Source organism: Sapajus apella, unplaced genomic scaffold (assembly GCF_009761245.1).
Source record: "Sapajus apella isolate SASKATOON/1434 unplaced genomic scaffold, GSC_monkey_1.0 scaffold19, whole genome shotgun sequence".
NCBI classification, from domain to species: domain Eukaryota; kingdom Metazoa; phylum Chordata; class Mammalia; order Primates; family Cebidae; genus Sapajus; species Sapajus apella.
In genome coordinates this window covers 27,025,657-27,097,745 of record NW_022436959.1, presented here as the reverse complement: position 1 = coordinate 27,097,745, position 72,089 = coordinate 27,025,657, and positions in this window count along the sequence as shown.

Here is a 72,089-nt window from a genome sequence, read left to right as displayed (position 1 = left end):
AATCTACCCATCTGACAAAGGGCTAATATACAGAATCTACAAAGAACTTAAACAAATTTACAAGAAGAAAACAAAAAAACCCATCAAAAAGTGGGCAGAGGATATGAACAGACATGTCTCAAATGAAGACATTTATGCAGCCAACAAACATATGAAAAAATGCTCATCATCACTGGTCATTAGAGAAATGCAAATCAAAACCACATTGAGATACCATCTCATGCCAGTTAGAATGACGACCATTAAAAAACCTGGAGACAACAGATGCTGGAGAGAATATGGAGAAATAGGAATGCTTTTACACTGTTGGTGGGGGGAGGGGTAAATTAGTTTGGCCACTGTAGAAGACAGTGTGGAGATTCCTCAAGACCTAGAAACAGAAATTCCATTTGACCCAGCAATCCCATTACTGGGTATATACCAATAGAATTATCACTCATTCTATTATAAAGACACATGCACATGTATTTTTATTGTGGCACTGTAGACAATAGCAAAGACTTGGAATCAACCCAAATGCCCAGCAATGATAGACTAGATAAACCTAAAATGCAATAAAATAAATAATAAAAAAAAAAAATTAAAAAAAAAAAGAAAGAAAATGTGGCACATGCACACTATGGAATACTATGTAGTCATGTAAAAGGATGACTTCATGTCCTTTTCAGGGACATGGATGAATCTGGAAACCATCACTTTCAGCAAACTGACACCAGAACAGAAAACCAAACACTGCATGTTCTCACTCAAAAGTGAGAACACTCATAAGTGAGTGTTGAACAATGAGAACACATGGACACAGAGAGGTAAACATCACATACCAGGGCCTATTGGAGGTAGGAGGCTAGAGGAGCAATAGCAGTGGTTGGGGGGATAGGGGAGGAATAGCATTAGGAGAAATACCTAATGTAGATGATGGGATGATGGATGCAGCAAACCACCATGACACATGTATACCTATGTAACAAACCTGCATGTTCTGCAAATGTACCCCAGAACTTAAACTATAATAAAAAAAGAAATTACAATCAACGACATTAAAACATTTGTTTAAACTGCATTATATGTGTTCAAAGGATAAGTACAGACATGGAAGATATTAAAAAGACCCAAATCAATCTTCCAGGGATAAAACAATGCCTTAAATGAAAAATACACTGTATGGGCTTAAAGGTCAATTACAATTTGCAGAAGAAAAAAAATAGTGACCTTGAAGACCTAGCAATGAAAACTATCCACAATGAACATCAAGTGATAAAATAATTAAAAAAAAAAAAAACTCAACATCAATAATTTGTGGAACAAATTACTAATATATAATTAGAGTTGAGTAAATCAGCAGAAAGGAACACAAACATTTTTTAAGATATAATTAAAATTTTTCCAAATTTGGTTAAACTGTAAATGTAAATGATCCAAGATTCCAAGTCTAAGATCTATAAATAAAACTATACCTATACACATAATAATCAAGTTTCTCAAAAAAAAGTGATCAAATAACACTCTTATAAGCATTTAGAAAAGACACATTGTATACAGAGGAACTAAAATAATGATCACAGTAGATTTCTCATGGAAAATAATGCAAATGAGAAGACAGTAAAGCAGTATCTTTAAAGTAATTTTTATAAACTATTAACCTAGCTTTCTACTCTCAGTAAAACAATATTTCAAAACTGTTGGTGAAATAAAAAATATTTCAGAAAAATAGAAGCTGAAGGAATTTATCACCAGCATACCCACACTTTAGGAAATGAATGCTAAAAATGTTTACACAGAAAGTGATATCACAAGGAAATAATGATCTGCACACACACACACACACAAAATGAGCACCAGAAATGGCAAACACATTGGTGTATTTTTGTATACCTAAGTAAGGTTTTTATTCTTTTAATTTCTTTAAAGATTATTTAACAGTTCAACTGGGTGAGGTGCCTCATGACTATAATCCCAACACTTTGGGAGGCCTACGCCTGTAGATGACTTGAAACCAGGAGTTCAAACCAGCCTGGGAAACATGGCAAGACCCCATCTCTACCAAAAAATAAATAAATAAATGAATAAACAAACCTACAAAAAACTAGCCAGTTGTAAAGTAACCACTAAAATAACAAAACCAAGAACTACAGAATATAAGTTAAATATGAACATAAAGTAAAATTATAAAATTTATTCAATTTATTGAAAAGACAAAATAAAAAAAGGGAAAGATAAGAACAAAGAACAGATAACACAAACATTAACCAAAATAGATTATTCTGGGCCACAAAACACAACTTAACAATTAAAAATATATATAAATTATACAATGTCTGTTCATATACGATAATCGAATTAAATTAGAAATCAGTAACATAAGATACACTGAACTTCCAAAAATACTTAGAGGCTACACAACACACTTCCAGTAATACATGAGTCAAAGAAGAACTTTCAAGAGAAATACAGAAATATGTTGAACTAAATAAAAGTACAACTTATTAAAACATGTTGGATTCAGAAAAAAAAAAACATGAGTAGAGTGAAATTTATATCATAGAATGCATATACTAAAAAACCAAAGGAATAAAATTGATCACCTAAGTCTTTGCCTTAGGCAACCAGGAAAAAAAAAAAATAGGTCTCAAGTTACAGGAAAAGAAAGAAATAGAGTGAAAATCAATAAAATTGGAAACAGAAAATTAACAGAAAAATCAATGAAACCAAAATCAATGTACTTTTAAAAGGTAAATAAATTGATGAATCTCTAGTCAGATTAACAGAAAAAGAAAGAAAAAAGACACCACCTGGTAATATCACTAATGAAAAAGGGGCCATCACCAATTATTCCATCAACACTAAAAGAATAAGGTATGCTCACCAATTTGATATCTTAGATGAAATAAATAACTGAAAGATACAATCTAACAAAACTCACCCTAGGAGAACTAGACAAACAGACCATCTGAATAGGCCTAAATATATTAAAGAAAGTGAATCAATTTCAAATAACCTTCCAATAGGGATAACACCAGACCTAGAAGATTTCCCTGTAGAATTCTACTAAACATTTAGGGAGAAATTATTCCAATTCTACACAATCTGTTCCAGGAAGGCAGAGGAAACATTTCCTAATTCATTTTGAGGCCAGCATTATCCCATTACCAAAACCAGGCAAGGACATAAAAAGAAAGAAAAATTACAGACCAATATCTGTCTTGAAAATAAGTGCAAGCATCCTAAACAAAATATTAGCAAATCAAACCCAATAATATAGCAAAGAATTATAATCACAGCTTACTTGGATTTACTCTAGGTATTCAAAGCAAGTTCAACATTCATCAATGAATATAATTAATCACCTCAATAAGCTAAAGAAAAATGTCATATAATAATATCAACAGATACAGAAAAAGATTTGATATGTTTTTGTAACAATCATTAGCAATGAAATTTTAAAAATTTCAGAAATATAGATGCTGAAGGAATTTTATATCACCAAAGTAGGAATAAAGAGGAACTTCTGCAACGCAATACTGAAGGAGAACAAAATCAGAGGGCATCTCAACTTCTGCACTTAACAGAGAAAACCTGGAAATAAAAACAATAGCTAAAATCATAGTTGATGGTGGGAAATAGATACTTCATCAAGAACAAAATAGAGATGCCCCTGCTTTCGCTCTTAAAAGAAATACATATAATCTTATGAAATATGTACAAGATTTACATGAGAAAAACTACAAAGCTCTAATGAAAGAAAGCAAAAAATATACAAATAAATGGAGAGATATTTTACATACATAGATACAAATACTCAATATTGTTAAGATGTTAATTCTTCCCAATATGGTCTACAGATTTGATGCAATTCAAACAAATATCTCAATGAATTATTTTGTGAATATAAAAAAAACTGAATCTAAAGTTTATATAGAAGCTATTATGAATAGCCAACAATAATGGAAGTTTCAGGTTATTTAGTAAGATAAGACAAGGAAAGAAAAAAAAATACAAATTGGAAAAGGAAGAAATAAAACTATTTTTGCTTGTGGATGACATCATTGTCTACACAGAAATTTCTAAAGATGGCTGGGAGCAGTGGCTCACACCTGTAATCCTAGCACTTTTGCAGGCCGAGATAGAAAGATCACCAGAGGCCAGGAGTTCAAGATCAGCCTGGCCAATATGGTAAAACTCACTCTCTATAAAAATTAGCCAGGTATGACGGAAGGTGCTTGTAATCCCAGCGCCTCAGAAGACTGAGATGGGAGAATTGCCTGAACCAAGGAGACGGTGGTTGCAATAAGTGGTGGTTCAATCGCTTGAACCAAGGAGATAGTGGTTCCAATAAGATCTGCCACTGCACTCCAGCCTGGTCTCATGAGTGAGAGTACGTCTCAAGAAAATAAAGAAAGGAGAAAGAAAGAGAGAGAAAAAGAAAGCGAGAGAGAGAGAAAGTGGGGAGGGGGGAAGGGGGAAGGGGAAGGGAATGGGAAGGGGGAGGGGAGAGGAGAGTAGAAGAGAGGAGAGGGAAAGAAAGGAAGGGGAGGGAAGGGGAGGGAAAGGAAAGGAAAGGAAAAAGGAAAAGAAAAAGGAAAGGAAAGGGGAAAGGAAAGGAAAAAGGAAAAAGAAGACAGGGGAGGGGAGGGGAGGGAAGAAGAGAAAGAAAAGTTAGTTCTAAAGATGGTACAACCACAATCCAAAGAAATTTCTAAAGACAGTACAACAACAATCCTGGAACACTAATAAGCAATTATAGCAAAGTTACTAGTTACAAGGTAACATAGAAAAGTCAGTTATGTTCTTGTATGTCAGCAACAACTACAATTTGAATTAAACTATACTGCTATTTATATTAACACATGAAAAAGAAATATGTATAATCTTATGAAATATGTACGAGATTTACATGAGAAAAACTACAAAGCTCTAATGAAAGAAAGAAGTATCTAAATAAATGGAGAGATATTTTATGTATATAGATATGAACAGTATTGTTAAGATGTTAGTTCTTCCTGATATGGTCTATAGATGTGATGCAATTCCAACCAATATCTCACTGAACTATTTTGTGGGTATCCAACAACTGACTCTACAGTTTACATAGAAAAGCAATGGACTCATAAAGCCAACACAATACTGAAGGAGAACAAAATCATAGGGCTGATATCATCAAACTTTAAGCTTTACTATGAAGTTACAGTAGTCAAGACAATGTAGTATTGTTGAAAGAATAGACAAAGTAATGAAACTTAATGAAGCCCAGAAACTGATTCTCATAAAGATGATCAACTGATGAAAGGAGCAAAGTCCAGTAGTTTAGGCACCATTTCTTAAAAAGACTAAGTAACTGGACATCCACATGCAATAAAAGTTAACCTAGACATACACTTTAATTCTTTTACCAAAAATAATTAAAGGAGATCATAGACTTTAAGACAGAAAATCAGAAAACTTCTAAAATATAGCTTACAACAATATCTAGGTGACCTTGGGTTTGGCAATGACTTTTTTTATATAATACCAAAACCACAATTCATTAAAAAGATAAGCTAGACTTTATTAAAATTAAAAATTTCTACTCTGTAAAAGAATTGTTAAGAGAACACAAAGACATCAACTGGGAGAAAACATTTGCAAAGATATATCTGATAATAGCTATTAACCAAAATATACAAAGAACTCTCAAAACTCAGCAAAAGAAAACAACCCTGTTTAAAAAAAAAATAGACAAAACATCTGAAAAGACCCCAAAGAATATTCACCAAATATATATATATTCACTATATATAGATGGTAAACAAGCAGTGAAATAATGATCAACATCGTATTTCCTTAGGTAATTACAAACTAAAACAATAATGGGTGACTATTACATACATACTGGAATGGGTAAAATCCAGACCACTAATACCAAATGAGAGCTATGATGTGGTTCACTAGGAACCCTTTTCATTGCTGGTGTGACTATACAGTGATATTGCCACTTTGGACATTAGTTGTCTGTTCAGTTTTTTAGCAAAGTCAACAAGAGCTTTGCTGGGGACTTCTGCCAACACGGCCAAATAGAAACAGCTCTGGAGTGCAGTTCCCAGTGAGAGCAACCCAGAATGCGAGCGATCTCTGCACTTCCAACCAAGGTACCACATTAATCTCAATGGGACTGGTTGAACAGTGGGTGTAGCACAAGAAAGGCAAATAAAGGCAGGGTAGGGGTGCTGCCTCACCCAGGAAATGCTACTGGCTGTAGGGCTCCCCTCCTACCAAATGGAGGCCATTGGGAACTTTTCCCCTCCAGCACCCCAGTTCAAATACTGTGCTTCTCCCAAAGTCTTTACAACCTAAAGGCCAGATCCCCACTGAGCTGACAAGCAGCATGAATTACCAGCACAGATCTGAGTGGCCGCTCAAGCTAGCGCCATGGCCTGTCAGTGCAAATCTGGGTGGACAATTTGGCTGGTGCCTGGAGCACCTGCAAGACAGAGCTTCCCCCTCCCCAGAAAGATGGGGAGCTGAAGGCAGGGAGCCAACTGATACAGCTTGGTGGGTCCCACTCCCAAAAAGACCAGCAAACTGAAACCCTCTGGCTTGAGAGTTTCACAGCCAGCTTATCAGTATGAGCTCCACCAGGGATGATTCAACTCATTGCGGGAAGTGTGTCTGCCATTGCTGAGGGAGTTCTCTGTTTACCTGTGTAAACAAAAGCCAGAGGAGGCTGACATAGCAGCTGGACTGAGCTTGTGGCAGCCCAGCAGCCCCTCTGAAGACAGACTGTGACTAGGCTCCCTCCTTGCTGGGCAGGGAATCTCTGGAAAAAAAAGGCAGCAGCACATCAGGGACTTATAAATAAAACCCCACTTTCCTGGGACAGAGCACCTGGGAAAAGGGGTGATTGTGAGTTCTGCTGCAGCAGACTTAAGTGTCCCTGCCCAACAGCCCTAAAGGGAGCAATGGAGCTCCCAGCACAGCACTTGAGTTCTGATAAGGGACAGACTACCACCTCAAGCAGCCCTCCTGACCCCCATATAACCAAAAAGATGCCTAATACAGGAGAGCTCTGGCTGACATTCAGCAGGTACCCTTCTAGGATGAAGATAACAGAGGAAAGAACAGGCAGCAATCTTTGCTGTTCAACAGCCTCCGTGAGTGATTCCCAGGCAAGCAAGGTCTGGAGTGGACCTCCAGCAGTCCTACAGCAGAAAGGACTGACTGTTAGAAGGAAAACTGAAAAACAAAAAGAAATGGCTTTGACATCAACAGAAAGGATGTCCACTCAGGGATCCCATCCAAAATCACTAACTTAAAAAACCAAAGGTAGATAAATCCACAAAGATAGGAAGAAACCAGTGCAAAAAAGAAGAAATCACCAAAGACAAGAATACCTCTCCTCCTCCAAGGGATCACAATTCCTCACTAGCAAGGGAACACAACAGGATAGAGAATGAGTTTGAAGAACCGTCAGAAGCAGACTTCAGAAGGTGGCTAATAAAAAACTTCTCTGATCTAAAGGAACATGTTCTATTCCAATGCAAAGAAACTGAAAACCTTGAACAAAAAGGTTACATGAAATGCTGTCTAGAATAATCAGCTTCGAGAAGAACATAAACAACTTCATAGAGCTGATAAACACAGCACAAGAACTTCGTGAAGCATACACAAGTTTTAATGGAATCAAACAAGCAGAAGAAAGGATATCAGAGATTGAAGATCAACTCAATGAAATAAAATGAGAAGGCAATATTAGAGAAAAAAGAGTGAAAAGAAATGAACAAATCCTCCAAGAAATATGGGATTATGTGAAAAAATCTAATCTACATTTGATAGGTGTACCTGAATGTTAGGGGGAGAATAAACCCAAGCTGGAAAACACTCTTCAGGATATTACCCAGAGACTTTCCCCAACTTAGCAAGACAGGCCAACATACAAATCCAGGAAATATAGAAAACACTACAAAGATATTCTTCAAGAAGAGCAACCCCAAGGGACATAATCATCAGATTCACCAGGGTTGAAATGAAGGAAAAAGTGGTAAGCACAGCCAGAGAGAAAGGTCAGGTTACCCACAAAGGGAAGCCAACCAGACTCACAAAGGATCTCTCGGCAGAATCCCTAAAAGCCAGAAGAGAGTGGGGCCATTATTCAACATCCTTTAAGAAACAAACTTTCAACCCAGAATTTCATATCCAGCCAAACTAAGCTTCTTAAGTGAAGGAGAAATAAAATCCTTTCTGGACAAGCAATTGCTGAGAGATTCTGTCACCACCAGACCTACCTTACAAGAGCTCCTTAAGGAAGCACTAAACATGAAAAGGACCAGGACTGGCCACCACAAAAATGTACAAAATGGTAAAGACCATCGACATAATGAAGAATGTGTGTCAACTAATGGGCAAAACAACCAGCTACTATCAAAATAACAGGATCAAATTCACATATAACAATATTAACATTAAATATAAATAACCTAAATGCCCCAATCAAAAGATACAGACTGGCAACGTGGATAAAAAGTCAAGACTTATCAGTGTGCTGTATTTAGGAGACCCATCTCTTACACAAAGACACACAAGGACTCAAAATAAAGGGATGGAAGAAGATTTACCATGCAAATGGGAAGTAAAAAAAAAAAAAAATCAGGCGTTGCAATCCTAGTCTCTGATAAAATTGACATTAAATCAACAAAGATCAATAGAGACAAAGAAGGGTATTACATAACAGTAAAAGGATCAATGCAACAGGAAGAGCTAATTATCCTAAATATGTATGCACCCAATATAGCAGCACCCAGATACATAAAGCAAGTTCTCAGTGACCTACGAAGAGACTTAGACCCCCACACAATAATAGTGGGAGACTTTAACACTCCACTGTCAATATTAGACAGATCAATGAGGCAGAAAATTAACAAGGATATCCAGGACTTGAACACAGATCTGGACCAAGCAGACTTAATAGACATCTACAAAACTCTGAACCCCAAATCCACAGAATATACATTCTTCTCAGCACCACATCTCACCTACTCTAAAATTGACCACATAATTGGAAGTAAATCATTCCTCAGCAAATGCAAAAGAATGGAAATCATAGCAAACAGTCTCTCAGGCCACAGTGTAATCAAATTAGAACTCAGAATTAAGAAACTCATTCAAAACTGCACAACTACAAGGAAGCTGAACAACCTGCTCCTGAATGACAACTGGATAAACAAAGAAATGAAGGCAGAAATAAAAATGTTCTTTGAAACCAATGAGAACAAAGACACAATGTACCAGAATCTCTGGGATACATTTAAAGCAGTGTCTAGAGGTAAATTTATACCAATAAATGCCCATATGAGAAGCGAGGAAAGATCTAAAATTGACACCCTATCATCGAAATGGAAAAAGCTGGAGGAGCAAGATCAAATTCAAAAGTTAGCAGAAGACAAGAAATAACTAAGATCAGAGCAGAAATGAAGATAGAGACACAAAAAGCCCTCAAAAAAAAAGCAATAAAGCCAGGAGCTGTTATTTTCGAAAGACCAACGAAATAAACAGACTAATAGCCATACTAATAAAAAAAGAAAGAGAGAAGAATTGAATAGAAGCAATAAAAAATGATAAAGGGGACATCACCACTGATTCCACAGAAATACAAACTACCATCAGAGATTACTACAAACAACTCTATGCACATAAACCAGTGAATCCTGAAGAAATGGACAAAATCCTGGATACTTACACCCTCCAAAGACTGAGTCAGGGAGAAGTTGAATCCGTGAATAGACCAATAACAAGGTCTGAAGGCAGCAATTAATAGCCTACTAACCAAAAAAAGTCCGGGTCCAGATGGGTTCACAGCAGAATTCTTCTAGATGTACAAAGAGGACCTGGTACCATTCCTTCTGAAATTATTCCAAACAACACCAAAAGAGGGAATCCTCCCTAACTCATTTTATGATACCAACATCATTTTGATACCAAAACCTGGCAGAGACACAACTAAAAAAGAAAGCATCAGGTCAACATACATGATGAACATCAATGCAAAAATATTCAATAAAATACTGGCAAACCAAATGCAACAGCACATCAAAAGCTTATCTATCATGATCAAGTAGGCTTCATCCCAGGGATGCAAGGCTAGTTCAAAATACGCAAATCTATAAACGTTATCTACCACATAAACAGAACCAAAGACAAAAACCACATGATTATCTCAATGGATGCAGAAAAGGCCTTCAAAAAAATTCAACAGCGCTTTATGCTAAAAACTTTCAATAAACTAGGTATTGATGGAACGTATCACAAAATAACAAAATCCATTTACAACAAACCCACAGCAGATATCATACTGAACGGGGAAAAACTGGAAACATTCCCTTTGAAAACAGGCACTAAACAAGGGTGCCCTCTCTCACCATTCCTACTCAACATAGTATTGGAAGTTCAAGCCAGAGCAATCAGGCAAGAAAAAGAAATAAAAGGTATTCTGTTAGGAAAAGAGGAAGTCAAATTGTCTCTATTTGCAGATGACATGATGGTATATTTAGAAGACCCCATCGTCTCAGCCAAAAATCTCCTGAAGCTGATAAGCAACTTCAGCAAATCTCAGGATACAAAATCAATGTGCAAAAATCACAAGCATTCCTGTACACCAATAGCAGAAAAACAGACAGCCAAATCATGAATGAACTCACATTCACAATTGCCACAAAGAGAATAAAATACCTCGGAATAAAACTAAGGGTGTGAAGCAAAAAATCTCTTCGAGGTGAACTACAAACCTCTGCTCAAGGAAATAATAGAGGACACAAACAGATGGAAAAACATTCCATTCTCATGGTTAGGAAGAATCAATATCATAAAAATGGCCATACTGCCCAAAGCAATTTATAGATTCAATGCTATCCCCATTAAGCTACCATGGACCTTCTTCACAGAACTGGAAAAAACCACTATAAACTTCATATGGAACCAATAGTGAGCCTGCATAGCCAAGACAATCCTAAGCAAAATGAACAAAGCTGGAGGTATCATGCTACTTGACTTTAAACTATACTACATGGTTATAGTAGTCAAAACAGCACAGTACTAGTACCAAAACAGAGATATAGACCAATGGAACAGAACAGAGGCCTCAGAAGTAATGTCACACATCTACAACCATGTGATCTTTGACAAACCTGACAAAAACAAGAAATGAGGAAATGATTCCCTGTTTAATAAATTGTGTTGGGAAAACTGGGTAGCCATGTGCGGAAAGCTGAAACTGGAACCCTTCCTTGCTCATTATACAAAAATTAACTCCAGATATGTCAAATATTTAAACATAAGACCTAACACCATAAAAACCCCAGAAGGAAACCTAGGCAATACCATTAAGGATATAGGCATAGGCAAGGACTTCATGACTAAAACTCCAAAAGCAAAGGCAACAAAAGCTAAGATAGACATATGGGATCTAATTAAATGTAAGAGCTTCTGCACAGCAAAAGAATCATTAGAGTGAACCGGCAGCCAACAGGATGGGAAAAGTTTTCTGCAAGCTACCCATCTGACAAAGAGCTAATATCCAGAATCTACCAAGAACTAAAGCACATTTACAAAATAAAAACAAACAACCCCATCCAAAAGTGGCCTAAAATTATGAACAAACACTTTTCAAAAGAAGACATTTACACAGCCAACAATCATATGAAAAAATGCTCATCATCACTGATCATTAAAGAAATGCAAATCCAAACCACATTGAGATACCATCTCATGCCAGTTAGGTTAGAATGGCGATCATTAAAAAATCTGGAGACAACAATGTTGGAGAGGATGTAGAGAAACAGGAATACTTTTATACTGTTGGTGGGAGTATAAATTCGTTCAACCATTGTGGAAGACAGTGTGGTCATTCCTCAAGGATCTAGAAACAGAAATTCCATATGACCCAGCAATCCCATTACTGGGTATATACCCAAAGAATTATAAATCATTCTATTATAAAGACACAAGCACATATATGTTCACTGCAGCACTGTTTACAATAACAAATACCCGGAACCAACCCAATTGCCCATCAATGATAGACTGGATAAAGAAAATATGGCACAGATACAGCATGGAATACAATGCAACCACAAAAAAGATGAGTTTGTGTTCTTTGCAGGGACATGGATAAATCTGGAAACCATCATTCTTAGCAAACTGACACAAGAACACAAAACCAAACACTGCATGTTCTTATTCATAGGTGGGTGTTGAATAATGAGAACACATAGACACAGGGAGAGGAACATTACATACTGGGGTCTGTTGTTGCGGTGTGGGGCTAGGGGAGGGATAGCAGGGGTTGAGGGGACTGGGGAGGGATAACATTGGAAGAAATGCCTGAAGTAGGTGACAGGAGGATGGAGGCAGCAAATCCCCATGGCAGGTGTGTACCTGTGCAACAATCCTGCAAGGTTTGCACATGTACTCCAGAGCTTAAAGTATAAAAATAAAGAAAATAGTCTTGCCAAGTAATTCAGCAATTGTACTACTGGTAACTTACACAAATAATTTGAAAACTATGTCCACACAAATACTGGCAAATAAATGTTTATAGCAACTTTACTAATAATTGCCAAAACTTGGAAGCTAACAAGATGTCCTTCAATAGGTAAATAAGTAAACTTTGGTTCATTCATACAATAAATATTACTCTGCAAAAAAAGAAGAAATTAGCTATCAAGCCACAAAAAGATGTGGAGGAAATTTAAATATATATTTTCACATGAAAGAGGTCAATTAGGAAAAAACTATATACTGTGTGATTAGTTTATGACTTTATGAAAGTCTGGAAAAGGCAGAACTACGGAGAGAATCAATGCTCAGTGTTTGTTGGGGGAATGAGATCAGGGATAAAAGAAGAAATAAATAGGTAGAACACAGGGAATTTTCGGTACAGTGAAACTATTCTGTATGAAACTGTAATGGCAGAAACAGGACATTTTTCATTTCTCTAAACTGATAGAACAATACAACCCACAGTCTGAACACTAATGTAAACTATTGATCTTCAATAATAATAATGAATCTATATTGGTTTACCAATTATAACAAATGAACCCTGAAGGTGGAAAATGTTAATAGGGCAAACTGTTTACTGGGGGAGAGCTAGCACATGAGGGCTTTCTGCATTTTTTTTTCTCTTAGCTTATTCTCATTTTAATACTTTTATAAAAGCCTTCATTGTAAACGGCAGTGTTATGGGGTCTATGAGCAGATTATGCAGGATTGTTACATAGGTATACCCATGCCATGGTGGTTTCCTGCATCCATCCCCCAGTCATCTATGTTAGGTATTTCTCCTAATGTTATCCCTTCCCTTAGGAAGCTATGAAATGTCCTCAATTTGATAAACAGCATATATAAAAAACAGAGATAATATACTTAATGTTGAAATAGTGAATAATTACATGCTAGAAATCAGAAATAAGACAAGGATGTCTGCTTTCACTGTTGTTCAGCATTTTAGTGGAAGTTCTAGACAGGGAAATAAGGCAAATAAAAGACTTGTCAATTGAAAAGGAACAAATCAAGTCTTTTTATTCCCAAATGATATGATAAGGTATGTGTAAAATCAAATGGATTCTACGAAATAACTACTTGAACTAATAAGTGAGTTTAACAAGTATTAGGATATAAAATCAATGTAAAACATAAACTATGTTTCTATAGATTAATAGGGAATAAGTAGACATTGAAATATGTGAAATATTTATATTAAATATGAAAATTTAGTGATAAATTTGATAAAAGATGTGCAACTCCTTTACACTAAAAATTGTAAAATACCTCAACAAAAATAAAAGACTTAAATGGAGAATGTATTATATCCTATCATAGTCATAGACCAGAATACTCAATATTGAGTAAGATATCAATTCTTTTCAAATTATCTATAGTGTTCTGGAATCCCAGTAAAAATCCTACAAGTCTTTTTTACTGAAATTGATAAACTATGTCTATAATTAATATGGAAATTCAAATTGCATATAATAGCTAACCAGCTTTGAATTAAAAAAGAGATAGAGAACTAGTTCTGTCTGATTAAAGACTTATTATAAACACACAGAAATTAAGACAATGTAGTACTAACATAAAGATAGACCAATGCAATAGCATAAAGAGCTCAGAAAGATATCCTCAAATAAATGAACTGATTTTCAAAAAAGATGCCAGACAATTCATTGGGGAAATGTTAGTCTTCCCAACAAATGGTAGTGAAACAATTCCATATTCATATTTTTTAAAAATATTTTTTATTCATACCTTGTACCATAAAGATTAACTCAAAATGGATCACAGAGCTAAGTACAAAATGTGAAACCCTCAAATTTCTAGAAGAACACAAAAGAGCAAATCTTTGTGAACTTATTTCATGGAAATATTTAGATATAACAATAAAAATATACTCTGTCAGAAAAGACTGAGATAATAAACTTCAGCAAAACCAAGCACATAACCATTGCAAGCGTTGCTAAGGATGTAGAGTATTTGGGGCTCTTAAACAGTTATGGTGGAAATATTAAATTGGGAAACTTTTAAAAATTATTTGACATTTCTTAAGAAATTAAGAGATTGACATACTATATGATCCACTCATTCAAATCTTAACTAATATAACACATGTCTATAGGAGTTTTATGTTAATGCTTTAGAAGCTTTATTTGTAAGAGCCACAAACTGAAGAATGGAAAAAGCATTGTAATAAAGCTATAACCATGGAATACCTACATCAAAAGAGTTAACTATTGATAACTGCCACAACATGAATGAATAGCAAAGTAAAAATGCTGAGCCAAAGAACACAGGCAAAAAATGGTATGCACTGTCTGCTTCAGTTCATATGATAGCCCATATATTTCATACTAATCTATAGCAACATAGAGTGGAAGAGTGATTGACAGATGGGAGTAAGAAGGCTCGGAGACTTGAAGGTAAGATTATAAGAGAACAACAGAAAGTTTTTTCAGTGATGAATAATTTCATTATCTTGATTGTGACAATAATTTCACAGGTACATGTTAAAACCTATCAAATTGTATCTTTGAAGTAACTGCAGTTAATTGTTAACTTATCTCAACACAGCTGTTTGGTTTCTTTTTAAAGATAGGTAATTTAGATGACAATCAGAATTTAACTAGCTATACTTTCTCCCAGAACAAGGGATAAAACTGACAATATGTATTTTTAAAATTAATATGAATACCTTCATTTAGATATAAACTCAGTTGCACAAGTACTTGGTCTTCAAAGCTTTAAAACAAATTTCAAAAAGATAGTTAATCGGTTTCTACCAGGTGCCCTTTAGAAAGCCAAAATTATCAACTGCATCTATTTATGTTAGTTTTTTAGATGGAGTCTGTCACCTGGAGTGTACTGGCATGCCCACGGCTCACTGTAGCCTTGACCTCCACAGGATCAAGGAATCCTCTTGCATGAACCTCTCAAATAGCTCAGACCACATGTGTGCACCACCACTCCTGGCTAATTTTTTTTTTTTTTTGGAAAGGCAGGTTTTTGCCATTTTGCCCAAGCTGGTTTTGAAATTCTGGGCTCAAGCGATCCACCCACCAGCCTTCTGAAACACTCAGATTATAGGCGTGAGCCACTGCACCAGGCCATCAACTGCATTTATTCAGTAAATCACATTAATAATTCCCAAATGTTAAAAACTAACTAAATAATTCCCAAATGTTAAAAATGTAAATTTTTGCTTGTTAATATAGGGAGAGTCAGGAAAGAAAAGAATAAATTGACAACAATGAACACTATAGAGGAACAAAATTACATGATCTCAACAAGATTTATTTCCCCTGTATTCTCCTCTGAATCTTCTGAATGTGCATTAAACATCAATACAAACCAAATAATTCATGACAAAAATTGACATATAAAGACAAAATCTGATGCCCAGAATATTCTAAGTATTCTAAGTAAAGTTTCATTAATGACTCTATACTGCATTCTCTTTATCAGTAAAATAAAGATAACTGTATCTGTTTCACAGGTGATTTTAGCAGTGAAGTCATTAGTACATGTAAAATAGTGAAAATGGCACATGACATGTAGTAATCCTCACTAATTTCAGATAGTTGGCATCTATGGAATATATCTACTTCTCAGGTTTTAAGAACAGAGTATTTTAGATACAGCATTTCTCTCTGCCTTTGTGTCTATCTCTTCCTCTCTCTCTCTCCATCTTCTGCCTCTGCATCTGTTTTTCTCTTGCTAACACACACACCACACACTGCAATGACAGAGATTTTATTATTTTACACAGAAAAAAATGGACTATCAGAAATAAAATCTGTTAAGGCTATTTTATTAACACAGAACTGAGTCAGGATACTGTTAAACCTGGAGACACCAAGTCTTATCTTTCAAGCACAGTTTTGAAAAAAAAAATTATTATACTTTTACAGGAAAAGAAAGGATAAACTCAAACACCCCAACAGTCTCACTGCTTATTTGCCATTTGTATATTGTCTTGGTAAAATGTCTACTCAAATTTTTCACAATTTTTAGTTGGTTTATTTTTTGCTGTGGAGTTTTAAGGGTTCTTACGATCTGTATACAAGTCCTTGTGAGACATTAGATTTTACCATAGTTTCTTCTGTTGTAACTTGTTTATTCATTTTCTTAACAGTGTTTTTAACAGAGCAAAAGCCTTTTTTTTTTTTTTTTCCTTTTGAGACAGAATCTTACTCTTTCCCCAAGGCTGAAGTTCAGTGGCCGATCTTGGCTCACTGCAACCTCCACCTCCTGGGTTCAAGCAATTGTCCTGTCTCAGCCTCCCATGTAGCTAGGATTACAGGCATGTGCCATCACGCCCAGCTAATTTTTTGTATTTTTAGTAGAGACGGGGTTTCATCATGTTGGCCAGGCTTGTCTTGAACTCCTGACCTCAAACAATCCACCTGCCTCAGCCTCTCAAGTTGCTGGAATTACAGGTGTGAGCCATCGTGCCCAGCCAAGACCTTTTGTCTATATACATGTGCTTCTCAAAATTGAAAAAAAATTGAACTGAATAGCAATAGGAATTTATAATCGATTTACACACTTAAGACAATTAAGCAGCAAGAAAACCCTGAAGTTTAAAGAAATGGCAATGCCATAGAAAAATTATGGTATTAACTATAAATCTCTCAAGACAGAAAATTTAACTTGCATGTTTAAGTGAAACTATTTCTGTTCACAAACAGTAAACATAATATAAAATTACTGATGATGGCTATTTGAGTGATTTTACACTTACTTTTAAAATGTGTTTACTTTAAAATTTTGTATTATGAAAAATTATTAATTTTTCCAACTCAATCTGTTACAAAATTTCTTATGAGAATTCCACAGATTTAACTGTTACAGAGGAATTCAAACTCACTGAAGACAGAAATTCAGCAAGATGCATTTTTGAAATACAAGTACATAGAAGAATGCCCTACATTTGAATGAAACTTGATAAATGTTTACAGAATTGAATAAGCTTTACGTTTTATGTAATCTCATTGAATATTGTTTTCAATGCAACAATATTTACTTTAATATACTTTATATTTCAAAATAACCAGTTTGTTCACAGACTACTACAGTCTAGAATGCAAGCGGCATGCTACATATAGATATTTGATGTCTCCAGCAAACTGCATATATTTTATTTATTGTAGGTTCTCAATAAATTTGAGTCCATTTTAAAGCACTATTTTTAAAATGAGTTAAAGTGATTTTGAAATTTCCATTGCATTCAAAAAAGTACTCCAAAATACTATTTTAGTTATATGTTTTAAAATTCATTTTTAGTCTTTTTAACATGTGAACAAAGCATTTAGTCTGACTGGACATAGCTCATCTGCTACAATGCAAAAAGACTATCTTAACCTGCAAAACGTAATATAAACCTTTGGTATCATCTATTCTTACAATTGTGTGACTGTATAATCTAATGACTGCTTCCTTTTACAAAAAACTCTTCTTCACTGTCCTAAGTCAGCAGCAAATTAAAAGAAAAGATACAAAGGTTGGAGGGAATAATTGGTAAGCATGCAACGTTGCTACTGCCCTCTGTAACAACAGGGAAGCTACTTAACTCAAATTTGTCTTAGTGCTATTAAACTATGGTGCATTCATTATTCTTCACAACAACAAAATCCCCTTGTAATCAGGTTAGAGTTGAGAGAATGTGGTTGAATTCTAAACATGAAGCTTTTTTAATGTGGTTGACTTGGCAAGGTTTACTATGCATTTCATCACTAGATGTTGTCACACATATTAATTTTTCTTTTTTTATGTATCAGTTCAGTCTTTGCTAATTAATTCACATTTAGAGCATCTGACTGATCACAGGAGACAAATTTGTAATTAAATCAGACTGCTCATAGAGGCAAGTATTTTTAATTTAAAAAAAAAGAAGAAGAGACAAGAAATACTATTGATGATTTTCTCAAGAACTATAATGGACCCCTTACTGTCATTTTACTACTACATGAAATTCCCCCAATGTTAGTTCATCAGCCAAAATTCTTGACTCTTTAGTAGTGTTTTATACCATATCTCCATTATTGAAAATTATTTTGCCTTGATTTCAATGTATACTTTCTTTGCATAGTTTCCTCTCACCTTGCTGTGTATACCATCCCAGAATATTTTTGTATAATTTTATTTATTTACCCATTTCTTGAGTATCATTTTTCTAACAGTTCTGCTATTAGCCATTTTCCCCTTTAACTCTAGCGGTTAGTTTTGCCCTTTCCCATGGCTTCATAACCATTTATACACAAATGATTCTGGAATCTCTATTTATAAGCAGAACTGCAAAAGGCATGCATACCAACCACGGAGAAGGCAAGTCCAACCATTCAGAGTGAAAACTCACCATAAATGATAGGCAAGGCCAGGCTATTGAGCACTGACAAGCAGCCTTGTCTGCAAACCAAACCTTTTTCTTCTGAGCGCCAACCCTGATCTTAAACATCTCAAGAACAGAACCTTAAAACTAAGTATGTCTGTGATCTATTGCAGTGTTAAAAACCACTCCAAGAATTCGTGGTTTGAAGCCAAAATGTATGAGTCTATGGCAATGATACAGATTTACACCAGGCTCACCTTATCACAGTGGACTTCCTCCTTTGTCAGCATATGAGCTTGGATGGGGTCTGGCTACTCTAGGATGGCCTTGCCTGAGGTAACTCAAATTGATCTACTTTTCCCTCAAATCTCTCTAGCAGGCTAGTCCAGGTTTATTGTGAGGATAGCAGTGCAGAGCCAAGAAAGGAAATTGATTGTACAAATACATTTTCAAGCTTCCACTTTTGCCACTATCCCAAAATGAATCACATCACCAAGCCCAAAGGTCATTAACTGAGGGCATTAATGTAATCTATTGACCCAACTCAACATGTCGATATTACTACTTACTATTTGTTTACCCTTTCTTCCAGAATATGGGCCGCCTATATTATTTTCCAACTGGATCACTGTCACCTACATAGTCATTATTCTTGACTTTTCTGTTTGTCTCAACTGCCTACATTCAGTAAGTCACAAAATTCTGTTGATTCTACCTAACACACATCCATTGCTTTCTCAAGTTTCTTCCACATATACTGCTGCTATGGTGAGCTCTCATCTTTCACCTCAATTCTCTAATTGACCATGTCATCCCCAGATTTGACCCTCAAAATCTATCTTTTACATAGAAACCACTTTGGTTCAGATATTTCTGAACTATAAATACTATCAGGAAACAGCATACAAGCAGTTTTTTATTGCCCTTAGCATAAACTTCACATATGACTCATATGAACTTTCATGATTGGGTACTTATATTCCAACCTTCATTTCTAGCTACTCATTTTCTCAAATTTTATGATCCAGCTATAATGAATTATATTTAGTTGTTTTGGATATACCACACACTTACTTGCATGTGTTATTTTTTGGCTAGAATACACCCTTACATGACTAATAAGGAAAAGAGAGAATTAATTGTGTTCTAAATACACATCCAAGAAGTTAATCTAGAATTTGAAATTTCCTGAATGTAAGCAAGAAACAAAGTAATTTTACCTACAGTTAATTACTATAGGTAAATGGTGTTCCACTACCAATTGTTGAGTAACAACCAATCCAAACTTAGCAGCATAAAACAATTACAATTTTGTATGCTAACAGAATCCACGGGTCAGATACTTGGGATAGGATACAACAGAGATGGCTTATTTCTGCCCTGTAACCTCAGATGAAAGCCTCAAATGCACACAAAGCTCCTAAATCCTAGCTACCCTACCTTACTTGCCCTATATGAGCCACAGCATGCATAAATGTAGAACTGCAGCTTTCTCTACCCTGTCTTGGTACCAAACTCTCTCAATAGCCCTGCATGGCAGCTTTCTCTCCTTTGTAGCTATAAATAGCCAAAAGTTCTGCCTTTCATCTTTCCCAGTATAATTGTGTTGTGCTCCACCATCAAAATGATGGCAGCAGTGGCCCATCTAGAGGGGCCACTGCCATAATATCCCTTCTGAGTTAGCAGGGCAGGAGCCTCTTGCTACCCAGGTACAGCTGTGGCCACCCAGCCATGGCTACAGACAAGGGAATCCCTGTACTCTTGGAGTTAGGAGCAGGCAGGAGCCCCTACTCTTCTGGATGGAGCTGTAGCCACCCAGCTGCAGCTGTAGACCCAGGCATCTCCGCACTCTTGGGAGCCCAGTAAGCCCCCCTCCCTATGCAGGCTCAGAGGTGCCTGCTTCCAATGCCTGGATTCTCTGCACTCTTGGCACCTGCTCCAATCTTAGAGCAGAGTTGAGGCCAGGCCTAGGCGCTGTTGTAACCTGGCTGGGTGTGTGCACACTCGGGGCAGCACTAACATGCTAGCCCTCTGCTTTCTTGGCCCCCTCCAGACTTTGGCCACCAATGAGCATGAAAGTGAGGCTGAGGGCAGCTCAGCCCTGGCCTGCAGGTGTCCTCAGCACAAACAGCCTAGGAGCCACGAACAGTGACAAGACACTGACAGACACCTGGGCAGAAAGGAGTAGGTCCCTAGTGAAGCCCCACCTTCGGGCCCTTCCAGCCCCACAGACTGGAGTGGAAACTCACGGTGCTTCTTCCAGGCCCACCCATAGCCACCCACAGACCAATCGGCATGCACTTTCTCCCCTCCAAACCCTGTAAAAACTCTGGACTCAGCCAGACTTGAAGAGACAATGGGACAACCTGTCTGTGTGGAGGAGTCTCCACACGGTCTCCTCTCTGCTGAGAAATGAGAAGACAATGGAATGACCAGCTGCAGAGAGGACCTACCCACCCCAGGGTCTTCTCTCTGCAGAGAGCTTAACACCCATCAGGACACCCTGGCTGCAGAGAGGAGCTTCCCTCTGTGGGTCTCCTCTGAGCTGGTCTATCGCTCAATAAACCTCCTTTTCACCTTGCTCTCCCTCCAATTGTTTGCACACCTCATTCTTCATGGACACAGGAAAAGAATTCGGGATCCACCGAATGCCAGGGCTGAAAGAGCCAGAACACAAATATGGCCGAAACACGCCCCTTGCTCACCACGTTGTGGGGACCAAGAAGGAGAGAAGAGAAAAGGAGAGAAGTGCTATGGCCCTTCAGAAAGCCCAGATCTAGGAGCTCTTCAAACCAGGCTGTGACATCCTCTTTGGGGCTCTGTGGTACCTGGCATCTCCAAGTTTCCAGGTGCCACCTCATTCCCCAATGCCAGCCGTGGAAGCTGCTTGTAGTATCCCTGGCCCACAGTGAGCTAGCCAGTGTCCATTACTGGCACTTGGAGCTGCCTGCCTCACCACAGCCAGCATGCCTGGCTGTGCACAGTGGTTGGACCCCAGGCTCACTCGCTAACACACCCTTTGCCACTCTTCTCTCCCTTGGAGGCATGGGATCCAGGCTGGTAGCACAAGCTGACCCCATTTTGTCAGGCTGAGTGGGCCCGAGAAAAACACAAGCAATGGCGCCACTGGCCACAGAGGTTTTCTAACTGGAAAAGCAACACCTCAAATAGGCTGTAACAAAAAAAATCTTTAAATTATATAAAATATCAAGTCTTTCCTCATTTTCAACACAGTAAATATTAAGCCTACACATATGCAAATATATACTATACTTATGTCAGCTTTCTCATATATGTTTATATATATGCATATAAGTATATAAATAAAGACTTTAAAATATTACTATGCTTCAATCAGTAGAATGCACTTGACAGAGCAGAAGCACCATCATCTAGGACAAACACTGCCACTTAAGGTTCCAGCTCCCTTTCTAACCTCATGAATTTCATGGAAATCACTTCTTTTCTAACAACAAGCAGCCAGAAAGAACAGAAAATAAAATACCAATAAGACAGCACAGGCACAGAGGGAGTGGGGAAAGTCTCTTAGGTAACCACTAAACTTTACACTCATACAATGGACTCCAGTAAAACAGCGGGCCCTAATAAGCACATTCCTTTCTCTTTAGGTACACTAAGATGGGGAAGCTAAAAACAGACTTGGGGTATATGCCTGTAGCTGTAGGAAAATGAATGGGAAAAGACACAAAACTCTCCCTCCCAGATAAGTAAGACAAAGAAACACACAAACATTCCAATCCTGTGATAAGCTCTCCTGCCCTGAACCCTTAAAAGCTCTTAGTCTGTAAGAGAGAGTGCCTCTGACCTAACTCGGCCAGAAGGCCCTCTCAGGTTTATTACCAAAACAAACCTGCCTTTAACTGCTGAACCACTTTTCATGTTTCTTTCTTCTTTCTCTAATTCTTACAGGGCTCAAAAGAGAAATTCAAGATAGTTCCTCAAAAACTATTTATTAAAGTAGATGAGTGAATCAGCATAGCAATGCTTCAATTCAGCCATAAATAATAGAACTGGAGTGACAGTAGAATAATGAAAGTGAAGCCATTCTTGGACTTGAAAGTAGGAATTATATTGTACTTGAGAGTAGGAAATATAGACATAACAATTTACTACATATCGTGAGATTAAATAACTTTAAATGTTTAAGTCAATTTTTTGCCAGAATTTTTTTTTATAAAGAACACTTTTAGTTTCTAGAAATCTTCTCAATTCCCGTAAGTTGTAACTTTGCTGAGCCTATGCCTTATCACTTATACACTTAAATAAAAGTGATTACCTACAGGACCTCTGAAGCACCATTGAGCTATGAACTATTTTATTATATTTGATCAAATCAGATATATCATCTAATAATAACTCAAATGCTCTTCCACTGTTGGTATATGAAAATCTAGGCCACACACGTAAGCTTATTCAATACAAGTAATTTTCAAATTACACTTTCTAAGACTCTAGTGGTTCCTTTAGGAGGCCTACAGGCCTACTGGGGGAATGAATGTGTGGCAATTGAGGCACCTGTGTCAGTTATTTGTTGCTACAGTAACACTGCATAAAAACCAGCCACAAAACTCAGTGTCATAAAATATTATTTAATGCCCGTGTCTGGAGTCATTTACAGTCAGTTAGGTAGATCTATTTATTAGCACTGTGCCTTATCACGTGTGTGCAGATTCCTCACTGTCAACTATCTGAGCGGGTCTTGTCTCTATTTTTTGTATATTCCTTATCCTCCTCTAGTACTTAGAAAGCTATTGGTAGTATATCCTGCTAACCGTGATGACATAAGTGTAGGTAGAATACCAAACTGCAATTCATGAGCACATTTCAATCATCTGCTATCATCCAGGTGGTCAATACAAATCATATGACTGACTCACATACAAAAGGTTGGTGCAGGTCACACCGTCTAAGATAAGAGGACACTGCAAAGTTCTATAACAAAAAACACAGATATAAGGAGAAGAAAAATTGAAAATCATCAGTTCAACATCTCTATAGTGCCTTAATACAAAGTACTTTTATCTATTTCATACATTGGGCTACACAGCAAAATTGCAACAGAAAAAGACATTCTATTTTTAAAAATATATGAAAATACTGTAGGCAAAATTGTGCCACATTCCTCGAACGCTCCCTACTTAACCTGAATCTTCTTGTACTGATTTCAGTCTCCAGATAATAACTGTGCCAGCAAACTACATCTGCTACATACAGAGGTGGCACTCTGCCTAGCTCCTATCCTATAATTGTATAACTCTGCACTTGCAAAAAAGTCTTTGTTCTATTTTTTTTCTTACTCATCTTTCTTCTTCAGCCTTTCAATGCCTGTACTATGATAAACTTCTCAAACCTAAATCCAAAAGAAAAACACCATTTTTTGTATTTCTAAATCAATGCTGGGCTAGCCTCAATTCTCTCACAGTGGAATGAGTAGAAGAGATTGGGATGTTATGTTTCTTGAATTCTTGTCTTGTGTGTGAACTGGTCCCCAAGTGTGCTATTTACCACTTAGCCTTTAAATCATTTGAGTCTGTCAATTGCTTCCTTATGCTATAGGGTTTCAACGGTACAACACATATTGCAGCAACAAGCCATGAAATGCTATTCTCCTTAGGAAACCAAATTTGTATAGCCCACCACAAATTACCATTTCTGCTTCTTTATAATTTCTTTGACTCGTCATTGATTCACATGCATTCACTAATAATTGAACTAGAGTAAGTAGTTCCACCTTGATGAGAATTTCCCTACCCCACAAGAATGACATAGAAAACAACCACAATTATATTGATTACTTATGTGCTATTTTTCAGTATCATTTCTCTATTCTTATAATACCTTAAAATATGATTATCATTTTTCCTTTTGACAGATGATAAAATGGTGATTTTGGGGGATGAAATAACTGGACCAATTTCACAGAAGTAGTAAATTTTGGAGATGAGAAACAAACATAATTTTGTTTTATTTTTTCCTTAGGTTTATGATTCAGATTTACAATGGAGTTTTCAAAAAAAAAAAAAAAAGTATCAGTTTCTCCTTGTGTGCCCAAGGGCAAATATACAAATATAGCCAAGCATGTACATTTGATCCAAAAAACTGTATTCATTAGCTTCTTCTGGTATACCAAGTGTAGTCAGAGATGCTGGAGAGCAAGACCTGATAGAAGCATGGTCCTGCCACCCACAGCTTACAGACAACCTAAAATACCTGTTGGAATATACTTGCTCCAAGCCTGCACCACCTATAAATATTCTCCTCATTCACAAGCAAAGAAAATGTTCATGAAAACTATAAAAATGTTACTGTTGCTGAGATGACCAAAAGAAAGCTATTTTAGAAAGATAAAAATCCAATGTCTGAAACACCATATCCACGATGAAGGATACATACAATTGTTTTCTAATTTTCAGTGTTTTAAACTCTGCCTATTTCTCTAGCTTAAGAGTATTGCTTTTTTTCTTAAACTTTACAGGGTATCCCATGAAAGTATTACCCTTTTCCAAAAGCACTGAAATCTTAAATCTGGAGACACAATTCAAAAAGGCCGAAAACTATTGTAGCAAGTCTTCAGGGATTCTCTATTTTGCTTAAGCATAAATTCTAAATATAATTATATTTTTAAAAGTGATTTTTGCCCTATCATTACAAATGTTAACTATTTTTTCTATGACGAGCATTTGATTTACTCACTCTAGTATGAATTTGTATTGTTTTTACATAAAGTATATAAGTATATAAGAAGTATAAAGTATATAAGTATATAAGTACATAAGTATAATTATATAAGTACATAAGTATATAAGTACATAAGTATAAGTATATAAGAAGTATAAAGTATATAAGTATATAAGAAGAGGATTGGCTAGTATTCTCAAAACAAAAAAAGAAAAAGAATATGCGTGCTCTGATCTTTTCTTTCAATAAACTATTTACAGTATTTCAAATGGCATTCAACTGAAAAGTTATCCATTATGTCATAACACATTACATCAAATGATTATCACAAAATTTAAGAAAATAGAAAGCCAGACAAACATACATAAAAACAAAGAACTCTATGGGAAAAATCAATTTAAATCTTTGTGAGAGGCATGGAGGGGAGTCACACAAAAAGGAGAGAAAAATACCATGCTGCTTTGCATTGACTTTAAGCAGCTGCCACTTAAGTCATTACAGTGTAGGCATTCCTTAAGCTGCAGATGAAAATTTCCATATGAAAATTGGGTGGCTGCAAATTCTTTCAGTACTGCTACTGTTACTTGAAACCTCAAACTAACATATTCTAATTGTTTGCAGTATGATGTTAGGGAAATGATTGCGTTTATTGGTGATAAAGTTTAGACAAAGAAGTCAAGGACTGACCAAGTTACTTAAAAAACAAGGAAAGCTCCACAGTACCTCCTCTTTAAATTGTACTTTATCCTCAATTCCATTCATTATTTCTTCTATTTATTCATTCAGTAAACTGCAATTATTTGGGAAGAAACTAGTAGACACTCATAGTTTTTGAAACATTAAATTAATGAAAGGCAAATGCTTCAGAGACACGACTCTAGGGAGTCATTTCCTGGACTTCACTACAGCCACAATGAAATTTAAAACAGAAGAAAAAAAATTTTTGTTTTAAGCAAATCCGATATATAAACATCCAAAGTTTAATAAGAATAAATGATGCTTATTTGTACTAGAAATGAATTCTTCATTATACAAATTGTTTCCCATAAAAAACATTGTAATGGTGAACTGCTTGACTAAAATAGAGTTTATAAAAAATGAAAAAAAATTCATTTTTTTCTCTGTGGTATAATTTTCCTAACTATACCAGACGACCCATTTGCTAAAATAAGACTGGACAACAAAATTTACCCACTCATACCAGACTATTATTAATAGCAACAGCAAAACCATACGAGTCTACATCAACCCAATTCTTGCCTTTTTGAAAGAAAAGAATTTGACTGAGGGGCATAGGGCAGATGTAGAGACCCAGGCAAGCTTTAGAACAGGGGTGAACTTTTCAACTTTTTGTTAAAAAGTTTTAGAGCAGGAACAAAATGAAGAAAGTTGAAAGAGGGCCAAACAGGCGACTTAAAAGATCCAAAAGCCTCGCCCGACCCTTGACGTGGGTTTTTCTTACCTTGGCATGACTCTGGAGTTTGCATTTCTTCTCCCCCGGTTCTTCCCTTGGGGCTGGCTGTCAGCATGTGCAGTGTGGCCTGACAGCACCTGGGAGAGGCCGTCTGTGCAGTGTGTTTGCTGGAGTTGTGCACATGCTCATCTGAGGCGTCTTTTATCAGTCGAGCGTTCTAGAGGAAAGCTATAAACCAGTTAAAACGCCATTTTGCCTCTTAGTGCGCATGTCTTAACTCCCTCACCCCCTCACCTGAGGTCTTACTGGGCCACTGCTCATTACTAGCTTCAGGTGTTTTCTATGCTGCAGGTGTTTTCTATCTCTTGGGAGACTGAGTTTTCCTAGCATTGGCTGCAACTAATTATTATCTTAGCAAGACAGTTTAACAACTGGCTAACCATCACCTGATGGTTGCCCAGCAGTTTTGGAGTAGAGCCCTCTCCTGCTCTGATCATGTCAGCCTAGCTTCCTACCTAACAGGACTATTTGAATAACTGCTTTTAAAAGATTCGTCTTCTGAAGTATTTGCTCTGCAGCCTGAGATAGGTATGAACAAAAGCAGAGCCAGATTACTTGACACAATAGGGGGATTAGAGAGGTTTTGGGAGACAATAATATAGAGGATGAAAGAGAATGAAGAGTGGAAAATACTTGTTGAACTAGAACCAAAGGCCTACAATGGGGATTTAATACAATGATTTTGCAGCATGTCATTACTTCTAGGTCTTCTCTGTGGGATGCTGGAAATTAAACCCTGAGCTGGCCCTCAGTGTGGATACAGAAGAAAGCAGACTATTCACAGGGAGACTTAATGTAAAATGTGTGTATTAGCCAGAATTAATGCTCTGATCAATTCATGAAATAGCTTTAAACACTAATGGCAGATCTAGAAAGGTTTTACAATTACTCAGGTAAATATAAGAGCCCCTCCCTACCTCTCTGTATGAATGACAGGCATGAATGTAATAGATGGGGTTTAGGATGCAAGATCTCAAAATATTTAAAGCTGAAGGAATTTGAGCAAACCACAGAAGAAGAGATGTCTCGCTGACTTTCTCCTGCCCTTTCTTCCTGAAGCAGTTCATAAAACCTGGGAAGAGTTTTCTGGCCTTCTCTTAAAATAGGTTATAAAAGCTTCATGTGAGAGGTGCCCTCCTCATATCCAGAGAAATGAACATTTTTGTCTTTGAAGACTAGAGAACATAGAGAAGAATCTGAGTAAACAGATTCTAATGTTTCCCTCAGTGTACTTCCACTAGATCATATTCCATTTTATCATGTTTCTCCATGATTCTGCATTCGACATCAAACCTAGCATAAAAATATTCAGGTTTGACTGTTTCTTTGGGTCCCTTATGAAGGCTCCAATGTCACCTAAAACATATAATAAATAACAATCATCCCTCAGTATCCACAGGAGATTGGCTTCAGAACACCTAAGGATACCAAAATTTAAGGGTGCTCAAGTCCCTGTTATGAAATGACACATAGTCTATGCACATCCTCTCAGATACCTTAAATAATCTCTAGATTACTTATAATTCTAATATACTATAAATGCTATATAAATAATTGTTATAGTGTATTGTTTTTATGTAAATTATTTTTATTGTTGTGTTGCTGTTTATTTATTTTGAATATTTTTGATTCACGGTTGATTAAATCTATGGATATGAAACCCACAGGTATGGAAGGTAGACTGTAAATCTGTGTGCTTTTCTCTTGTTAACTTGTCATTTGTTCTAAGGGCATCAGTCGTGACCCTAAAACCTTTTACCTGGGTAAAAGAAAATCAATTTTCCTCTTTTATATCATCATAAACTGACCTCGTTTTGAAGATAGACAAATATACAAAGTTCTAGAAAGAAAGAAAAAAAGCAACTCAGACTTTCTGAGGAGATCAGGAAAATATCATGGAAGGTTGCAGGGGAGGAACAAATTTTCCTCTAAGCTTTTATTAATGGCTGAGGGATCTGTGAATTAAACTGACAAGCAGATTAACAAAAAAAAAGGCTTACATATTTATTGATTTTTAACTCTACATTCACCATGGCATTATTTTAAAAAATGAACTCTAAAACAAGAAGCAAGATTTGGGAACTTATATGCCACCTTAATAAGGGAAAGGATGAGGGATTAAGGCCACTTATGTGAGAGAAAAATGAATTTTAGGAAATATAAATGGGACCTTATAAGAATAAATGAGAGACAGAGTTTGTGGCAGTAACTGTCTGGGTTTGGTACAAACTTCTCATCTCTTATCCTATGACAAGAGTCAGAGTCAATTTTTCCTAGACAATGAAATTTCCAGGGAAGGAATTTGGAAAATGTAAATTTTTTTATGAGGATATACTTTTAGGCAGATAAGGGGCCTTCACAGAAAGCCTCTTCATTCATTTGTTGATCCTCAAATGTCTTCAGCTCAAGATGATCCTTATGACGTTGTGGCATATTCTGTACCATTTCAAGGTCAGATTAAGTTCATTTGTACTAAGAGAACTGTAGACCACATGAGTTAAAGAAACAAAGGCAAAGAAATGCATACGGTGCATGTAGAAAGAGTGTAAAAAATGAGAAAGACATAAGAATCAATGTGTGAAAGCCTCCATAAAGTTAAATTCCATAGAGTGATTATGCAAGCTTTGAGCATATAACAAAAACCTCAAACTGTCAGAAGATGAGCAAAAGTCAAATAAGAATAGAGTACTAAAGGCTTTGTGCAGTGCATTTCACATTGTGGACTTCAATATTTCATAAACATATGTAATAATGAAACAAAATGAGTTCTGGATCATGGGCTAAACCTATGACCACAAACAGGAGAGAGAATCTTGAGAAATGCCCTCATGCCAATGCATGTAGAAGAAGGAAGAATCTTGATGAAGTTCAGAACACACTATTCCAAAATATGGCACTTTGACATACTGAATAGGTGAAGGAATTTGAGAAATCACAGAAGCAGGAAGGTGATGCAGATTTTTCTTGTTCATCTTCCCTACAGCATGTCATGAAAACTAGGGAGGATTTTCTGAGCTTCTCCTGAAGCTGTTTATAAGACCCTCATTTGAGAAGTGACTTCTCTATACCTGGATAAATGGGTATAGGGAGAAATACCCATTTTTGTCCTATGATATTTTTCCATGAGTCTCTGAGATTCTTCATCAAATTCAGCAAAAGAAATATTCAGATTTCACTGTTTCTTCAGGACTTTATTTCCTTACATGGGCTCTCATGCACATTAACATATTCAGTAAATCTGTATGCTTTTCTTTTGTTAATTTGTCTTTCCTGTAGGGGCCTCACACATGAACCTAACATGGGTAGAGCAAATTATGTTTTTTCTCCCTGCAGTTTTCCCACATTCACAACTCAGTGGCTTCCATTACATTTTTGCTTTATTGAAATGAGAAGACTTGTTTCTTATTCATCAAACATCCACGTGAACAGAACTTCACATACATGTGTCTTCACAAACATCCAAAACATGATAGACTGTATTAGTAAAGAAACAGACCGTGGCAGTTCACAGTATAGGAAACTGAGTACTGCTGAGTGAAAAACATGCAGCTTATTCATTACTTCTTCCTTGGACAATAGTTTATTACCTTCAAAAACCTATTTTAAGGTGTTTATTTTTAAATTCTTTTTGCTATCATTTTAATGATCAAGCACTATTAAAGAAAAAAATTACTCTAATACTTGTTAAAACAGTAATGACTTCATTAGAGACTATTGTAACAAGGCAGAAAGATCGGGCTCAACTCTGAATGCAATAAGGACAAGTGGGGATTTATGACCAATTTGCAAAGTGAGGGGTCTGTAGAAGAAAAAGTACTAAGGAGAGACATCAAGGGTAGGGGGTTATTGCTAAAGTGACCCAGTAGGATTCTTGCTAAAGATAAGCCAAGTACTTATAATCAAATATGGGGATGAGGAACTTGTTCAAATGTCAAGGGTGATCAGATATCAAGGGTAGCGAGAGGTACTATCACTAAGCTGAGCTGGCAGGATTCTTTCTAAATCTGGGGTATGTGGGCCTGGCAAAGACAGGATCGACATGGAAGGCCAAGACCAAGACTGACTCAAAAAGAGGGCTCAAGGGGCTTATCAGTGAGAGACTATCAATGAGAGGGTCTTTGTCAGCATGCTATTTAAAAATTAAGAAAACTAAAACATAAGAACAAGGGTGAACTATAATAAGCTTTGCTCTGCCTGTGTACGGAGCTGAAATAGACACTGCAGATAAAATGAGATGAAATTTATGAATCTGCTAAAGTGCATGTGGCAGAAGGGATTTAGAAGTTTCTACACATGACATGCCTTTGCACTTCTTGTACTATTTGCAATCAAGGAAAGACAATATAAGATACCTCAACCTTTATGCTACAAGTATAAAAATACATTTTTCTGTTTTCATGTCTAGAGTCATTTTTCTCCGTTTTTAAAAAATCTCACATTCCAGTTAACATAAAATGATGCTTTAAACAAATAAAAATAATTCTTTTTAAGATACTGTGATTACCTGTTATGTTTCCTGAGAAAATTAATTGTATCTTTGCTAATCTACTCAAGCTTATAATAGCATTATGCAGTAACTTATCAATACTTACATCCTACAGGGAATATACTTTATCATCTAAGGTCTATAGACTACTTTTAAAAGAAAACAATCAATAAATTCTTTAGGCAGAAATTTATCATGCTATACTCTCTTTACAATACAAATTGAAATAAAATCCTCTATACAAGTACAAAACAGTGACAAAGTCCATATGTAGATTGTTCGTTATTACTGGTACATTCCCTCCTTTCTCTGTAAAAATTTCACTTTTTCTTTATGTTCTTCAGGGTATCTTTTTCCAGGTTAGCTCTTAGATGTATTTAAATCAGTCCCAGAGAGCTGTACTGAACAAATAATTAAAAGAATACATAATTAGAGAATTTGGGGCCATATTACAAATCCAAAAAGCATTTTAAATAAATACTATTTGGAAAAAATGCAATGATTTCATATTAATGTATTGCTAACAAAATATTAAATGATCAGCAAACATCTGACATTACCAAACTATATCATATTTTGCCTGTTAGGATGAAGAGAAAATGAATACTGAACTAGGCATCCTACTCAATAATTTGAATAATTATAATCATCCAGAAGAATGCATGAGGAAGTGCATAATGAACACGAATGCATACAGACATTTGTCAGACATTTCTGTGATGTCCTCACATTAAGCCAAATACAAGTTATCATCGTCTTGGCAGTATTTATAAAAGTAACCCAATTCTGGACCAAATCCTGACAAAATGATTATAATGTTCATTGAGAAGATCAAACTCCTATTTCTGGCAACAGCCTCTTTTCTTAGCTCCCGTGTAATAATGTTCTCATTTTCTTCTTCATCTAGAGGCTTCCTTTTAGCCTCCTTCATCAAATTTTCCTTTTTGGTTTTAAATATTGGCATTCCTCCAGTACATGTACTAGATGCTTTCAAAACTCAATAGATAGAGTTCCTAGAAAATATTCAAATCACGATTCAGCATTTAAAAAAAAAGTCTATAATTTGCTACTACATTCTTGGGCTAGAACTCTTGTCTGTGCCCTCACTATATTCCACAGTCTGCTCAACATCTACATAGACTGTGGAATAAATCACAAAGCCTCCTTATAGCAATAAATCCAAAATTGAACTAATCTATTCCCCAAACAGGTGCTTCTCTATGATTCCTTTTCTCTATAGAGCTTACCAGGATTCCATCCAGTTTCACAAGAGATCCTGAATCACCCATGATACCTTCATATATACAACAGTGTTGAGAAATTCATCTTCAAAGCATTTGGTCTCACCACCTGAATATATTTCAAATCTATTCAATTTTCTTAATTTCCTCCAAAAATAACTTAAATCAAGTCACTATAATCTTTTACCTGGACTCTGCCATAGCCTGCTGATGGTCTGGTCTCTTATCGGTATTCTCCCTCTTCCAAGGAATTCTCTATGCCACGGTCTAGAGTGAGATCATTCTCTAACATCCTCCTCGCATTATTCTTAGGAGAAATACAAAAAATTCTTACTTTGTCATATATAGTTTTATATGGTCAACTTCCTGCCACTCTCTAATATTTTGTCTTAAACTGCATGCCTATGCTATCTGTTTTAGCCATGCTGACCTTGAATCAGTGCTTTGAACAACTCACCTTCCCTTCCATTGCATGTCCATTGCATGTATTCTTTGCTTTGCCCTAAGGATTTGACTCTTCTCTTCCATCATTTTTGCATAATTGACTATGCATATTGCTTATACATAAGTTCAATTATTACCGCATCAGAAATATTTCCATGATTATAAAGTGTAGATTTTGTCCATTGCCTAAGTGTTCCTATAAAATTATAGTTTCTTGACAGCACTTATCATGATTTGAAATTACATTTATTTAATTATTTGATTGATAACTATCTTCTTCACAAGACTGTATGAGATTCCAGCATTAGACTACCTATGCCTGTTCTGCTCACCATTTCATCTGCAACCTTTAACACAGGTTGTGAAATGTGGAATAGCCAGTTTTACAATGAATGTGAGTGGATGGCAACTATATTTGTGGGGGAAAAAAAACAAGTAAATTTTATGTATATAAATACTAAAAACACTCTATTACTGACACAAAAATGTGTGAAAATATCAGTGAAGTGAAATAGGTATGAAGAAAATAATTTAATGTCTGATGAGAAAGCTATATTAAAGAAAGGTAGTTCTATTCAATACTTTTGAAACATCTACCAAACAGTTTTTTTATATAAAAAGAGGTGAGTTCTCATCTTTTATTTTAAAAATTGTTTGGTAGATGTTTCAAAAGTATTAAACATCTCATTGCATGAGTAAGTCAAAATAAATTTTTGATGACACAATTTTGAAAAAATATATAATTATTAAAACATTAAACATGTATTAAGCACTCTAGAAATGATTGTGAAGAGTCATAGTTATAATGCCATAACAGAAATATTTGGAGTAAGACAGATCTTTTTTTAATTCCTAATGGTGTCACTTAGATAAGTTGCTTGCTATTAAAAATAATAAACTTTATTTTGAGAGGGGTTTTAGGTTAAAGGAAAATTGAACAAAACATACTGATAGTTTCCATATACTTCTTGTTCCTACATACACATACAGTTTCCCACTGTTGACATCCTGCACCATATGAGTGCATTTGCTGAAATCAAAGAATCTAGATTGACACATCATTATCACTCAAAGTCCGTCATTTACATTAGTGTTTACTTTGGGTACATCTAATGGATTTCGGGGAAATGTATAGTTACACGTATCCACCATTGTACAGTCATTCTGAATAGTTTTATTACCCTAAAAATATCCTGTTCTCTACCTATGCATCCCTCCCCCCAACCCAAACCACTAGCTACAACTAATCCTTTTAATGTGTCTATAGTTTTGTCCTTTTTAGAATGTCATACAGTTGGAACCATACAGTATGTAGCTTTTTCTGACTGGTGTCTTCCAATTAATAATAGCATTTCTATTTCCTCCGTTTCTTTTCATGGCTCGATAACTCATTTCTTTTTAGTGCTAAGCAATATTCGAAACTCTGGATGTTCCACAGTTTATTTTTTTGGCTACTAAAAGACATTTTGGTTGCATCCAACTTTTGGCAATATGACTAAAGCTCCAAAACCATCTGTGTGCCAAATTTTGCATAAAAACAAGTTTCCAGTTCATTTGGTAAAGAGCATGAAATGCAATTGCTGGACCGTAGGGTAAGAGAATATTTTGTTTTGTAAGAAAATGCTGAACTGTCTTCCAAAATGGCTGTACCTTTGTATGTGTCCACCATCAATGAATGAAAGTTCCTGTTACTCCACATCCTCACCAGTATTTGGTATTGACAGGGCTTTAGAATGGCCATTTTAATAGAGGTGCAATGGTATCTCATTTTGATTTAATTAGCAATTTCCTAATGGTGTATAATGTTAAACATCTGTCATATACTAAATCACCATCTATAGATCCTTGGTGAGATGTCTGGTTCATTTATTTTATCAGGATTTCTCATTTTCTTATTGCCTAGTTTAAGTAGTCTTTGTATATTTTGAGTAACAGCCCTCTATCAAATGTGTCTTTTGCAAATAATTTCTCCAAGTCTGTGGCTTGTTTTATTCTTTTGACATTGTTCTTTCCAGAGCAGAAGCTTTTAATATTAAGGAAATCAGCTTAACTATTATTTATTTCATGGACCTTGCCTTTGATGTTGCATCTAAAAAATCAACAGCATATACAAGGTAAATTAGGTTTTCTACCATAATCTCCTAGGAATTTTATAGTTTAGGGTTTAACATTTATGTCCACAATTCATTTTGAGTTAATTTTGTGAAGTCTATAAGGTGTGTATCTAAATTTTTTGCATATTGATGTCCAATTATTTTATCACCATTAGTTAAAAATACTATCTTTGCTCTACTGTATTGTTTTTATTCCTTTGTCTAATATCAGTTGATTATATTTACATGGATTTCTTTCTGGGTGCTCAATTCTGTTCCACTGATTTGTCTGTTCTTCTGCCAATGCCACATTATTTTGACTACTGTAGCTTTATAACTAACTCTTGATGTCTGATAGTGTCACACCTTTAACTTTGTTCTTCTCTTTTAGTTTGATTTGGCAATCCTGGATCTTCATCCACTCTGTGTAAATTTTACAACCAATTTGTCAATATCCACAAATTAACTTCATTGGAATTATAAATGGGATTGCACAGGCTCTATAGATCAAGTTGGGAAGAAAAGACATCTTGACACTATTGCGTCTATTCATGTGTGCCTGGAATATCTATTTTTTTCTTTGATAACATTAATCAGAGTTTTGTAATTTTTCTCATATATATCTTATACATATTTGGCTAGATGTATACATAAGTATTTAATTTTGTGGTGCTAATGTAAATAAAAATGTGTTTTGAATCTCAAATTCCAATTTTTTATTACTGCTACATAGGAAAGCAATTGATTTTATATATTAACCTTGTATCATGTAACCTTGTTGTAATTGCTTATTAGTATCAAGAGATATTTTCTCAATTTTTTTATTTTTCTACATAGACAATCTTGTCATCTGAGAACAAGAACTTTGATTCATTTCTTCATAATGCATATACCTTCCATTTCTTTTTAATGTGTTATTACATAGCTAATATATCTAGCATAATGTTGAAAACAGTGCTGACAGAACATCCTTGTCTTGTTCTTGATCTTCATGAGAAAATTTTGAGTTTCTCACCATTAAGTATAATGTTAGCTGGAGATTTTTCATAGATGTACTTTATTAAGTTAAGGAAATTTTTCTCTATTTTTAATATGCTGAGAGCTTTAATCATGAATAAGTATTGCATTTGATGATTTTTTTGCATATATTGATATGATCATGTGATTTTTCTTCTTTAGAATGATGTGATGCATAACATTACTTAATTTTCAAAAGTTGAACCAGTTCTGCATACCTGGCATAGATTCCATTTGGTCATGGTGCATACTTATTTTTATGTATTGTTGAGTATAGTTTGCTAATATTTTGTCGAAGATTTTTGCATTTATGTTCAAGAGAGATATCAGTCTATTATTTTTTCTTTCTTCTATTGTATCAAAATCCCAGAAATTTTGGAAGTTGTATTCATTTCATTTAGTTCAAAATATATTTTAATTTTGAGATTTTTTTCATTAACCCTTGTGTTATTTAGAAGTGTGTTATAATCTCCAAGCATTTTGGAATTTTCCAGATACCTTTCTGTTATTGATTATTTTAATTCCATTGCAGCATAAGAGCAGAATAGTATAAGTTCAATTCCTTTACATTTTTTGAGTTTATGGAGGTGTATTTTATGTTCCAGAATGTGTTATATCTTGGTGTATGTTTCTTATAAACTTGAGAATAATATTTAAACTGCTTTTGTTAGATTAAGTAGTCCGTAAATGTCAATTACGTCCAATTGATCAATGCTGCCTTTGAGTTTAACTAAGTTCTTACTGATTATCTGCCTGCTGGATATCTCCACTTCTGATAAAGATATAACATTTCCTACTATAAGAATAGATTAATCTATTCCTCCTCGCAGTTCTATTAGTAAATTGGCCCTTAGTAATGTAGTAGTAAGATGTAGAAAAAAAGAAGAGTTATATATTCCTATGATTAGGTCTCAGTGTTTGGTGAGGCTGTGTCCTTGTGTTGTGAACCTTATGAGTGCTTGAGTCCCCCATATCCCTCATAGATGGGACAGGATATCTAGAGGAGGCTGGAGTTAGGTCTTCATTTTTCTGTAGATAGGTTAGGCTTTGATAAAACCCCAGCAGATTAGACTCTGATAAAACAATTTATCCTGAAAGCAGGCTTTATTAAGAAGAACAGCATGCTTCAGTGTGTTTTGTAATAGTTGCTGACCATAAGTAAGAGAGAATTTTTATCTGATATTAACTAAGAGAATCTGGTAGGGCTCCTAGGGGTACCATTAATAAAGCTGTGTGGGTCTGCTGATGACTAGGTCTCCCTGGAGCATTTTTTATTTCCAGACTTGTCTACATTTAACCTCCAGCAATTTTTCAGTAACAGTTCAGATTTCCCACCCTGGCACCGGTTCCTGCAGAAGTTCCCGATTATGAGTTTCTGCTCTGGTAAATTTTGATTCTCTGTATTTGCCTGTCTGTCTCCAATCTGGGGGCAGTGGTTTGCCCTGTGACTTCACTTCTGGGATGGATCTAAAAAGATTTGTTGATTTTTCTTTTGTTTCATTTTTTATTTGTTTTTAGGACAGAGGGCTGACTTCTAAGCTTCTTACATGCCTGCCAGACCAGAAACACAAATATATTACTTGTTTACAAATTTGAGAGGCTTAATTTCCTAATTTTTAACAGAGAGAATTTTAATACTTTAATAACATAGATGAATTTAGAATTAAATTTCAAAATATTTTATATACATGGATTTCAGTTGAATTATAGATATCTACCAAATAGAATGTCAGCTACATATTTTCTTAAATATTAAGAAGCCCGATACCAAGTTCTACCACAATAGGAATAGCTTTATTTTTTTGCTAGACCAATTATGGCCTACAGTAGCCCTCCTGGATGACAGAAGCTTACAAATTCACAGAGTTTCATTGTGTTTGTTGAACTCTTATAGCTACTGTAACTTCTCAAGATGCAGATGACTGAACTTCAGATAGCATTTTTATGATTCCCAAATCATTGAAGGTCTTATTTGTATTTTTCAATTGTGTAATTTTTTTTCAAGCCAAGGAAAATATTGGCCATCCAGAAAATTTCCTGTAACTGAACTATTAGTCAGGATGTTTAACATCACTTTACTTGAAGCTGGAAAAATTTGTTTTTGAAGTTGTATATAGTTATAATATGTCCTTGCACATATTGAAAAGTTTCTATGGTACTAAAAGTTTGTTTTATCTAATTAAACATTAAACATTTCTGAGAAAATAATCAGACAGTAAAATAAACTTATCATCTTCAAAAAAAGATAACACCTTGTATTACAAGATAATATCTAGAAAGTTAAGCTATATAAAATTGTACATTATGGATGTTTAAAAAAATAAGACCTATAAAAACAAACAGAGAAACTGTAGCATATATAACACATATTTTGTGCCGTTAAATAATGAAGTGTTAATTTTACCATAAGAATGGAGAGAAAAACCCTTCCAATAGATAAGGTAAAAAAAATTGAATCTTAATTTTAAAAAGACCTATTAAATATACTGAAAATTATTCAAAATAATAATAACTGAAAAATAAATAGAATACATTTTACTCATAAGCTTATTAAAATAGAAAGGGAAAAAAGTCCAATGTTGATGGGCATATGGTAAAACAGGAATTCTAATACAGGACTGTTATTTGAAAAGCCATTTGTTTTGGTACCAAAAGTCTTAAAATATACACTCTTTTTGATTCAACTGATTCAGTTATGCAAATCCCTCCTGAACAATATTATATACTGAAATATATTTATGCCTGCATTTGTTCTTCAAAGTGGCATTTAAAATAACAAATTTAGAAACAATTCCAATATCAACAATAAGAAACTGCATTATGACATGTATATATAATAAATATGTATTATAAAACAGAAATTTAATGTTTTTCTTTAATAATTTATAAAAATTTCTACATTTATTTAAAATTCAAAAAGCAGGATGGAAAGTGTTTTTATCAAATCATTTCATCTATTTAAGCCATCAATACTAAATCCACCACACACATAAATATCTTCAAACAATACCTTGTTTCAGTATGCCCCAATTTCTAGTCTTTGTTTTGGATTAGAAAATTAGATATGATTTTATTTTTATTTATACAAATTCTCAAAAAATGAGAGGAATTTCTTCTCCTTCCCATAGAAGGATTGTTGTGCTAAATTCCTTCCATGCATTCACTCATTGAATCTGCATACAACCATAAGAGATAGATGCTATTATAATCCCCATCTTGTCAATGAGGACACTAAGCCATAGAAAAATTAGATAACTTATACAGAGTCACGAAACTGGTTCCTGAAATAAATATCTATGATACATTGAAGACGTTCAGCTTTCAGAGCTCATACTTCTAAAAATGTTAGTTTATATTACTTCATGAATGATTTACCTTCAGTTAACAACATCCCCTTAAAACAGATAAATAATCTTGGATTTATTACTGCCTTGAGTGCCAAAATTGGGGCCATCAACGTATTTCCTGACTCCTGGTTCTATACTTTATTCACTAGGCTCTGACGAGCTATACAAGCTATCTTGCAGACTAAGACAAATCCTGCCACGTTGCACAGCTGGTACTTGAAAATGTCACTGTTGATTAGATATTTTTAGTCATTCAATTTTTGCTCTATAAGCTAGATTTCAGTTCTCCTTCATGACTGACACATATTGTTTCTGTCTCTTACTTCCGACCACATTTTGCTTTAGGGCATTCATTAAAAGAAACAAGACATGTTATTTTTAATAGGATATCACCAGCAGAAAGGAAGCAATGGAATGAAGTAGAGTCCTTCCCATGAAAAATATTGCTCCAGTTACCTAGCCTGAGTTAATATTCTAAAATGTCTGCCACATAATTAAAATAATTAAAACCCTAAATGTGAATTATAAATAGCAATGTGGAATAAATGTATTATAACTTAACAGAGCCACACAGAAAAGTGTAAAGAAATTCTCAAAATAAATCTTACAAGAGAATATTCTATTTTTCAACAAATAACAGGCACTCTATGTCAAAGTCATAGCTGAGAGTTTTACTCTGTGGGAATTATGTAATAGTTTGGGTAGAAGAGGGTACAATTTACACTTTGATATCAATTTTATTGGAGAAAATATAGGAATTACAATTCTATAATCAAATTCAATATGCATCATACTATAAAACAAGATACTTCTATAAACGGCTATAATGAAGAAAATAAAATAAAATAAATAAAATGTTTGTCCTCTTGAACTGAATCTCATGTTTTTATACAATGAATATTTACAAATGAATTGTTTGGTAGAAATAACTTTACAACAATCAGTACATTTTTAGAAGGTATTTATAACAGCCAGAAATAATTGCTACTCTTAGCCATTGTCATTTTTGCATGTAACCTTAAACTATTTTTTAGATAATAATAAATGCTTTTTGTAAATAAGTCAAAAATGTATTAACATAGAATATAAAACTTGTTACTATCTTGAGACCAAAATAAACTTACTTTACATACTGTTATTTGTATATATGTTTATTTCCATATATAATATAAATATATAAATGTTTGTTTTATAATGATATGGCAGATACTGAATTAAGAGTTCATATTCATTATCTACTTTAACCTTCGCAAGAACCAAAAAAGAACCCTATGAGTTTGGAAATACTGCTTTCCACATTTTACAGATATGTGTGTGGAATTATTAATATTTTAAGAGTATGAAAGGTTATTAAAACTTTAGTTCATGCTAGGCATGGTGGCTCACGCCTATAATCTCAGCAATTTGGGGGGCCAAGGCAGGCGGATCACCTAAGGTGAGGAGTTCAAGATCAGCCTGGCCAACCTGGTGAAATACTATCTCTACTAGAAATACAAATATTAGCCAGGCGTGGTAGGAGCTGCCTGTAATCTCAGCTACTCAGGAGGCTGAGGTAGGAAAATCTCTTGAACCTGGGAGGAGGAGGTTGCAGTGAGCCAAGGTTGCACTACTGCACTCCAGCCTGGGCAACAGACCAAGACTTTGTCTCAAAAAATAAAACAAAACTTTAGTTCATATAGCAAGACAACCTGAGTTTCAATACCGTTTCTGCTAATTACTAAATGGCAAAAAACCTAATGTCATTTCACCTCAGTTTCTTCTATAAAATGGAAGTAATAATAGTACCTACCTTACAGGCATAATGTGAAGATTAAATATTTCAGTGAATTAAAAATGCTTAGAAGGTTGCCTGAAATACAGAAAGGACTCCATAAATGTTAACAAATATGATATCTATTGGTTCCTCAATGTTATCTTTTTCTTTGTTAGTATATACAGAGCTATCCCATCTTTTGAAAAAGTTGTGTAGTGTCTGATTTTATTTTCTCCATCTCCTTCTGTTTGACTTTTTAGCTGATTTTATTTTTTTAATTACAAACTGCTGCAGTAAATATAATTGTGTGTGTGAGTGTGTGTATGTGTGTATATAGTTTTACAGTTGAATAAATATCTCTATATTCTATACATTTTAAGTGTAATTTCTGAATCAATAGCTGTGAATATTTAAAATGTGTAGATAATGTTTGGTACCCATTGAAATACTGATACCAATATATGTTCCTTCCCATAGAGATTATTAATTTCCTCATGTACTCACTATTACTAGATTTATTCATTTGTTAGTCCACTAATCCATCAAAATTTATTTGCCAGTTATTATGTTTCACATAATTAATTAGGAACTGGGGACATCTTGTCCCTGTTCATGGAACTCACACTCTGGAAAAGACTGATTTTAAATGACTAATTGAACATTGGAAAGATGTCCAACTGAAAAGATGTCAGTATTGTATTAAGAGATGAAAAAGATATGTCATGAAGCAAAGTTGCATGTTCAGAACAAGTAAGAATAAGTAACCTAATACATTAATAAAATAAAATTATTTAATACATATAATTTTTATAAATACATAAATATCATTTTATTATATATATATATTTATAGGAAGGTTTTGAGAACCGAAGTCTCAAAGGTGGGCTAAGAAATCTATAGATGGGGTCATCGAGCATATTTCTTTAGTCAAGAAAACAAATTATCTGAAACATTTCAATGAATTTTATTATACTGATATACTGAACATACAAAAATGAAAATTAAGTGCTTATGCATTATGAGATAAAAGAAAAATTTGTTGCATCTTTAAAATTTTTAAACTATGGTTTATAATTTGTGATTTTCATTTTGTACTTCAGTCTTCATCATAACCATCAGCAAGGAGTAAATGATAGCTCATAATTTAGCTGCTGGACTTACAGGGTGGGGCCAGGGGTTGAGGTGGAAACTAGATGTTCTAGTATTTTACCATGAAGTATCTGAATATGTGTTTCCATTTATATCCAGTAAGTACCTTATCACAGAGAACGTTGTCTCTTCCAGCTCCCACTCCTCCCAAAAGCCACTTAATCAAATTAAATATGTTCAAAGACTACCCTTTTAAATCACATTGAAACCAAGCTAGACCCCATGGTGATTTCTCTTTAACATCAGTAATTATATTCTTCCATTGCCCTCTGACTCCTGCAAGGTCCAGGGCAACTCAGTGTGGAAATGAGCCTCATTAATTCCCATTTCTGCAATTCAGTCCAAAAACTGTAGCGTGGGAACTTTTCTTCCCCATTCTTAACTAAAGCAAATGCTACAGAGGCTCTGATCTATTTCATCATTTAGCTAGTCTACTACTGCCAAAATAAATCAATGAGAGAAACATTCATCAATTGTATTCAGCACCACCACCTAATCTTGCTACGGTTCCCAGTCACAGGGATTCTTCTACTCCCTCTGGGTGGGTAGCAGAAAAATCTCAAAATTTAGTAATATGGCTACTTAGTCCTTGTTTTAGTTTTATCCCACACTGCACTGAACATTGTGTTTAAAATAAAGTACCTGAGCTATGCTTTCCACAGAAATGTTTAATGATGTCACAAATGAAGTGTTAAATTTGATCCACTGCATTTTATATATCAGTGCTACCCAGTAGAAATATGACATGAGCCAGCATAAATGTAATTTTTATTTTCTGGTAGCCACATTAAAAACAGTAAGGAAAAAGGTGAAATTAATTTTAATAATATATTTTATTTAAATCAAACATTTCAATGAATTTTATTATACTGATATACTGAATATATAAAAATGAAAATTAAATGCTTATGCATTATGAGATAAAAGAAAAATTTGTTGCATCTTTAAAATTTAAATCAATAAATCCAAAATCCTAACATTTTAACATATAATAAATACAAAAATTGTTAATAAGATATTTTACAAAGAAATATGATGCTTATTTTACACTTACAGCACATGGCAATTCAGACTAGCCACATTTCAAGTACTCAGTAGCCACATGTGGCCAATAGCTGCCATGTTACATTGTGTGTGTGTGTGTGTGTGTGTGCGCGTGTGTGTGTGTGCGCGCGCACACACGTAACTTTAAATTTTCTCTGGAATAGAATAGAACAAATTTTTAAACTTAAATAAAGCAATAGTAAATATTTTTGTGGCAGTTAATAGTTTGCTAATTACTCTAATCCACACACTTGTAATTGACTTGCAAATCAGACCCATTTTCTTCTGCTATATCAAAGGACTTCCTAAGGTAGAAAACACACGACATGTGTAAAAGAGAGAAAATAAAAGTTTACTTAGAACTAAACTCATAGTAGCAATTTTTACATTCAAAGCTCAGGCCACAAAAGCAAAAATAAATACATGGAACTACATCAAACTGAAAAACCTGTTGATTGAAAACAATATTTACAAACCATATATCTGATGACAGGTTAATATCTGACATTTCTAAATAACTCAAATAACTCGAGTAGGACAATCTGAATAAAAATTTGGCAAGAGACCTGAATAGGCATTTTTCCAACGAAAATGTAAAAATCACCAAAAGGCTTAGGGAAAGGCGCTCAACATTATTAATTATCAGAGAAATACAGATCAAAGCCACTATGAGATACCATCTCACATATGTTAAAATAACTATTAGAAAGTCAAAAGGAAGAAAATGTTGTCAACAGTGTAGAGAAGAGGGAACTCCTGCACTTTGTTGGTGGGAATGTAGATTGGTACAGCCATGATGGAAAACAGTATGTAGGTTTCTAAAGTAATTAAAAATAGAACGGCAATATGACCCAGGAATCACTCTGGGCTATATATATATATATGTACACACACACACACACACACACACACATATATATATATATATATATACACACACACACACCCAAAGGAAATGAAGTGACCACCTCATAAATATATCTGCACTCTCATATTCATCACAGCATCATTCACAATAGCCAGGATATGGAAACAGTCTGTGTCTGCCAGTGGACAAATGAATAAAGAAACTGTAGTGTGTGTGTATATATGTATATATATATATACCCCCACACATATATACACACATATATACATATGTGTGTATACATGTATATATATGTGTGTATATACATATATATACATATGTACATATATATGCACACATACACACACATATATAATGGAATATTATTCAGCTTTAAAAAATAATGAGATCTTACCATTTGCCACAACATGGATGAGACTGCAGGATATTATGCTAAGTGAAATAAGCCAGACACAGAAGAAATATATTGCAAAATCTCACTTATATGTATAATCTGAAAAAAAAAATCAAATATTCAGAGATAGAGAACTAAACAGTGGTTACTGGGGTTGGGGATGGAGAGAAAATGGGAAGGAAAAACAGAGGACATAAAGTAGCAGATATATGGCACTGTGGCTCATGCCTGTAATCCCAGCACTTTGCTCCCAAGAGGCCAAGAGAGGAGGATCACTTGAGCCCAGGAGTTTGAAACCAGACTGGGAAACAAAGCTAGACCCTCCTCTCTACACAACATACAAAATTAGCCAGATGTGTTGGTGCACACCTGTGGTCCCAGCTACATGGAAGACTGAGCAGAAGAATTGCTTGAGCCCAGGAGGTTGGGGCTCCAATGAGCCATCATCACACCATTAAATTCCAGCCTAGGTGACAGAGCAAAGTCCTGTCTCAAACAAACAAACAAAAATGTTAAAAAGTCACAGATATATAGGATAACCAAGTCTAGAAATCTAACGTACAATATGTAATAAAATTGTACTGCATTTGGGATTCCTTCTTTAAAAAAAAAAAAAAAGATTTTTTAGCTGCTCTTGTCACACACACACAAAAAGTAATAAAAATAACTGAATAACTATGTGAGATGATGAATATGTTAATTTGCTTCACTAGCATATCCTTATCTTTATGTATACCATAACATCATGTTGTATGTCTTAAATGTACACATTCAATTTTTTTAAAGTAAGTTACATAATGCACATTAGAAGGTAAATAAAGGTAAATAAATCTTTATACCAGCCCCATCCCTTAGAAAGTCCTATTAGGAAGACATAAAATCTCAAGTAGAGCCTTTTTTGTTCAGTGAGGATGCATTAGTCCATTCTCATGGTGCTAATAAGGACATTCCTGAGACTGCGTAACTTATAAAGAAAAGAGAATTAATTGATCACAATTCAGCATAGCTTCGGAGGCCTCAGGAAACTTACAATCATGTCAGAAGGGGAAGCAAACATGTCCTTCTTCACATGGTAGAAGAAAGGAGAAGTGCCAAGCAAAAGGGGGACAATCCTTTATAAAACCATGAGATCTCATGATAACTCACTCATTATCAGGAGAATAGTATGAAGGTAACTGCCCCATGATTAAATTACCCCACTGGGTTCCTCCCAGGACATGTGGGGACTATAGGAACTGTAACTCAAGATGAGATTTGGGTGAGGACACAGCCAAATGATATCACAGGCATAGGAAGAAGTTCCGGATCACATACTTAGACTCACCTAAGTCTGGAGGCCGGAGTTAGAGAGGGATGGCTTGTTGCACCTCAGAATACGTATTTGTGGTTAGTTGACTTGGTTGAGGTATAGTTTGAGAGAACTGCTTAGTAGAAGGGATAGGGGATACTGACAAGGCCACAGGCTAAATTTCATTTTGGCAAAATTACCCAAGGGGATTCTCAGAACCACCCCTCTTAGCCTTCTCTCCTTGACCTTATTAATAAAAGTAACTTTTTCCACCACTCTTACAAGAAATAAGTCATTTCTTAAATTTTAATTTCAACTGATATTAGAATGTCTCTGTATACTACTTGCTACATATCTTTCAGCCTTTAAACTCACCTAGTTTCCTGGCCTTTTTAAAAAAATCTTTTTCTGTGGTCAGAATTGTAGAGTTAATATGCTTCACAATTATTGCCCACTACAGTGCTGTTTATAATATTAATTTATAATCTATCACAAGAACTGTTCCAAGTATGGTTTGTTGTTGTTTTGAGTATCCAACTTAAAAAGAGTTATTGATGTGGGCAGGACCAAAATATTTTTATAAAAAACTCTAAGTGTATTGTTGGCATCACTTTTATAAATTTGTGTTCAGGATAAGTTACTTTTAGCAGTAGGGAATACCAACTCAGCTCTGGAGCTAATTGGTCTTACAGAAGCCTTATTGGTATTTCTTATTTCATGTCTTCCTTTTATTTAATGTCTTCCTTTTTATTATAATATCATTTCCTTTTTTATATAGACAGGGTCTTGCTATGTTGCCCAGGCTGGATTCCAACTCCTGGGCTCAAGTGATTCAATCTTCCTTCCGTAGTCTCTCAAGTAGCTGGGACTGCACGCAAGCACCACCATACCCAGCTGTCATCACTTCCTTTAGCTCTGCTCTTAGCATTGGAACTATAGAGAAGCAGTGGTCCAGTTGAAAAACAAACAAACAGCTCTTTACTATTTCTCCAGGTTGGGTTCCCAGTCCACTTTCTCTGTGACAACCTAACAATCTTAACATAGGTCTTTGAAACCAGGCAAAGCTAGCAAACTCCGTAAAGAAACAGGTGGATTTCAGATTGATCTTGCTGGGTTTTATTGCCCAGTAGAGCCGGTTGGGAATTTGGGCCTCTTCCTAATGCCTTATTTGGAAGGTGAAGGTATGGCAGCACATATAATTCACCGTGGTTATTGATCCGCCCCTTGAGAAACTATGCTAATTGTAGCAAAACACAGCTGTTGTTCAAAGAAACACAAACTGGCTCTATGGGTTTAGGAGATAATTTTAAGTTAGAGCATCAGTCTTCAAAGTATAGGTTACATTGTCCAGGAAATGTGTAAGGCAATTCCTTGGGGGAAATAAAAGAACATTAGAACTTGAATTTTTAAAAATCTAAAATTAAAACAAAATTAGACTTTATATTTAACATACAGGGAGACATATATGTATATATTTATAAACAAATATGCATATATTAAAAACACAAGCTCAAAAATTTTTAACTGATGAGATTCATAAAAATTTCTTAACTTTCTAACATTTATAAGACTGGTAAAATTCAAGGTCAGTCTAATGAGACAGGCAAAATGCACCCATATTTTCAAAGCTGTGAAGATGTGAATAAAAATATCTTTTTAGGACTGCTGAGGCCCACTGTGGGCTGGAGAGTTTTTTCAAGCATAAATAATTGAATTAAGACAAGTGCTTTATTTGATCATTTGTTATTGTCCCATAAACATGTAACTGAGTTGTCTAAATCATCAGCAATTTTTTGGCTTTATAAAATTAAGTCAACACAAAACTTGGAACAATATTTAAAGAAACAGAAAGAGCCAGAGGTAAGTTAAGCAATCTAGTCTCAAGTCAACTATTAATCTTTGTCACATTAAACTTTGTTTTCTTTCTACACGTGGGAAACCTTCACTTTTCTTGCTTCTAAGCTGTTAAACTGCTCTAGACCTTTACCTTCCTTTGTTTCCTAAAGGGCATTTTGTTTCTGATTTTAAGAATTTCTAATTCCTTTACCTCCTGTATTAAAGAAAAGTCGCTGATGATCTAATTTGGGTGAGCTAGGATTTCCACCAAGAAGCAGTTCATCTCCTTCAGGGGTGCTATTTTTCTAATCTCTGGGGGACTGACGGGACACCTTATCATCTTTGTAAGATATAGGTTCCATGATCCTTCTTCTTCAAGATCCATACATTGGAAAAGATATTTGGCTCAAATCACTCTAAATCATGAAAAACTATTATAATTTGTGATAACATTCTAGTCCTGAAATAATCTTAAGCCAGAAAAAGTTGTCTAGTTTTTATTTTCATTAAAATAAATGTATATATGTGGTATACAAAGACTTAGGATGAAATTGTTTGGTTTGATCGTTTTTACATATTATTGGAATCACAGTATGTATATCCTTTTACAAGGTGATGGTTTTCAATGGCCATTAGGTTTCTAAGATTCACCCATGTTACTATGTGAAGCTGCTCATCATTGTTTCACTGCTTAATAGTATTTCCTTGTGTCAATATACCACAATTTATTTAGCTATTCTTCTTTCAACAGATATTGTTTTTATTTACAGGTAATTTGTTTGTTTTGCTCTTAATAGGGATGCTATTATGAACATTCTTGCTGCTGCACTTTGTTCACATGTGTAATGACCTTAGTAGCAGTAGATTTCAAATATTTAGGCCACAATCAACAGTGAGGCACACATTTTAACAGATAACAGACACAGGCACACATATAAATAAAAGTGAAACAAATTCCTTTAATTTTTACCTACATAAATAGTACTCTAACATTTTCTATTTCCATATTTTGCTTTATTACATGTATTAGTTATATGCATTATTTTGTAATACATAGTTATATTTAATTTTTTTAAATGCTCGTAAGGTCATTGAAATTGAAATTCATAGTTTAAAAATACGGCTTTCTATCAGTTATCTACCTGATAGAAAAATGCCATTTCAAATATTTAATTTCTCAATTTTATAAGAGCATAACAATTATTTCCAAAATATGATTGAGTCCAATCAAATCTCAACTACCACCATCAAACAATTCATGCCTCTCAGCATTCCACAGACTTAGTATTATCAGACTTTTAGTTTTCTTTTTAAATCAGTGCAAATCACATAAAATAACATCTAGTTAATCATTTTTATTTTAATTCCCCAGATTAATAAGAAGTTGAACATTATTTCCTCTTGTTCTAAATACTATTTGGGTTTTCAATGTGATTTCTAGTAGTGCTATATACATGTTGGTTTGTAAGAAAGTTTGATATACCATTCATTCTAATTCTATTATAGCTTCCAGTGTCTTATCTCACTTTAGGCTTGCCTTTATATTACCTATTGTGTCTTTAAATGAAAGTAAAATTTTCAGAGTACCTGTATTCTTAGAAAATAACTGAGTTTCTGTCACTTGACCAAAGTCACACAACCAATGATTAAAATGACCTATTCAAATATTGGCAGTTTGTTTCAGAAGCTACCCATGTAACCACCACAAATACTGCTTCTCCATTATTGGAAATCATATTTTTTCTCTTTAATTTTTGCATCACCCTGTTTCAAATCTAATTTTCTTTTTTGTTATTTATATTTCACAGAAACTTCTTCTATTTTTGTAAAATGTCATCAAATATTTCAGTATATATTAATTACGCTATTTTTTCTGTTCTCTGAATTATTTGTTTCATTCAGACTCTGTTTACCTGGATTCTCAAATATACAGGGAGAGAGAGAAACTCATTCTGTCACCCAGGGAAAAGTGCAGCAGCACAATCACAGCTAACTGAAGCCTTGACTTCCCAGGCTGAAGTCTATCTCTTTCATTGCCTCCTGGGTAGCGGGGACAACAGGCTTGCACCACCATGCCTGGCTGGAGTGCAATGGCGCGATCTCGGCTCACCGCAACCTCAGCCTCCTGGGTTCAAGCAATTCTGCTGCCTCAGCCTCCTGAGTAGCTGGGATTACAGGCACGCGCCACCACGCCCAGCTAATGTTTTGTATTTTTAGTAGAGACGGGTTTCACTATGTTGACCAGGATGGTCTAAGATGTCTTAACCTTGTGATCTACCCACCTCGACCTCCCAAAGTGCTGGGATTACAGGCGTGAGCCACCGCACCCGGCCCCTATTTTTGGTACTTTTTGTAAAGGCAAGGTTTCACCATGTTGCCCATGCTGGTCTCAAACTCCTCGACTCAAGTGATCCTTCTGCCTTGGCCTCCCAAAGTGCAGGGATTATGCACACGAACCACATGCCCAGCATGGATATTCTTTTGAGGAGTGTTGCTAGTTTTCCTTATGTACTTACAGATCCTTGTTTGTTCATTTATATTAACACAAAAGATCTGGGCATCTATTTTGCATTTGCTATGCTGTTGAGTTGTATGTGTATTCCCAACTGGATCTCTCGCTTGAGGAGGTATTCTCACTACGATTTCTATGTTAGATGGAATGAGGCTTTCTTAGAAACAGGCTTAATTCCGGGTGAATGGGCATGAGATTCTCTGTCAGCGTACACACCTAAACCTGTGTGTGTATGTGTGTATCAGGGTGCACAGAGGAGTGAGTGTGGCATTACTAACTTCTGAAGTCGTCATATATGGAAGCTTTCTTAGGCAAACCTTCACTAAATCAGTGCTTCTAAGCGCAGAATCTCTGAAATTCTGCTGGGCAAATTGCTCATAGACTTTTCTGTGGTTTCCTTAACAAATGCTACCAACTCTCCACCTCTCTCATTTTCAACCTATACATTAACACTTCCTATCTTCAAGAAAACTGTAGACATATTTTATTCTGTTGTAACTTTCCTCTATTCTTCTGTCATGGTCTTATTTATTATACTTTTTATTTTCATTTCAGTTTCAACTCAAGAAGGACATGAAGCAAATCTATAAACCTGATCTTTCATCTTGAACCAGATGACATATGAGTCATGTGGTTTTACCCCTTCCTTAGTGGCTGATTGGTATGCAGTGGTGTTAGCTTGAAATATGGGAAGGAATGAAAAGGAAAATCTCATGGGAGATCCATTTGTTCATTCAACAAATACTGAGGATCTTATAGGAAACCTGATTGAGAAAAAATGGCCAAATTATAAAAAGAAACAGGGGAAAGCAAAGTCAATTATGTCAAGGCAGGGGGTAGTGTCAGGAGTTACTAATGGTTAAAGCTATCTATTGCTGTAAAATATTTTATAAGCAGGGGAAGAACTCTAACATAATTTTTTTTCCTCATGTTTTAATCTGAGGGGTATCACTAGTCTGTAGGGATTCAAGCTTGTCCAGATTTACAATCCACTACGTCTTCTCTGTCAACTCAAATTTAACCTATCTCAATATGACGCTACAGTTCTGGTTTTGCCTTAGAACTTAAAAAATAAGACCATTTGAACCTTCTCATATTAAAAGTATTTGTTTACAATTGTATGCCCAAACACTTCTAATCTTCTGTATTTCACATTTTTAGTTGCACTTGCTTTAAAATGCTTGAACTGTAAGCTATTTCTGTGATTTAAATTCAGTCAATCAATAATGCAACACACTTTACAAACTGATTTCACTGTACTATAAGGCATAAAAAGAGGGATAAGAACTGGCTTCTTCTAAACAAGATTTTATGACAATATAGTAAAGAAATTACACTAATGCTATTTAGGCTGCCACTGAATTGGGCATAATAGAATATAATTTTCTTCTAAATCTTAATTATAAATCCCTGAATATCCCCAGTAATCAGCTCAGGCCAAGATAAGGAAATGCTAAGAACATTTACCTCATAAATTTGAGCTTCAAAGGGTTATCTTGAACTCTTTCACTGTCAGAGAAGTATCCAAGCAAAGGTCAGGCTCTCATTAAAGCTTATCTGAAGCCAGAGTTATATGTTATGGTTTATTGCCTCAAGTACCAATTAATACAGAATTAAAGAAATGAAAAACCAGTGATTCATACCTTTGTAGGCGAATCTTCATACTTTGGCGTAATGTTAAAATATTAATTGTCATTTTAGTCATGTAGTATTTTATTAGGCACTTAACTCTGTAGGTTTTATCAAAAGATATATAACATTCATTTTTAACAAAATGCAGAGGAGATTTGGGGAACATTTACTTAAAAGCTAATAAAGTCGAATCTTCGAGGTATTTTCTAACCAGTGACTTAAACGTGGACATCAATTATTAATGAAGTTGAAATACTTAATAATAGGGGACTGGAAAGAGACTATAAAGAACTGCTGAAATATCACCATGATATCAAGGGCGATTGTCTTCTTAGGAGGCATACAAAAAACAATAAAAACCATAATTGCACACTTTAACATTAATGAATTTTGCCTACAAGGTTATTATTGGAGAGGAGAAAGAAAGGATATTTAAGAACCAGGGGAGGGTTCACAAAAGCATGAATTCCGCATTTCAAGACTGTATTTTATGAAATTTGGAAGCATTCTTACCCTTCCTGTAGATAAATGCTAACCCAGTAATCTTCAAATGATAATCTCCTTCAAAATACCTGCAGGCACATTTTGCATGTACAATTGACCATTAAACAAAGCAGGGGTGGCACACCCACCCTACACAGTTGGAATCTAAATATAAGTTTTGACTCTTTCCAAAAGCTTAACTGGTAACAGCCTACTGTTGACCAGAAGTCTTACTAATAATATAAATGGTGTATTAACACATTTTGTATATTATATGTATTAGATACTGCATTTCTACCAAAAAGGTAGAAAATAAGTTCTTAGGAAAATAAGAGAAAATACGTTTGCTAAGTGAAAATGGATACTTATAAAGTTTTCATCCTCATCATCTTCACACTGAGTAAGCTGAGATGGAGGAGGAGCTGGTCTTGGTGTCTCAGAGGTGGCAGAGGTAAGAGCAAATCCACATATAAGTAGACCTACGCAGTCCAAACTTGTGTTGTTTAAGGGTCAACTGTATATTCATTTCACGATAAGCAAATGCTTCATCATACCAAGAGCCCTAAGCCAGAACTGTCAAGCAGGCTAAACTTTCGCTTTTGCTCCTAGAGCTCTCTACACTTTGCATCCTACTTAGATCATCATCTGTGAAGCCTGCCTCTGGAAAATGAAAGCTGTCCTTCCAAATGTTTAACAACATGGTAGCAATTGAGTCTGGAGAAAACCTCAAAGATAAAATTTTTAAAAAACAATAATAATTCCCTGTGAGCGGCAAGCAAACAAGGTTTTAGGAAGAAAATTATCCTTGATACATTGAATCTTCTTAGGATATGCATAAATAGAGATGTGTTCTTATGTTATCACTGTGGTTTACAAGACAGCTAAAGTTGTAAGACATTTTGTGACTGAGACACTGTTGTCTATTTTCAGAAATCTAACCTTGTAAAGACTTCTTCATTGGCACTAGCTTAAAATCTATTGTACTCTTTCTGTCTCAATAACAGGTGATTAAAAGTTGATGTCTTCTGTCCATTACTCTATTCAAAAGACACACTTGTTACAATAATTTGCTTGCTTCTGTGATTGTGCTGCTTTGCTATTGATTACTCTAGATCTCATCTTTCTCATTATCTTTTTAGCAAGCCAATACAATGAATGAATCCTGGAATAAAATGAGATTTTAAAAAAGTTACCCAAAAAGTATCTAATATCTGTTTTGGAAGGATTAACAAATTCGTTTCTTCAGTGTTTAGACTACACATTTTGTCTGAATACTTAGGGGTTCACCCTATTTTATTTACTCTCTAAAAATGTACAAATACATCAAAATATTCTAAATATAAGTATAAATATTTATTAATATATGTCAGAACATATGTTAATGTATAAATATATTAAATTATACTGCTTATAATTAATAAGATATACATGTATTAATTTACTTCTAAATTTTCTGAGAGTGTGTCTTCGTACTTTGAAAATGCTGATTTGTGTCAAATAACTTCTCCAGATTCAAAATGAGTGAAACTTCCCTGTAGCTGAAACAGAAAACTATGGTGCAAATATAAAAATGGGAAGAACTCTACCAATGTATCCAAAAGCCTTTATCATGTTGGTATTGGTATTCAAAATCTGAATATCAGTTCTACATTCAATAATCTCATTTCCTTATTATCTGTAAAGCAGGAATCTGAAATTGCCAACATAGCAGAAATATTACCAAGTGAAGATTTTTAAAAAGATAAAGAATGATACTGGTGGTGCCAATAATGATAATGATAATGGTTTGTTCTATTGTCATTAGCTAGACAGACTCCTGTCTAAAAATGTCATCGTTATTTTTCACATTAATTTTCTTGACAGAAAAAATAATGGCAGAGCAGACTAATAGGTTTGAGTGAATTAATCTAAAAATGAAAAACATTGCCACCAAAGTTTCCTCCTGCTTTGGGTCTTTGCTAATTTCTAGGGTACTATTCACCCCTTCTCTCCAATTGCCAGTTTGAAAATCCCTGATATCTAACCAGTTTTATCTCCTTTGTCCTTACTCTCACAAAAGTTGCGTTGGACCGCTTTTAAATATCTGATGCCTTGGGTTTCTAATTATGCTACTTCATAGTACTGCTCTTTGGACTTATTACCACCTGCATCTATGAAATATGCGACCTCATTCCCTTGACCTGCCACTGTTTTTTCAGTCAGTCCCTTTTTCTAAGACAAACCAACTTCCAGTTTTCCTGTATTCCCATTGCTAAACACTGCTAGACAAATTGCTCCAAGGTGCTTCTTGGCTCTGTTACAAATTTAGGTTTCCAGACCTATTTGTGTCTTTGAAGTCGTTTGACAGTAATTATTGGGATCATTTCTTTTTTAAATTATTATTATTTTTTGAGACAGAATTCCATTCTTGTGTCTCAGGCTGGAGTGAAGTGGCACAATCTTGGCTCACTGCAACCTCTGCCTCCTGGATTCAAGCGATTCTCCAGCCTCAGCCTTCTGAATAGCTGGGATACAGGCTCCCACCATTACACCCCGCTAATGTTTGTATTTTTAGTAGAAACGGGGTTTTGCCATGTTAGCCAGGCTGGTCTCAAACTCCTGACCTCAAGTGATCCACCAGCCTCAGCCTCTAAAAATGCTGGGATTACAAGTGTAAGCCATCACACCAAGCTCATTTCTACTAGATACCACATACCTTCAGCATAGAGGTTATTCCAAGCTTCTACCATTCTCTTAAGCCTCCTTTCACCGAGACCAACATATTTCCTTGAGCTAATAAATGACCTAGTTTCTTATTATACCACGAAAATAGAGGCAACTGAATAGAAACACTCCAATTTACTCCTTCCGCACTTTCAAAAATGTTCTCAGATTATTCTGTACCACCTTTGAGGTGGACATGGTGTCCTCTTTCAAGCGTCAGCCTTTCAATGATGCTCATTATGACAATCATTTCTTCATTCTATTTCCTTGGCCTATCATTTTCCCTGTTCTTATGTCTCTAACTTCTCACTGACTTAATTCTCTTAGACAAAAAAAAAAAAAAAAATCACTCAAGTAAACATAGCTCAACCGTGTCTCCCATTAATTTACTGAATTCTGAATTCTCTCTCTTTTTACTGCATTAACATCTTGAGAAAGATTATTATGAATGGAAATTTGGGGGGCATCTATAGAGATTGTTTCACTTATTTTTTTTTTTTTGAGAGAGAGAGTTTTGCTCTTATTGCCCAGGATGGAGTGCAATGGTGCCATCTTGGCTCACTGCAACCTCTGTCTCCCAAGTTCAAGCGATTCCCCTGTCTCAGCCTCCCGAGTATCTAGTATTACAGGCACCTGCCACCACACCTGGATAATTTTTGTATTTTTAGTAGAGATAGGATTTCACCATGTTGTTTATGCTGGTCCCAAACTCTTGGCCTCAGGTGATCTGCCCGCCTCAGCCTCCCAAATTGCTAGAATTACAAGGCTTGAGCCCCCAGTTCTGGCCAAGATTGTGTCACTTTTAATGGTAGTTCATTATCCACTTAGTCTCTTTTATCTGTCTCAGGGTTCATTCTTTTTTTTTTTTTTTTTTTTTTACCATAGTTTCAGTTACAAATTATATAATTGGCTTTAATCTCTTGAGGATGTAAATATAAATCGTAGTCTTCTACTTAATATCTTTATTTGAATTACTATGAGCATCTCAAATTTAAAGTATAACAAAGTAAAATTTTTGTTGCCCTTTCTTGAATTCACCTCTTCAATACTATTTTGTTTGCCACTGTTTTGAATTCGATTTCTTTTATCATTTGGATCCTCAAACTGTAGAACTCCTAAAGACCCTTCAAGATTCAACTCTGTCATTTATTCACTATTCAATTAATTCATTGTTACATTTGATTACTCAACTACTCATCCCTCATATTGAACCCTTCAGAGGAATATAAAGTAACATTGGAAACACAGTAATAAATCAAATAGATACATTTCCCTGGCTTTATGGAGATTTGATGAAGTCTTCTTTAAATTTTAAATGGATAAATCAGTCTCTCCTTATGATCTTCATGAAATGCTGTGCAGGTACATAATGCAGCAATTGTCACTTTGTTTTTATTTAAATGGTTATCTAAATGGCTTCTATATATCAACTGGGCTCTGTTAAAAAAAATAGTTTTGTGTAGGTGCTCTGAACAGGTATGTAAGTATTGTCACTCTTATTTTTTCTCTAGTAGATGGAATCTCATAGTTATTCCATTAATATTTGTTGTTTCCTGAGTAAAGTAAATGTGGAGTCTTAGGGATACGGTAAAATTATGGATTCAAATGTTTAAGAATATGTGCTTTTGAGGAATTATATTTCCATAGGTTGGAAATATATGTAAAGGGTTGCCCTTTACAAGGGAATCTGAATTTGATAAATCTGTTTCATAATTCTGTTCAATATATAAGGACTGGTAAAAAGAAAATTAAAATAGTCAAATAACTTTCTTTTACTTCGGGCTATTAAATTACAATTTTTTGGTCAAAATATGGTGAACAACAAATTATACATCCTTTGATTAACTCAATTCCTTGAAATTTTCTCAATTATTTTTACTTTTGGGTACAGTCTGAAACTATGTTTAGTTCAACTCTAGAGTATAATTAAAAGAATGAGGTGTGGGCTATAGAGACACAAGCACAATCGAGAAATTGTCTTAGAACACAGTATTAAAGAGAAAGGTCTTATTGGGGCATAGTCAACATTGTGATTTGGAGTGAAGACTCAGAGACAAAGACAATGATAGGCCTTGCAGTAATCATTATTGAAAAAAAAATCAATAAAATACACCTATTACATTGAAATATGTTGAGCCTATCTGTAACTTAGATTTCCCATTTTTGATATTGTAGATGCAAGTAACCCAATTGCAAAGAGCCCGCTAATACACTTTGTGATAGCTAATAAAATATTCATTAAATGTTTTAATGATTTTAATCAATCTTCCCTGCTTTCTACTCTTTTCTATGAGAAGTAAGCAAAAGCCAAGCCCGTATTGTAACACTTTTCTGGAAACTTTCCTCAAATTGCTAATATACAAATAGCAATATCTTTCAAATCAAGATATAATGAAATCCTAGATTATTAAACTATTAAGTTATTGGATTATATCTATCACATCCCAACGGAGTAAATATTCATGTTTTGCAATCAAATCATTCTATAACAAACAGGCACAGATATAGCTATATAATCTGTTTATATGACATATTTAATAGCCTTTGAAGAAAAAAAATGTAAAACTGAGCGATTTTAAAATAGGATAATTATTCTCATTAAATTTTTTTTCTTTTTTTTGAGATGGAGTTTTGCTCTTACTGCCGAGGCTGGAGTGCAATGGTGTGATCTCAGCTCACCACAACCCCTGCCTCCTGGTTTCAAGCAACTCTCCTGCCTCAGCCTCCCCAGTAGTTGGGATTCAGGCATGCACCACCAGACCTGGTTAATTTTGTATTTTTAATAGAGATGGGGTTTCCCCATGTTGGTTAGACTGCTCTTGAACTCCTGACCTCAGGTGATCCACTTGCCTTGGCCTCCCAAAGTGAGGGGATTAAAGGTATGACCCATTGCATGCTCCTGGCCTCATTAAAAATTTTCGTAAAAGTTTTCTTTCCTTTAAAATGCTTAATCCCTGAAGTCACAGCAAGAAAAATACAACATGAGTGGCAGTAAATGTATAATCATGGGATGCTAGGTACTTGTAGCATCAATAGATTGTATTATATCCAGTGGACCTGTCTCAATTTTCTTTGCTGAATCCTAAGTTAAAATATTATTTTCCCCTTTCTACATGAAAAAGTAGAAGAAAAAATATACAAAGAAAGGAGAAAGAGGGGAAATATAAGAAGGAGAAAGACAAGGCCGAAGTGCTGGCTCACGCCTGAAATCTCACCATTTTGGGAGGCTGAGGTGGGCGGATCATGAGATCAAGAGATTGATACCATCCTTGCCAACATGGTGAATCCCTTTCTCTACCAAAAAAAAAAAAAAAAAAAAAAAAAGATTAGCTGGGTGTGATGGTACACACCTGCAGTCCCAGCTACTGGGGAGGCTGAGAAAGGAGAATCACTTGAACCCGGGAGGCAGAGGTTGCAGTGAGCCGAGATTGTGCCCCTGCACTCTAGCCTGGGTGACAGAGCAAGACTTCATCTCAGGAAGACTTCCTACCTTCCTGCCATCCTGCCTTCCTGCCTTCCTGTCTTCCTTATCATGTTCAAAGACAAATTCTTACTACTATGTTTCCCAGGCTGGTCTTGAACTTCTCAGCTAAAGTGATCCTCTTCCTCAGCCTCCCTATGGCCAGGCCTACGGAGGCATGTCATCATGCTTCCCTATATTTTCATGAAGTTATTTCAATATTCCAGATTTCTCTTAAAATGTGACATGGTGAAATCCCATCTCTACTAAAATTACAAAAATTATCCAAGTGTGGTAGCGGATGCCTGTGTTCCCAACTATTCAGGAGGCTGAGACAGGAGAATCACTTGAACCCAGGTGGCCGAGGTTGAAGTGAGCAGAGATTGCGTCACTGCACTTCAGCCCAGGTGACAGAGTAAGACCCTGTTAAAAAAAAAAAAGTGATGCCTATAACTGAACAAAATATTTGAGGAATGAATCTATCTCTTCAAAATGTTTGAATCTTCTTTATTGTCTCCAAATATGTTTCTTCTATAAATTTAAGCAGTACATGTGCACTTCTGTTACATGGATACAGTGTGCAGTTGTGAAGTCTGGGCTTTTAATGTAACCATCAACTGAATAATGTACATTGCACTCATTAAGTAATGTTTAATCCTTCACCTCTCTCTTATTTTCCTACTTTTCTGAGTCTCCAGTGTGTATTATCACACCCTCTATGTCCATGCTCTCACTTCTAAGTGAGAACGTGTGGTATTTGACTTTCTGTTTCTGAGTTGTTTCACTTAAGGTAACAGCCTCCAGATTTATCCATGTTGCTGTAAAACACATGATTTCATTCTTTTTCTTGTGTGTGTGGCTGGGTAGTATTCCATGTTGACTGTATGTGTGTGTCACCCTTTCTTTACCCAATCGTTATTGGACACTCAGGTTGAGTCTGTTTCTTTGCTATTTTGAATAGTGCTACGATAAACACACAAGGGCAGGTATCTCTTTAATATAATGATTTCTGTTCCTTTTGTTAGCTAACTAGTAGTGAGAGTGCTGGATCAAATGGTAGCCTCATGTTTAGTTCTTTGGGAAATCTCCACACTGTTTTCCACAGAGGTTGTACTAATTTATATTCCCACCAATGGTGTATAAACATTCCCTTTTTTCTGAATCCTTGCCAACATCTGGTATCAGATAATATCTCATGGAGGATTTAATTTGCATTTCTTTGATGGTTAGTGATACTGAACACTTTTTCATATGTTTCTTGGCCATTTGCATTTTCTTCTTTTTTTTTTTTTAGAAACAGGTCTCGTTTTGTTGCTCAGGCTAGCTGGAACCACAAGCACATGTCGCCATGCCCAACTAATGTTTTAATTTTTGTAGAGATGAGATATCCCAATGTTTCCCAGGCTAGTCTCAAACTCCTAAGCTCAAGGAATCTTTCTGCCTCAGCCTCACAAAGTGCTGAGAGTACAGGGATGGGCTGCCATGCTCAGACTCCGCTACTTTTTAATGGGTTTGTTTGTTGTTGTTGTTGTTGTTGTTGTTGAGTTGTTTGAGTTCCTTAGAAATTCTAGGTATTAGTACCGTGTTGAATTCATAGTTTGCAAATATTTTCTCCCAGTCTTCAGGTTTTTTGTCCTCTCTGTTAATTATTTATTTGGCTATGGGGAAGCTTTTCAGTTTAAGTCCCATTTGTCTATCTTTGTGTTGCTGCCTGTGATGTTGAGATCTTAGTCAAAACTTCTTCGGCTATACCAATGCCCAGAAGAGTTTTTCCTAGGTTTTCTTTTAGTACTTTTTATTGTTTCGGGTCTTACATTTAAGTCTCTAACCCAGTTTAAGTTGATTTTTGTATGTGGTAAGAGATAGGGGTCTAGTTTTATTCTTTGCATATGGCAATTCCATTTTCCCAGCACCATTTATTGTAGAGAGCATCCTTCTCCAGTATACATTTTTGTTGAATTTTGTCAAGGATCAGTTGGCTGTAGATATATAGCTTTATTTTGGGGTTTTTTAATTCTGTTCCACTGATCTATGTATCTATTTTTTTATACCAGTACCATGCTCTTTTAATTATTGTAGGCTTGTAGTATAACTGAGGTCCGATAATGTTCAGTTTTATTCTTATCATCTCTGTTTCTTTTCTTAATGTTGGAATTCTTCAAGAGTCTAACCTCAGCCTCTTCTTACAATATTTTCTCTCCCTGGGAAATTACACCAATTTCATGATTACATTTGCACTAATTATAAATTCTATCACTCTTTTGTTTAAGACTTTGATTTCAGATCATCTGAAGCTCAAACACTAAAAGTAAACTGAGCGCATTGTATATCCTTTAAGGTATTTTCTCTTACTTTGAGACTAATTTCTCATGATACAAATATAATCAATATCTTATGCACTTCATACTTTTCATAATCTTATGTAATGGACAACAATGTCTATCACTGGACTAAATCTGTCTTTCTCATTTATTCTTCCTCAGCCTATTAATGGAGCCTCCTGACAGATGATCATCCCTTCATCACAGCCTTCACATGCTGGAATCACTCTTGTAAAGCTGATTTTATAAAATCACAGCTGCCTTCTTCAAAATAGATTTTCCAAATAACAGTCAATTTACAGTGAGGTTAGCAAAACTTTCCATTCTTTCCATAACATTTAGTCATAAACTATGGTTCCAACTTAATCTTAGACTACATAACAATAACAACAAAGCCAATATTGCTGATATAATTGAAGTTACCAGAAATGACTATTAGGCACAGTACTTGTATATTTTTTATATAGTATCTCAATAAAGCCTTCATAACAGACCTATCATATAGGTTTTACATTTGATATATTTTACAGCTGAAGCTTGGAGATGCTAAGAAATGCACCTGTAGGGGAGAGGAATAGGCAAGCTATGAATCAAAGTTTATGTCACATTGTCTCCCAAAATGCATTTTAACCACTAGGTACAGTATGCTTTAATTTGAAATTTATTGACATTTATTTTCTAACAAACTCGAGATGAATGTTTTCATCACTATCATATTATTATTTCCATGCATTCTATACTTCAGTCTTTCTAGGGTGTAGCGTGAGCTTTAATAACTAGGTGGCTTTGCTCATGATTTCTCTCACTTTACGGACATTCTGATCACTGCTTCAGACTTAACTCAAATGCCAATTTCTTCATAAAGCTTTCTAAAATTAAAACAGTTACAATTAATGTTTCTTCATTTGGTTAGTAACTTTCCATTGCATGCTACTTTTGCTATGATTTATTGGACAAAATGCATTCTACCTTTCAATATGCTATTTATTACACACCTGGAAGAGATCAGATCTTCATTCTTCTAGTGCCTAACAAATATTCTTTAACATAATATATGTTCAATAAATGCTTACTGAACACATGTTAAACAATTTTATTTACAACCAGTTACACACTAGGAAATGCACATTAGGTAACTTTTTATTATTCAATACATAGTACAGACTTATGAGCCCTAAATGGAATACTGTAGCAATATGAGATTTCTTATAAAGGCAAGCATAATTTTATATTTTGCAGTTCAGAAGCATGTCATCTCCATTCACACATTCACTGCCTTGATGACAAGGGAGAGGAATCTGAAGCATTTGTGTCTTTCATGTTCTCCTTTCCTTAGCCTTGAAACTGTACAATAACCAAATAGCAGAGGCTTCCCACAATGACCAATTCTGCTAATTCAGTTACTGGAAAACATGTTGCCAATCCCCATTAGTTCACATTCTTTTGGAAGCCATGCATTTGAATGTTTACAAGAGGACTACAATATTTAAAATGTTGGCTACCCAGACCTAATTTATATCCACCATGCATAGCGTAGACACTGTGTCAAAATCAATTAGACAAATTTTAGAGAAAAATAAGTATGATAGCTTAAAAAGTCAAAATTTATTGATAAGCTCACACATTAAAATGTATTTTTCTTAAACACCTCCTTTGTTTCCAAGACTAAGGTAGTAATGCAAGGTTTACATTGATATTATTTTCCTGAATATAAAATGTTTAGAAACTGAAAAACACAGTGACAGCAAAAAATGAAAGGCACCTTTCTATCTAAATGACACAATTGTGCTGACAAATGTCATCAGACTAGGAAGCATTCTTTTTATGACCTTTGACTAATTGCTGCTCATTATTTTATTATCCTGTGAAATAGCCTAAAATCTTTCCCTTTCAATGGGAAATAAGAAGCCAATTTAAAAATGTACTAATAGAGTTCCTGCCATTACTTCTCTGCCACAAGAAGAAAGCCATGTGGAAGCCTATGCCAAATCTCACTCTCCTGGACATGCTGCTGTGAAGAAACAGCAAATCAGAGCTCTCCCAGAAACAGAAACGCAGCTGCGACTATTATCCTTGGCCAAGCCCCTCTTCTTTCTATTGCTGTTTCCTACATCCAGTTTCCTTCTGAATAGCGCTGAAAAATTAGCAGGGAGAGAGCATGTGCTGGAATTGGGGCATGTGGCTTCAGGGCCTGGAGCCATAGTCTTCAGGAGCCATGCCGTGTGGCCCATTAAACAAATGACAAAGAAAGAAGAAAATAGTCCTTCTTAGCTTAAATATCAAATGATTGATAGCAGTCTTCTTTATGTATTCCTACCCAGAGTATATGCAAATCTACACAGTCAAATCCTGGCTATAATACAAATCATCAGGAAAATATTTTCCACTCCACTTACTAGTTAAGTCATTTCTCCTGAAGTATATTTTTTCTCTAGTGTATGTAAAACAGTATCATCCTTGACACCCTCAGCATTGCCCTATGCTTACTGATGCTTGAGTTGATTTTTGCTATTAAACCACAATATTCCCTGTCTTTTTTTTTTTTTTTTTTTTTTGAGACGGAGTTTCGCTCTTGTTACCCAGGCTGGAGTGCAATGGCGCGATCTTGGCTCACCGCAACCTCCACCTCCCGGGTTCAGGCAATTCTCCTGCCTCAGCCTCCTGAGTAGCTGGGATTACAGGCACGTGCCACCATGCCCAGCTAATTTTTTGTAGTTTTAGTAGAGACGGGGTTTCACCATGTTGACCAGGATAGTCTCGATCTCTTGACCTCGTGATCCACCCGCCTCGGCCTCCCACAGTGCTGGGATTACAGGCTTGAGCCACCGTGCCCGGCCCTCTTATTTTCTTTTAATAAATTTTAGTAAGTGGCATGATTTACTAGAGTAAAGAAAGAGACATGTATACCATCAGTTCAAAATTCAGTGACAGAATCTTAATTTTTGTGGAAAACGGGAGTGTGTAAACCATGGAGGTTAAATTTATAACGAAGAGAAAGAGAAACTCAATAACTATGGGATACTTTACTTCCTCCAAAAAGCAAGAACCTGTTTAGCAAGCAATAGTCCACACAGTGGAACAGTGTTGCCCGTACAGTGTAGTAGCAACAGAATTGTGTTCCTGTTCCCTTAATCTCTAATTCCCAGCACATTCAGTGGATTACATACTGTTTATGCATCATGCAGCCTCCCTGAGCCCTGTTTCTTTACAGTACTTACTCCTGCTGCTAAAAGGAAAATAGGCTCTGACAATCCTCTTTGGCAGACAAAGCTGCTGCCTCTGAATGAATACATCCTGCTTCCAAGAGTCAAGCTGATCCCTGTGATCCCTGAATCCAACAAGAGTTCAAAAGAATTCTGCAAGTCTCAAAAAGGAAAAATTGCTTTTCCTTTAGGATTTAAAGAGGAACGAGAGCTTCATCACGTGAGAGCTGATGCTATCATACCTCCAGACTTCAGGGCTGCTGCTGAACGAACTCAAACTGCAGATGAACCGGAAGGCCCAATCTGCCTCTGACTCTGGCTTTCCTCCTGCATGACACAGTTCAGTTCAGACACAGTAATGAGGCCATTGAATTCCCCTCTGCAGCTGCAAGCTGACTATAAATGCAAAAGCTAAGTTGTTGAAATAACTGTGTCAGGGGACTTGCAAATGAATACACTGTCATTCCGACATAACCCAGTTTACCCTGTGTTCATAGTGAATGGTTTTAGACGCTTAGTTTAAAGCCCTACTATGATGCTCTGCGAAAACATCTTTAGAACACCTTCCCAGAGGAAAATTGACAGCTAAGATGACAGCTTAGAAAGAAATAAAAGAACCACAATGGAGTAGTATCTTTTTTATGACACTTTTCGTAGAAAGATTTAAGGATTTAAAAAGTGATTGATTTTACAATATTTATGAGAGATAGGTGGTAAATATTCTTCAAGTTAAAAATAATAATGAAATAATTCTTGTAGAGCATTGTTATTCTGTAATTCTCCTTTTAAATACAAAGTATCCCATCCTGAGCAAACAATAAATAAAAATCAGTTTGCATAAAGCTCATATATCTGTTCATTCGAACAAACAGGTACCATTCTAGGAGGAGGAACCAAAATAAATACAGCATGTAGACTATCCTTAATAAACTTGAAAGTCCCATTCAAGTTATTTATTCTATATATTCTAATACATTAAAAAATTGAAAGGAACATGTATCCTGAGCTTGGTATTCATAAATGATTTTGCTAAAAAGACAAGTTAGAGACAGACAGTTAGTGGGCTTAAATATGGTAAAATTATATTTGTATAAGCATTTCGTGACAGATGATGATGACCTGTGGTTGCTTATGTCTTCCTCCAGGTAGTATCTGAGATCTAGGTTATACAATGGTGTGAATATGTGATGGAATGAAGAAAGATCATTAGCAAGGATTTTATCACATAGGTAAAAGATTTTAAAGCATTTAGTTCATTTCCACTACTCTAACAAAGTACCAGAGGCTGAGGAATTACAAACAGAAACACACTTCTCCCAGTTCTGGAGGCTGTGAAGTCCAATATCAAGACACTGTCAAGTTTGGTGCCTGGTAAGGGCCTGGTCTCTACTTCCAAGATGATGCCTTGAATGCTGCCCCCTCATGGGGCGATGAACTCTGCCTTCTCATGGCAGAAGAAGTGTAACAGGCAAACTCACTCCCACAAGCCCTTTTATAAGGCATTAATCCCATTTATAAGAGTGAGCCCTTGTGGCTTAATTACCTCCTAAAAGGCTCCACTTTTTAATATAGTACAGTTATCCCTTGATGTATGTGGAGGATTTGTTCCTGGACCTCCTACATATATCCACGCCTACTCAAGTCCTGCAGTCAGCCCTGAGAAACCTGCATATGTGAAAAGTCAGCCTTCTGTATATGTATGTCTCATATCCTGGATTTTCAGTCTGTGTTTGGTTGAAAAATATCAGCATATAAGTGGTCCCACACAGTTCAAACCTCTGTTGTTCAAGGTCAAATGTAGTTCCTGCTCGTTCTTGAGGAATACCTTTCAAGAGCCCAGTGGATGCCTGAAACCATATCTAGTACTAAACTCTCTATAAACTATGTTTTTTCTATACATATATAAATATAATAAAGTTTAGTTTATAAACTAGCCACAGTAAGAGGTTAGCAATAACTAATGATATAATAAAACTATTATCAAAATATACTGTAATGAAAGTTATATGAATGTGGCCTTTCTCACTCTCTGTCTCAATGTGTATTATATCTACTTACCCTTCTTCTTGCGATCTGTTGTTCTGATAACAAAGACAGCTGATAAGTGACTAATGGACAGGTAGTATACGCAGTATGGATATGTTGGACAAAGAGATGATTCACATCCTAGGCAGAAAAGAGCAGAACGACATGAGATTTCATCACACTGCTCAGAATATTACACAATTTAAAATGTATGAATTGTTTATTTCTGAAATTTTATATTTAATATTTTTGGAGTGCAGGTAACCGAAACTGCTGAAACTGAGGCCATAGAAAGTGAAACTGTGAATACGGGGGGGACTATTATGCCATTGCATTGAGGATTAAGTTTTGACATGAATTCTGGAGGGGACATAATGATTCAAACTATAGCACAGGGACTGATTTAGTTTCCTCCCCCAAAATGTAGCCTTGGAGACTAGCAAAGGTTTATATAATGAGAGGGGCAATTAAAAAAAGATTCATGACTTGTTCCAATTCCCACAGCCTCCATTTCCTCCCATCCATCCCTCAATTATTTGGGCAAGGCTTGGTGGAGATATAATTTATTTCTGCCTCACTCTGTGTCAACTGAGGCAGCTGGAAGGTGGAAAGTTAGAATCACCTGTACGTTTGTTCACCTATAGTTGAAGTGATTGATGTTGGCTCTTGGCTAAGATCTCAGTTGGGTTTGTTGTCTATAAATGAGCTCACATGGTCTGGACTTCCGCATAGCATGGTAACTGGATTCTAAGAATGAGTGTCCTGAGAGGGTAAGAGCCAGCTAGAAGACATGTAACCTTTTGTGACCTCACTTTGTAAGTCACACAGCATCATTTCCAGCAATTCTCTTTGTCAAGGCAGTCACAAAGCCCAAGTTCAAGGGGAAAATAGAATCCACCTCATGACGGGCAGTTGAAAAGTTCTTGAAGAGCATATGGTACCAAAAAAACATTGTAGCCATTTTTGGAAAATACCAGTGTCCAATAGTAGAAAACAGTATCTTTAGTACAGCGATATTAAATATTAAATACATTAGGTCTTCATTATTTAAAGATGAATGTACTCTCGCTCACCCTGCTCTAATGCTGAATATATTCAGATGTGCCCATTGATAGCAACCAAAAAAATAAAAAATAAAAAATAAAATCCCTGGAAACTCTACAAGCAACCTATATTCTGTCACTTGGAATTTTCTGGTATAATTTCTAGACTAATTAAACACTTTGTCTCTCCTTTGACTCTCTACTTTAGATTATTGCATTACACTTAACAGTGAGTAAAGAATTAAAAATGTCATAACACAAATGTTAAAAAGTATTTTGATTCTTTAAGAGATTTCTGATTATGATTACAATCATCCAAAATTGGGTTCATAAGGAAAACTTAGAATAAAAGATTTTTAATTTCCTAGACAGAGTTGTTGCTGGTGGTGACAGATGAGGAACCAGAAAAAATGTTGACAATTTCAATTACTTTAAATGAACGAATGTGACTTTTTTCCTTTGAAATAACCAATGGACAAATTTAGAATTCATTGAGAGCATGTCAAGTGGGCATAGCGAGCAATTTTGGAGATCAGTTGTACCTGCAGATAACTTGTGCACCCAGAAAGTTTCTCAGACAAATGAATTTGAGCAGCATTTGATGCCACAGGCATTTTCATTGTTCAATGACTTTAATTTTTTTCTTGGTCACATGTTGCTTAATATATACCACCAGAGACCATTGTAACATAAAGAACACTGATGACAGGAAACAGAATCATGAAAGGAATTCTGCAAATTTGTCTCAGGATATGCTTACCCAGATTATTATAAATAAAATTGATGTAAATAAAATTCCAATATCAAAAAGTCTGTAATGTTTCATAAATAAAGAGAAAAAGGACGTATGATTATACCTTTTTTTAAAATTTATAAGGTCTGACTACACATGTTCACAATGCATTATTTGAGAAATACAATGAAATATTTCTCATTTTCACTTAAAAAAAACACAGCATAAATTTAAAAACCATAGAAATTATTTTAGAGCAAAATATTTCACTATTAGAACTAAAATCAGTTTATATTGTTTTGAAACTAGCAGTTAAATTTTAATTTACATTTAATCTTCAAATCAAACCTGAGATAAAATATAATCTTTTACATCTATGTTTACAAATGAGGCTTTCAATAAACAAAGCATTTTGCAGCAACTATTGAACTGGAGAAAAGTCAAAATTACTTTTATATATGTTTATTATTAAAAATGAAAAATGAAATTTATAAATAATAAGTCTTTCCCAAAACTAAAAATTTTGCTTGCAAATTATTTCTTTTCACTTCTTTATTTCATAGCATATGTAAAAGTTGCAATATTTTTTCATTTCTGAAAAAAATTTTAAAATATTTTTATTGGGTTATAGGACTTCTAGAAACGATCAGAAATTACTTGAAAACAAATACTAGAAATTATTTAATTCAAAGCAAGGAATTTTTTGCAAATGCATTGACGTGCTAATGTAATAAGATTTTATGAAACAATTAAGTTTTCTTTCTCTGTCAATTCAAATTTAAAAGGCCAATTATTTACCTTTCAGATTATATTTGCTCAGGAATTCTGGACAGCTGTTCGCACCAGGCAACTGCTGTTCCTCAGAGCGCAGTGCTATCTGCAGGAGACATTCTGGGAGATATCTGTTGTTTTACTTTGCTTTGGTTGGCACAACAACTGGAAGACACTATTGCCACTTATTTAGCTGGGCCAGGGTTTGTCTATGTCTGAGGATTTAGATTTCTTATAATGAGAAAGAAAGTCCTTCTGAACAAAGCATTTCTCCAGATGCCATTTGGCTCTCTAAGTTTTCACCAGATAACAGTTGGCGTAATAGTAAAAGGTGTGTTTACCTGAGCTGAGCCAAGTAGGATCTTACTCACACATTCTCATATCTACGCAAAGTAGTTTTTGCCTGGTTTTAATTACATTTAGACTGTAAATGTACTACTGCGTATATGGAAGAAACATTGTGTGTTTTCTTTCATTTGAAACTTTACCAGAAATTCTTTACTATGCCAATCATGTCAGAAAATCAGGTTGCTCAGAGCAATGCTGTTTTAGCCATTAGAATCATCACAGGTACACACTTGGATCAGTTCACATTCACAACTTTCGTATTTGTAGTGCATCTTTGACAGGTGTACATCACCTAACTCATTGTATCTTCTAATATTATCATGACCACACATTTATCTCACACGTCCTCAATTCATCATCGTATTAATGGGGACAGCATGTATAAAGCATGTGCATAAGTAGGGACTATTACCTTGAAATTTTATTTCACTTTAGAAAAACAAACATAAAATATTTGTAATAGGAGAGGACATTGGATACAATCATTGCTCTCAATACGCCATCCTGAGCCTATCTGGGAATAGACTCTGGTCTCATATAAGCCTCAGAATACCCCGGGATTCCCAGTAGACTTCCAGCTTGAGGACTTCATTAAAGCCACATATTTTATAGAAGGAATTGCAAAGGGAATGCTTAGAGGGCCAGGCAGCTAGTAAATAAACAAAGTCAGTCAGCTGTAAAAACAGTAAGGAATAGAGAGGCTTACTGCAAATTTAGTAATGTACATTCCAGATAAGGAAGGCAAGATCCATTTGGTCTCAGCAAATATTGTCTTGGTGGAAAGAGAATCCAGTGTTGCTGTCAATTAGTTTTCAAGTAATGCAAAATATCTAAATCAACTGATAATTTCCTAAATTTTAGCACAGTGTGTATGAAAAACAAACCAACCAACCTTGTTATAGATTGTCCATGGGGTGTCACATTGCAGCCTTTCTGTTTTTAATGGAAGAAAATAATATCTGAACATAGAACCCTGAAGTGTGAGATCTGCCCCTTAAATCTTTTCAGGTAGCTTTTACTCACAGTTAAAACAACATGTTCATTGCAGAGATGTGAAAAATAATAATGCTGTATTATCAGTTCTATTATAATGCTTTATACATTTCACCTATTGACAAAACCGTGGCAATACAAGATGTTTTGTAGGATTTGTAGGTTTTAATGTATTCTGACCTTAAAAGTAGTTTTCAATTTATGTCCATTAATTTTACCTCTTATCACTATAGTTTTTAAAAGCAATTGACTCATATATAGGGTGTACATAAAGACTACCCCAAAAAGCATTTTTCTTATCATTCAAAATAAGAGACTTTATACAATTTTCTTTGTGTAATTTTAATGTGTGCATATTATACATTTGAAATATCGTTAAAAAAGAAATTTACTTACAGCAAGGTGAAAAAGCCTTAATGTAAAAAGGAGGATATATGTTTGCAACTCCTTTGTTCATTTTTTCCACTTTCTTTCTAGAAATTGTTTCTGTCAATTTTAATTTTCACTGAGTTGAGTGGGAAAGGGATATAGGAGACAGTTACCTCCAACTGCAAATAGCAATCAAAGATTAATAAATGTTTTCAGCAGTTTTAAGTTTCATTGAATCTGTCTTGAGAGGTATGTGGCCAAACAAAATATGCATTTCTGGAAAAGCAGCAAGAGACATCTTGGTGTTTTAAATTTAGGAATTGAAAACTAACTCAGAAAAGACCTAAAAATTACAGTGTAGAAGAGGTAAAGAGGAATTGCCATATTTGAGAGGAATCAAAGACCCCACCTAGCACAAAAATGTTAGGAAAGAACAGTTTTAATAAAAATAAAAGGAAAGCTAATACAAATATCACAAGTGCATTTTAATGGTTCTATCTGCAATGGCACACACTAGTTGGGACATCACCACTGTTTCTCCAAGCTTCCTGTATCTTCAGCAGTTATGAAGAAATTATTAGTAATTTTGAAACATCTGCTTCTGCTTTAGGGATCATTCCCACTCTCAATTAAAAACAGAGAAAAAAAAAACACATTCTCAAAGAACCAAAGAGCCTTAAAATATAATTTCTTTATTTTCATTTTTTTTTAGACGAAGTCTCGCTCTGTCACCCAGGCTTGAGTGCAGTGGTAGATATCGGCTCACTGCAATCTCTGCCTCCTGGGTTTAAGCAATTCTCCTGCCTCAGCCTCCTGAGCAACTGGGATTACAAGTGGGCAAAACCACACCCAGCTAATTTTTGTATTTTTAGTAGAAACAAGGTTTCACCATGTTAGTCAGGCTAGTCTCAAGCTCCTGATCTTGTGATCCACCCACCTCAACATCCCAAAGTGCTGGGATTACAAATGTGAGCCACGGCGCCCAGCCTTAAAATATAATTTCTTAAGACTCAACTTTAGAAATGATGTGAAATAAGGTAATAAGAAACTGTTTGTATAAATTAACAAGGTTATGTGCCCAAAATCTAATGAAATACATGTAGTTCATTATGTGATTATGTATATACATGTGTGTATACACACACACACTTAAGAGAAGTCAAAAGCACCCTGTCAACTTCTTTTAACTTCCTCAGACCTTGGCCTATCTTGAATTCTTTACTTCAAACTCAAATTTGTTAAAATTAAGTGATACTTGCATGTATATTCTATCTAGAGGGATTGAAAGAATACTTTAGACATTGATTCTGGAAATCCTATACCATAGCCCATTCACAGCAGATCTGAAAATACGCTATTTTTAAGAGGCATAGCCAGTTTGAGGAAAACCCAGCTAAATGCTTAGATGAAACTACCCTGTGCCAGGGATGCCCCCTGGTGGGGCTGAATGACTAATGATCACTAACAAATTTTTTTTCTTATCTCAGAAATATATTTACTAACCATAGTTTAA